At 34.3% G+C, this 72,089-nt stretch overlaps 2 protein-coding genes and 1 long non-coding RNA gene across 3 annotated transcripts; 2 read left to right on the forward strand and 1 right to left on the reverse strand.

Annotated features, from left to right (window-relative positions):
- Positions 1–11,861: 11,861 nt before the first annotated feature.
- Positions 11,862–15,986, forward strand: LOC121250827 (systemin receptor SR160-like). The gene has a single exon (XM_041150056.1). It carries the CDS (start codon positions 12,148–12,150, stop codon positions 15,739–15,741), a length of 3,594 nt encoding a protein of 1,197 aa, XP_041005990.1. The 5' UTR covers positions 11,862–12,147; the 3' UTR covers positions 15,742–15,986.
- A 21,505-nt stretch (positions 15,987–37,491) lies between these two features.
- On the reverse strand, positions 37,492–41,765 carry LOC121248105 (probable WRKY transcription factor 13). Its single transcript, XM_041146461.1, is given in 4 exon segments — positions 37,492–37,861; positions 40,906–41,065; positions 41,068–41,135; positions 41,269–41,765. Coding segments are annotated over 4 exon segments (702 nt in total). The 5' UTR covers positions 41,571–41,765; the 3' UTR covers positions 37,492–37,689.
- An 11,806-nt stretch (positions 41,766–53,571) lies between these two features.
- On the forward strand, positions 53,572–71,031 carry LOC121250536. Its single transcript, XR_005937804.1, has 3 exons — positions 53,572–53,640; positions 63,786–63,796; positions 71,021–71,031. It is a non-coding gene; the product is annotated as an uncharacterized LOC121250536 (long non-coding RNA).
- Positions 71,032–72,089: the final 1,058 nt, after the last annotated feature.

Genomic DNA, 72,089 nt, shown 5'->3' on the forward strand with positions numbered 1-72,089 from the left:
GCTTTTTAAATTTCCAAGATATAAGTGAATCACCAAGGAAAACACAAAAGCCAGTTACTGATTTTCGAGAATCCACACACCTTGCCCAATCTGAGTCACAGAAAGCCTTGAGATGAAAATCTGATTGTGCTGGAAAGAACAATCCTTGTGCAGGTGTTCCCTTCAAATATTTTAAGACTCTATGGGCTGCATCTAGGTGAGGTTGCCGTGGTTTATCCATGTATTGGCTAAGAACTTGAACTGCATAAATCAAGTCTGGCCGAGATATGGTAAGGTATATCAACCTACCAATTAACCTGCGATAGCTTGAAGCATCTTCAATTAAATCACCCTCAGATGAAGAGAGTTTGATATTTTGTTCCATGGGAAACTGAACAGGTTTTGCTGCTAGTAAACCTGAGTCTTGGAGAATGTCTAATGCATATTTTCTTTGGCACAAAGTGATGCCTTTGTCGGATCTGGCCACTTCCAAACCCAAGAAATACTTCAATACTCCCAAATCTTTTATTTTGAATCTGTCATCTAAGAATGACTTTAGTGCATTAATTGAATCAATATCATTACTTGCTAGTATTATGTCATCTACATAAACTAACAAAGCAATGAATGAAGAGGCAGAGGTCTTAATGAAGAGTGAGTGATCAGAATTTGACTTGGTGCATCCATAGTCAAGAATGGCAGAAGATAGTTTTGAGAACCATTGGCGTGAGGCTTGCCTTAGCCCATAAAGAGACTTGGTAAGTCTACATACCCGAGTATCCCCTTTTTCTGCAAAACCTGGTGGTATGTCCATATAGACTTCTTCATTGAGGTCACCATGCAAGAAGGCATTATTGACATCTAATTGATGTAAATGCCAGTCTTTAGCAGCAGCCAAAGCTAGTAAACACCTCACAGTGGTTAGTTTTGCAACAGGAGAAAAAGTTTCCTGAAAATCCAAGCCTTCAACTTGTGTATAGCCTTTTGCAACCAATCGGGCTTTATGCCTTTCAATGCTCCCATCTGCCTTGTATTTTATACGATAAATCCACTTACAGCCTATAGGTTTCTTTCCTACAGGTAAGGAAGTAAGAGTCCACGTTTTGTTTTGTTCAAGAGCTTTGATTTCAGCATGCGTAGCTTCTTGCCACTCAGGTATTTTTGTGGCTTGAGAAAATGACTTTGGTTCAATGTGAGAGGAAATTGACAAAGTGAAGCATCTATGAGAAGGTGAGAGTTTATGATAAGAAACAAAATTAGAAAGAGGATAACATGTACCTTGAGAGCTGTCTGCCATGAAATCCGATTGAGAAGGTTGAAGAAAAGCTTGGTTGTTTTCTGTCAAAGCTAGTTGACAGTGATAATCTTGCAAATAACTGGGTTGTTTTCTTTGTCTTGTGGACTGTCGAGGAGGAATGTGAGATGAGGATAAAGGAATAGGAGATGAAGATAAAGAAATGGGAGATAAGGATGAAGAGTAATTGTTTGAATCTGAAGCATTAGAATTAAGAGAAGATAAATCTGTAGGCAGAATGCTATCTTCCATATGTGAAATTGATGTTTCAGGAATGATGTTGGGTAGAACCAGAAAAGGATCAATATCAGAAGGAGAATTTGAGTCTACGGATACAAAAGGGAAAATAGACTCATGAAATACCACATCACGAGACAGAAATGTTGTATGAGATTCAAGATCATACAATTTATATCCTTTCACAGCAAAAGGATATCCAATAAAAACACTCTTTTTGGCTCGAAGATCAAACTTTGATCTGTTTCTGGAAAGAGTCGATGCAAAACAAAGACATCCGAATACTCTTAAATGATTATAAGAAGGAGGAGATGAATAAAGAACTTCATATGGTGATCTATTACCTAGTAAAGGTGTGGGAGTTAGATTGATTAAATGTGTTGCTGTTAAAATACAATCACCCCAAAACTGTAATGGTAGTGAGGCCTGAAATCTAAGAGATCTAGCAACATTCAGCAAATGCTGATGTTTTCTTTCCACCACACCATTTTGTTGTGGTTTCTCAACACAACTCCTTTGATGAATCACACCTTTAGCTAAATAATAATCAGGCATATTGAATTCAGCCCCATTGTCTGTTCGAATGCATTTAATTTTGAGATTGAATTGATTTTCAACAAGGGAAAAGAAGGATTGCAAGTATTGTCTAGTTTGAGATTTTTGTTTCATAAGATACACCCAAGTGCTCTTAGAAAAATCATCCACAATTGTTAGAAAGAACTTAGAACCATCTAAGGAAGCAACTGAAAATGGTCCCCATATATCACAATGCACAAGATGAAATGGAACCAAAGCAGTGTTATTACTGTGTTCAAATGGAAGACATTTCTGTTTTGCCAATGGACAAACAGTACATGGAAAAGAATTGGAAATTGTAATTCCTGGTACAGATTTATTGAGAGCTTTTAGTCTAGAGAAGGAAAGATGGCCTAATCTATAATGCCAAAGATCAAATTCCTTATTGGCTGAGAGAGCAATAGATGATGAATCAACTGAGGGTTTTTGCAAGAGATGATATAAACCAGCTTTTTCTTCACCCATGCCAATCGTTTTCCATGTAGATAGGCCCTGTACAAAACAGAATTTGGAAATGAAAATGAGACAGCAGTGAATGTCTTTAGTCAATTTACTTGCTGATATGAGATTATATGAGAAAGAAGGGACACAAAGAACATTATGCAATATCAAATCATTGGATAGAGTTACGGTTCCTATGTGAGTAACCGAAACAAGATTGTTATTTGGTAGCTTGACAGATGAAGAAACATGAGATTTAATAGAAGAAAAGAAACTGGTGGAGCAGACCATGTGGTCTGTGGCGCCAGTATCAATAATCCAAGAAATAGATGAAGAATTGACAGAGGCAAGAACAATATTTTCTAGAAGAGAAAAAACTGAAGAAGTTTTACCTGAAATATTTTCAGAGTATTGAATGTTTGGTGTTGGAAGAATACCAGATGAACTAGGCACATCAGAAGACAAAGTAGAGACTTGGTTTACTTTATGTTCTGATTTAAAAGAGGGATTGATTAGGGCAAGAATTTGTTGACATTGCTCTTGTGTAAATGATAGTTGTGGAACATCATTATTTTCTTTAACTGTAGGAGAAGAAGATACTTGATTTGCTGAGTGAACATTGGATTTCTTGGATTTAAATCCTGGCGGGAACCCATGGATTCTATAACATTTGTCTGAGGTGTGACCTGCATATCCACAATGACTGCATATAGGTCTATCCTTTCGAAATCCAGACTGCTTATTGAAGGTATTGCCATTCTTTGTAATCTTTGTTGTCATAGCAGCAATGGAGTCAAAACTCGGGGCAGAGTTGATCTTGATTTCTCTTTGTTTTTCTTCTTGTACAACAAGAGAAAAAATTCGATTCATAGATGGTAGAGGATCTAACAACAGAATTTGTCCTCTTATACTAGTGAATGAATCGTTTAATCCCATCAAAAATTGCATAATATACTCTTCTTGCTGGAATTCCAGAAAATTTTTAACTATGCCACACGTACATTGTGGCAACTGGCGATAATTGGCTAATTCATCCCAATATGCTTTTAATTGTGTAAAGTAATCACTAACCGATTGTTGTTCTTGATTTAAAGAACTGATGGCTTTCTTTAACTGGAAAATTCTGGGTCGATTTCCCTGTGAGAAACGTTCTTGTAGATCCTTCCAAACATCTGCTGCCACATCAATATACAGAATGCTTGAAGCTATGTTCTTGGTGACTGAATTGAGTATCCACGATAATACCATATCATTACACCTTTCCCATGCTGAAAACTTTGGATCAGATGTGCTTGCAGGTTTCTTTAGGGTTCCATTGACAAATGCCATTTTATTCTTTGCACTGAGTGCTTTGGACATAGCTCTCGCCCATGAAGAATAATTGTCTCCATTTAACTACTGTGATACTAGTGTCAAGCCAGGATTCTCTCCATGATGCAAGTAGTAAGCATCTTCAACTAAATTCTGTGGAACTGATAGAGTTGAATCTGTCATTTCAAGAGAGATCACGTAGAATCAGATTAAGCAAAGAAATCAGATTTCTCTGATACCATGATAAAATCTGAATCAAGACATGAAATCTTGATGCAAGGAATGAAACTAAACAAAAACTGAGGGGATAGAACAGAGTCTTTTCTGTATTGTATTGAAAAACTTGATCGAATTACAATTGTTTACATCAGTCTATTTATAGAAGAACTTGAATGTAACTAACTAACTAACTTTTACTTCAGCCAATGATATTAATCATTTGAGCCACATCATCATGTATTTAAGAGTGTTTGCTATTTTTATATTTTAAGTCTCTTATATATGATTTTTAATTAATAGGGTGTGATCATGTGAAAGTCGCCTCCAATTTTCTCTTGATCTATCCTTTTAGTTTATAAATAAATATATATATATATATAATTTTATGACAAGATATCGCTTGTGATATAAAATTTAGGTAACTTGATTGAGGGGTACTTATTGATCGTGATAATGTCGACGATGGATTCATAAAATTATCACGTATTTAGAATCACCAATATTTGCATAAATAAATTATTTCAAGTAAGGTATAAAGAGTGAAGTCAAGATCCAAAACATGGAGTAAATAATAGAATCGGGATTCTAAATACAGTTATTACTACCAAATTACAATTTTAACAACAGTGACCGCTAGGCAGGCCGCCTAGGTAAAACTTTTTTTTTTATGTTTTTTTTTCACTTTTTCTAACATTTTTAAAAAATAAAATAAAAATCTATACACTAATAGTCATTTTCTTAATTATCAATAAGTAAAAAAAAATTTAAAAAATAAATAAATATATGAGCAGTCAAAATAAGAGGACATACTAATATTATTCTATATACGTGTGTGTGGATTGCCTTAATCAAGCTTTAACTCAAATTGTGCTTCATTAGGCCAATCCTTGAGCCTAGTTCTTTTTCAGGAGCTACTACTCCCAAAACATTAAAATATGAAGATGGATAGATTTGAATCTTCTAAAATTTTTATTCAAAATTTATGACTTCAAAAATAAAAAAAAATAAAACTATATGAAATAAATTATTTGACATTTAACATTTAATAGCTACAAAATATGATATAATCTGCTTTCATGTGTCTCACTTAAAATTATATAAATTTTAAATATGTTTACATGAGATGGATAAGCTTTTTTCAAGCTCATGGGCATTGCTCCAACCCTTCTCCAAATTTGCAAACTACATTGGTACATAATTACCAAACAAACCCCCTAACTTTCTTTTTTTCCTCAACCTGATTACAGTTAAAAAAAAAAAAAAAAAAAAAACTGTCCGACAGAACAATCACGTTTTATCTGCCACGTCAAACGAAGAGCACCTGAAACCATATTACTTTTATACCCTCTGTCGTTACTCAGAATCGCCTGCGAAATCTGGGGGTAATTATAAGATTTCATAAGGAATACTAGATTTTACTGCAAGTGCTAGATATACAAGACGACAGACACACAGTTGCTCCACTCAAGTACATGATACATCAACTTTTAATTCGGCAGGTAAATCTTGACCGTCGAATTAAATAAAGAGTTAGGATTGAGCGTGACCGTAGGACCCATTTACTTAAAGACACGCGCTAGGGAGGAGAGTGGGGGCTCGAGTACAAAGTAATAAATAATGAATAGGTTTTGGGTGGGGCCAAGCGTGTTTTGGGATACACGAGCGCTAATGGCAGGATGGCCGTATTGGGGGGGGCCGGTCTTCGTGACGTGATATCATGGGTTGGGTACTGCTGATTATGAAATCTATAATTTCAACTTTCAAAGTACCAAAAACGACGTACCAAATCTATAAGGAAAAATGATAAAATTATTACTAAATAATAATTCGTATACAATTATCTAATAAAATATTATTATTTTAAATTTAATTTTAGCTTTTACTTTTATTTGATGTGTTTAAATATAATAAAAATATTATTATATTTAAAATTATCTATAAGTTATTGAAAGGAAACGATAGATGTAAGATATGGTATTGCTTGGGACGGATAGTGTTCCAATGAAATGAGAGGGGGTTATGGAAGTACATAAGGAAGGGGTGGATATATTTTGAAAATCATATTCGCTTTGTAGCCGGTGAGGGCAATCGAATTAGTTTTTAACGGGATGTGTGGTGTGGAGATCATGCATTAGAAATGGTTTTGCCGGCTTTATATTGTATTGCAGCTAATAGGGAGGTTTCAGTAGTTGATGTGCGGATATTCTCTAATGGTTTGTATCAGTGGAATATTCTGTTTAATAGGAATTTTCACGATTGGGAACTAGATATGGCTACTGACTTTTTCAGCCTATTACATTTCTCGGGGACTACTAGGGCACAGCACGATAGCTTGAAGTGGAGGTCTAGGGAGCATAAGTTATGTACTGTTAATGTGTATTATAAACTTTTGATAACACGGGACCATACTCCATTCCCTTGGAAGAACATTTAGAGGTCTCGTGTGCCTTCCAAAATTGCTTTCTTTGTTTGGAATGCCACTCTTGAGAAGATTTTGACCACAGACAATTTGAGGAAAAGAGGATGTGTAGTAATGGATTGGTGCTACATATGCAAAAAGCATGGAGAATCGGTGGATCACCTATTATTACATTGTGAAGTAGCGAGGGTGTTGTGGGATGAGATATTTCGGAGGGTTGGCGTCGCTTGGGTAATGCCTTTGAAGGTGGTGGATTTGATGGTCTGTTGGAGCAAATTGCAGGGCTGTCATCAAGTGGTAGAAGTTTGGAAGATAATTCCGTTGTGTAGCATGTGGTGCATTTGGATGGAAAGGAATGCACGTTGTTTTGAAGACAAGGAACGCACAGTGGTAGAGCTGAAGAATTTCTTTCTAAATACCTTATTGCTTTGGTTTTCTGCTATTGTTTTAATTGGGGATAATATTTATGACTTCTTGTCTTTAGTTCATCGCTCTTAGAATGTATTTAGATGTCCTGTGGTATACTTTCTGTGTACATGGTTTAGGCCTATTTCATTCACATTAATAAAATTTATCTCTTACGTATAAAAAAAAAAAGTTATCTATAAATTATGAATGGATTGTTATGCTATCACTACCCATCTATAAGAGTGAGTAATGTACAAGCTATAAAAAGATCAATTTTGTGCAGTATTTTAATATAAATAAATAAATTTTATTATAAAAATAAAATAAAATCTCACTTTTTTTTATAAATTCTGTTTTCTTAATCTTAGGTACCAAAACTTATTTGTAAGAGTGAGTAAACAGACAAGTTTTATGCAATCTCTTAATAAAATAGTAAATTTTATCATGAAAAGTATAAAAAATCTATTCCTTTATTAGTATGACTCACTTTATTTACAAAAAATATGCACGGGTATTGTCTATTAATAATTTATACAATTACTCTATTTGTAATTTCCATTACCTTAGAACATTAATTTCTATTTGTAATTTTCGTTACCTTGGAACATTACCTTAGTAGTGAAGCTTTACCATTTTCATAATTTCAATAAAGTTCACGAAACTTTAGCAATGATATATATTATATTATGTGTGCAGATAATCGAATACTTGTTGAATTGAATTGAATATATGGATAATCGAACCCACAATGGGTATTGGAGGGAATATTTGAGTCCCCTGGGTAACCAAGTCCACGATTAGGAAGCAGGCCCAAAACTTTAGCTTAAGGTTGAGAAGGCCCCGACCGAAGAGCCCATAACCATAACCACGTGACATATAACTCCCGAAATGTTGGAGATCTGACCCATTGCTAGATGTGAGTATTCCAAGGAAGATAACTCTTACAAAGCAGGAGATATCCTCCTCGATTAATAAGGGATCATGAAGGATATGTACACGGGAATGATGATTAGAGTCAGTTGCCATCACGCCACGTCCATTTCCTTCTATAAATAATCTATGAGAGGTAACATGAAACACTTCACTTCATCTTTATATACATTTATTCTCGTATTGTTTTACTGACGTAAGTATCAAAGTCTCCCTAGAGCAACTAGTACCACCTCTTTATTGTCATAGATCATCTGTATAGTTGGTGGTGTGAAACATGTACTTTACAAGAATTGAGTTGATCGTACAAGAGAATGCTAAACAATATCCCATATTATTTGAGAGAAATAACTTTTTGCAATTTATAATTTTATAATGACTACAAATGTAACGTCCATGATTAATTTTCTCAAGTATATATAAACTCGTGTATGTTTCAAGTCTTTCTTGAGTAATTATTAATTATATATATCAAAGCAAATTTACGATCAGAAATGTGAAACTTTAATTGTTTCTGATTTTATTTTATTTTTTAATTTTTAAAATTTTACGAGGTTTTCTATGATTTTAGTTACTTCTTTAAAACTTTCAAAATTTTAATCTTCATTCTTTATGTTTATTTTTTAATATAGTTTTATAGTTTTTTTTTTATTTGTGGTAGAATGATCCTGCCCTTTTTGTTTATTTTTAGATACTCACCATACGTGCAACTTTTTTATACATGTGATGACCAATATTAGTACTTATGGCTTGATAAGATAGTATATATCACACTGTTCTCTTATGTCAATAAGGTAACACAAGGTGGACAGAGGAACCGATTTCTTACATGGTGATTACCATTTTACCTGCATAGGGACCAATTTTACAATTTGAGAAAATTCCGTGAATCTATGCAATAATTTTTCCTTTTATAGTGGCTTAAATGCTCGTTAAGGACGATGAGAAATGCTACTATGCTGCTCTAGTTATACAATTCACTTTGTCCCATTGACGTGATACCATAACTTGATGTCACATGGTTTATTATATATATATTATATATATATTCAAAATAAAATGACTTCCAAAAACATAAAAAGAGGAGGTTTGGTTACACAAAATCAAATCATCTCATCTCATCTAATCTCATATAATCATTACAACTTTCTCAAACTCTCGTATAAAATATAATAAACAATTCAATTTTTTCAAATTTCAAAACAAAAATAATATTAAAATTTTATATTATAACAATATTTTATTTAATTTTCAACAAAACATCTCATCTCATCTCATTCGAATTGCGTAACCAAATGAGGCCGATTTATTTTATCCATTTTTACATTTGTGTTTTTATTTATTTATTTAATAAATTATGTGGCACTACGTGGTGGTGCCACATCAATAGGCTCTGTTTGGTTAGTGAGTGTTTTATCACATCTCATTATTACAATTTTTTTTTAAATTTTCACACAAAATATAATAAACAATTCAACTTTTTTAAATCTCAAAACAATAATAATATTTTAATAATATTTTATTTAACTTCTAATTTTTATCTAAAACCATCTAATCTCATCTTACTATCTAAACCACATCTAAGACAAAGTGAGCAGCATAATTGGAGTGACATAATAGCATTTCACATATATATTGAATACCATAGTTGTATATTTTTTTCCCCTTTTGTATGTATATGATGATTGTGCATATACCATTGATTAAACGAAAAGGAAAGATGATAAATATAAGTGGACAGTCCATGCTACCATGAATTTGTAAAGGGGAACTTCATGCATGTAGAATGTCGATCAGTTTCGACTAACAGTACTTTAGTGCATGAAACAATTCCAAACTCTATTTGTTCAAAATAATACTAGACCAAGGGAATCACTTGTACAGACCGAGCTCCCTTGACTCAAAAGAGTGGAAACCATTGCGGTCAACCCACATCTATTCATGATCAGCGCGATCAAGACAACCCTAGCTCCAGTTATAACCTTTAAAGATCGAAGATCATGAGGATATTCTATGCCCCCTGACCTCTGCAATTCAAAATTCTAGAGACTATTGACCACCTTTTCCTATGGAGTGCTACTTTTCTTAAGTGCTATGGAGGGAATCCCAATAGCCCCTGTACATTCGACGGCCGTTAATTTGCTGCAAATCCAATTGCATGTAGATATATAAGATAAACATTATTTTTAACCCAAACTCTCTTCTAGATATCCATTCCTACAAAGCTAACAATTAATAAAGTCTATAGCTAGAGAGCATATATAGAGAGGCTTGCCAAACAATGAAGAGAGACTTTCTTTAGGTGGGTTCTACTTTTTTTTTTTTACTAATATTTCGAATTTATCTTAATATTTTATAAATTAACTCGATAATTATTTGGTGTGTGTGTGAGATGTGATAATGTTTAGAATTTCAATTAGAAAAATTCTATACGGAAGTGTTACGCTATACAACTGATCCACTTAATCGATTTGCTATTTATCATTTTATTTTAATATTTAAATATGTATATTTAAATAGAAGAATAAAAATAACGAATTATTAAGTAAATATGTGTAATGTAAGATTTCATTATAGCATTTATCTTTCAATTAATAGTCACTAAAGGTGCATGTTATAATCTATTTGACGGATATTTAATATTATCCGAAAAATTATGTCACAACTATAGCTATTATATTGTCTATTTCATGTTGATATATAAGTCTCCCATATTGGATCTTAAAATTCAAACAGTTTAATAGATAGATGGTAATCCATAATTATAAAGATATATAATCGAAGCAACACCTACCAATAAATTCACCATGAAAGCATATGAAGAAACCCTGGCCAAGAGCATCCAACGAAGAACCCTGACCAAGAGCTTCCCTAAACAGTCAGTCTTTATTAGGGAGTCCAGTCAGTAAGATTATCTGTCCCAAATGCTAGATCTCCTACTTACCATTAAGGCTCTAGAACTGGGAGGTCTTCGACGTACTAAGAACATTTAAAAGTGGCCATAATGCTGTCTTTATTATAGTTGAAAGTTAGATATTCAACCGCACGTGTAATCAAATGTAATGATTATTTCTTAAAAAAAAAATTGTAATGATGTTTCAATTGAAAAAAAGCATTTTAGATGAGAGGAAAAATATTAAGTTTTGCTATAAATTAATCACATCATCTATCTCACATTTATAATTTTTTTTTATGAGATGTAAGAATATTTTTTATAAGATATAAAAATATTTTTTTTATAAAATATGAGATATGATATGGTAAATAGTAGTTGATAAGAAATTTTTTTCAAAAATCAATGATATTGATGGAATTGGATCTTAGTTCATGCATGGAAGTTCAAAAAAATTGAATTTTAAAAATATATAAAGAAAAGAAATAATTACACACTAATTTATGAATGGTAAGGATGTAAATATTTATTTTTCTTCAAGTCGATGATATTTTATCTATAGATTTGAGATATAAAAAAGAGTAATGTTATACATTACATTTATTTTATTTTGATCATATTAATTAACATGTGGTATATTTATTATTATTAAATAAAAAAAATATAATAAATAATTATTTAATGATAATAAATATAAAATATTTTATTTAATAAAATAAAAATAAAAATAAAATAGACATGAATGATATTGCAATATATAAAATTTTACATAATAAAGGGAGTCGTTCACTAGATCTTAGAGAGAAAAAAAAGCAGTACTCCTACAAACTACAAAGTACAAACAGCCAGAAAAGAACTTAATTAATCCTCGTGAACAGAAGAGAGTTATATATATATATATATATATTAATTAGGAGAAGGAATCTCCATTAATTGACAGTAATGGACCAGTCTTGATCACACGTACGCAGAAAGCTAGAGAGACAAAGAGACAGCTTTAAGTGAGAGAGAGAGTGTGTAAATAAAAAAGCACGAGAGAGAAACTGAGGAGGGAAACCATTTTGAGCGTATTAATTAACACAAAAAATCCAAACCATCGCCTTGATCTCGGTTATTTGGAGTCTTGGACACCAATAAGACAGGCAAAGAGAGACAGGAACATCGTAAACAAGGACGCAGGCACAGAAACCAGAAAGCTTAGCGAGAGAAGAGAGAGAGAGAGATATTGGGTCGCAGAGCATGCATGTGAGAAACAGCTAGCTGTTTTCTTTGATAAATACCCTTCTTACTTCCTCCCTTCGACTTTTTGACTCCTTTGATCTCTCTCTCTCTCTGTTCCAAAGCAACAAAACCCACTCTCTCAAAAATCAGAGCTTTCTTTAAGCTCTCTCTAATGGCAGCTCTGAGACCCTAAAACACCTACTCCTCACAGCCTCCAAAATGAAACCTTTCTGCCCCTCCAACTCTCACAGGTGTCTTTTCCTCCTCTCCTTCACTTTCCTCTTCCTCCATGCTTCATCAGCATCCTCCTCTTCCTCATCCGGAAAGTACGCCCAGCAACTCATCAACTTCAAAGACAGTCTCCAAAACTCAACCCTCCTCTCCGACTGGCTGCCCAGCCGAGACCCATGTACTTTCTTCGGTATTTCCTGCAAAGGCTCCCGGGTTTCCTCCATAAACCTCAGCTCCACCCCTCTAAGTACCAACTTCAGCCTCGTCTCGGCTTTCCTCCTCTCCCTTGACCACCTCGAAACCCTTTCTCTGAAATCCACCGACCTCTCCGGCACCATTTATTTTGCTCCCGGATCCAAATGTAACACGTTATTAACCACCCTGGATCTCTCTCACAACAGCCTCTCCGGCTCTCTCTCGGACCTCTCCAGCTTGGCTTCTTGCTCGGGCTTAAAATCGCTCAACCTCTCTAACAATATTCTTGACTCTCCTTCCTCCGCGAAAGACGCTCCGAAACTCGGTCTCGAGGTTCTTGATCTCTCTTACAACAATCTCTCCGGCTCGACCGTTGTCCCCTGGCTCTTTCCGGGTGGTTGCAACGGTTTACAAAGCTTGACCTTGAAGGGAAACAAGCTCACGGGCGAGATAGCGGGCGTCTCCACCTGCGACACCCTGCAGTATCTGGACCTATCGTCCAACAATTTTACTGTGGCTATTCCTTCTTTCGGCGATTGCTTGGCTCTAGAGCACCTCGACTTATCTGGCAACAAGTTCTCAGGGGATATCGGCCATGCCCTCTCCTCGTGCAGCCATCTCGCCTTCTTGAACCTCTCCAGCAACCAGTTCTCGGGTCCCATTCCGGCGCTCCCGGTGGAGAACCTGCGGCTCCTTTGTCTCTCCGGAAACCATTTCCTGGGTGAGATCCCTTCGTGGCTCGCCGGCGCGTGTACTTACGGTGTCCTTGTGGAGCTCGACCTTTCGGCCAACAACCTCTCCGGTGCGGTCCCGACCGGTATGAGCGCTTGTTCTTCGTTGGAATCGTTTGATATCAGTGACAACAAGTTCTCTGGTGAGTTACCGATGGAAATCTTCGTAAAGATGAGCAATTTAAAGAAGCTGGACCTGTCTTTCAACATTTTTCTCGGTGCTTTGCCGGATTCTTTGTCGAAGCTTGTGGGGCTGGAGACGTTGGATCTTAGTTCCAATAATCTTTCCGGCACTATTCCTAGCACTCTCTGCGAAGCTCCCGGTAATAGCTGGAAAGAGCTCTTCTTACAGAACAATCTGTTTACGGGTTGGATTCCCGCGAGTTTGAGCAACTGTTCTCAGTTGGTTTCGCTAGATTTGAGCTTCAATTATCTCACTGGAAAGATCCCTTCAAGCTTGGGAACGCTGCCGAAGCTCCGGGACCTGATAATCTGGTTGAACCGGCTACATGGGGAAATCCCACATGAGCTCATGTACATCCAGACGTTGGAGAATCTGATCCTGGACTTCAACGAGTTGACGGGGACTATTCCCTCGGGGCTAAGCAACTGTACCAATCTGAATTGGATCTCCTTGTCGAACAACCGGCTGAGTGGTGAGATTCCAGGGTGGATCGGACAGTTGTCGAACCTTGCAATACTCAAACTGAGTAACAATTCCTTCTATGGGAGTATTCCGCCGGAGCTTGGGGACTGTAAGAGCTTGATATGGTTGGATCTCAATACCAATTCCTTGAATGGATCTATTCCGCCCGCGCTTTTCAAGCAATCTGGGAATATTGCGGTGAATCTCATAAGCGGGAAGACGTATGTGTATATCAAGAATGATGGGAGCAAGGAGTGTCATGGAGCTGGGAATTTGCTTGAATTTGCGGGGATTAGTCAAGAAGAGCTTAATAGGATTTCGACCAGGAACCCCTGCAATTTTACTAGAGTATATGGAGGTAAGATTCAACCTACATTCAACCACAATGGGTCTATGATTTTTCTTGATATTTCCCATAACATGTTGTCGGGTAGTATTCCCAAGGAGATTGGGAGAATGTTTTATCTCTATATATTGAATTTGGGCCATAACGATTTCTCGGGAACAATTCCCCAAGAGCTTGGGGACTTGAAGAATCTCAACATTCTCGATCTCTCTAGCAATAGGCTTGAAGGGTCAATCCCACAGTCCATGACTGGCCTTTCTTTGCTCACGGAGATTGATCTGTCCAACAACCATCTCACCGGAGCGATTCCTGGAATGGGGCAGCTTGAAACGTTTCCAGCGTATAGGTTCCAGAATAATTCAGGGCTCTGTGGGTATCCTCTTGCTAAATGTGGCGAGAATCCGGACTCGAGTTCGAATTATCAGCACCAGAAGTCCCATCGGAGGCAAGCATCCCTTGCTGGGAGTGTGGCAATGGGATTGCTGTTCTCCCTCTTCTGTATCTTTGGCTTGATTATAGTTGCCATTGAAACCAAGAAGAGGAGGAAAAAGAAGGAGGCAGCACTGGAGGGTTATATTGAGAGTCGTTCCCACTCGGGCACAGCCACTGTCAGCTGGAAGCTAACTGGTGCCCGTGAGGCATTAAGCATAAACCTTGCCACCTTTGAGAAGCCCCTTCGGAAGCTGACTTTTGCTGATCTTCTCGAAGCAACAAACGGCTTCCACAACGACAGCCATATTGGTAAGGGTGGTTTTGGCGATGTGTACAAGGCCCAGTTGAAAGATGGAAGCATTGTAGCCATCAAGAAACTCGTACACATTAGTGGACAGGGTGATCGGGAATTCACTGCCGAAATGGAAACCATTGGGAAAATTAAGCACAGGAATCTTGTTCCACTTCTGGGTTACTGCAAGGTTGGGGAAGAAAGGCTCTTGGTTTATGAGTACATGAGGTATGGAAGCTTGGAAGATGTTCTGCACGAGCAAAACAAAGTTGGGGTCAAGCTGAACTGGGCTGATAGGAGAAAGATTGCAATTGGGGCTGCGAGGGGATTGGCTTTTCTGCACCACAATTGTATCCCACACATCATTCACAGGGACATGAAATCGAGCAATGTCCTGCTTGATGAAAACTTGGAAGCCAGAGTCTCTGATTTTGGAATGGCCAGGCTTATGAGCGCTATGGATACCCATTTGAGCGTCAGCACTCTGGCTGGAACTCCTGGCTATGTTCCTCCTGAATACTTCCAGAGCTTTAGATGTACCACAAGAGGTGATGTTTACAGTTATGGCGTGGTCTTACTTGAGCTGTTAACCGGGAAACGACCAACAAATTCGGATGATTTTGGCGACAACAATCTTGTGGGGTGGGTTAAACAGCATGCCAAACTGAAAATCATTGATGTTTTTGATCCTGAACTCATGAAAGAGGATCCCAACCTTGAGATTGAGCTTTTACAACACTTAAGGGTCGCTTGTGCTTGCTTGGATGATCGGCCATGGCGGCGTCCCACAATGATTCAAGTCATGGCAATGTTCAAAGAAATCCAAGCAGGGTCTGGGATGGACACTCAATCTACCATTGCCACCGAAGATGGAGCTTTCAGTTCAGTAGAAATGGTAGAGATGACCATAAAAGAAGCCCCTGAACTAATCAAGCAGTAGACCAACAGTCCCAACCAGTTTTCAAGCTCATTCTTTCGAATTAAGAAAGGAGAAAGGTGGAGATGAATTTTTCAGCTTCCCAAAATTTTCCCCTCTTCTCTAGAACTTTTAAGTGGCATAAAAACTGCTTTTGTATCTCTACCATTTAATGTATGTAATCCTTTTATTTATACATAGAATGTTGTTGAACTCTTTATGAAACGTGTACATAACAGTTTCAGTCGATGCTCTGTTTTGGTTCTTAAGATTTTCTTCGTGAGTGAACTTTTCGTTCAGGTATAATCCCCATCCTCAAAAGGAGCCATGCATTGAATCGGTGATGGTGACTAAGTGGACGGTTCTTTTGGCCCTTTCTTCAGGCTGCTTGATTTTGTTTTCTCGCTGATCTTTCTTGTGATGTTTCAACTTTTGAACCATTTTTCTAACATGAACAATATGCCAAAGCATGCATGTCCCCTTTATTTCTAAAAACAAATTACTGCTTCTATATATATTCTATATATTCATCTGTGGCATCAATCTCTTCTTTCTTTGATTTTATCCTACTTTCTCCGTCACCAAAATATTGTCCAAAAAATCCATCCAAACATCAATATTTTTATTTATTTATTTTTATAGGAAATCAACAAACTTTATTCAAGAAAGCAATTACAGATATTTATCAAATCAAATGACGTGAAAAAAAAAGTCTGGAACACAATTCCATTACATCTCAATATTTTCAACCCTCCAAGAATTACGAGCAAGCTGATGAGCTGCTCCATTCGCTCTCTATATACATGATTAAAAGAACAAGTGCCAAAATTTTCAAATATCTTATTTATTTCCTCTATTTCTCCCTGCTAATGGTCAAATTAACATCGAAATTGTAGAAAGGTTTATGCATTCCAAGGAACTTGTTTAAAAGACAAGTGGATATATATGTGGCATGCATCATGCATAAAAAATTCAAAGAAAATCAGGTAATGAATCCCCCATAAAAGGCCGCACCAAACATGTATATGTATGGATCAGATAATTGAAGTGAATCGCTCCTGCAGCAGCTAGCTACAAGGGTTTTGGACCATTTTATTTATTTCTTTTTGGGTCAGATCAAGAAATGAAGGGACCATCTGCGTGGCTTTAAACCCCTCAGAGTTCTTTACTTGTACGTTTCTCGCCATTCACAACTATCCATGGCTGGACCATTAATAAAATATAAAAACTTGTCTCTTTTTCCATCGACAAGGTGCATGCCTCACACGTACTGCCCTTGACCTTGCAAATAATAAATTTTTTTTTTCTGTTCTGGCTGTGAATTCAGAATTTATATGTATGCATGCATGTGTGGTACCTCTTTTTTAGGCATATATATATATATATATATATATAATATGCACGAATTGCATTATTCAAGTAGCTAGCATGCAAGAGCATGAATTGAATATAGTACTATTAGCTAGACGTTGTTATAATAAGAAGTTGTTGTTGCCCTCGATCGATGAACATTATCGACAGCTTGTTGCTTGCGATCTTGACTTCTAGTAAGCAGCTTGCAGCACCAAATTATCACCCACTCTCCCATGGGCAGTGCACAGTACTGCACATGGCTCAAAATGTCTTTTCGGCTTATAAAATATATATATATATATATATATATATATGCATGTATTTATAAGATAATTTATAGTTTGCCCCCCGATACTCGATCGAACTTGATCTCATAAACCATCCTGATCCTGTTAACTGTTCATGGATTCGTAGTCATGGATTTAAATAAGAAAAAAGATAATGGTTTCACGGTGGGAAGGGAAAAGTATATATATATTTGGTAGGTCATGTTCAATCTTGTCTCATGCATGAAATTTGGAGTTGAATTATCGGTCGAAACCATATATAGTACGTACTAGAAATCGGCTTTATATGAAAGGTCATCGATCCCTTTTTGCGAACAATAAACTGGAAAACACGTACCTAATATTTGACTCGTCAAAAAGCTACATTAACAAGGATTGAAAAAAATCTATGCATATAATTTGATTCAAATGATTGACATATATAGTTAAAATGTATTACATCAGTACTCTGCGAAAAAAGAAATTGATATGCTTGATTGTAATGCATGTCCATGGAAATGGAACCCAAGGCCGAGAGACATCATGATCACCATGACTAATTGGCACGCTTGTTCAAATATAATTAGCACATCCATGCATGCATTTTTCCATTCTATGCTAGCTAGCTAATACCAACTAGCTTTAACAGGGTTAAGAAATTCAACGGGTACTTACTAAAATGCATAAACCTAAAGTTTCATAATAATCCTCGTGAATAAAGTCAATACGTACCGTTCTAATTAGTTTAGGTATGAGTCTTGGATCCCAAGAAAAAGTGGGGAACCAGGCAGCTTCGTTTGAATTTCTTCCGATCGAGCGGCCAACTATATATGCTAATGTGCTGTTTATAAGCTGATTAATGTGCTCATGAGCTGTCCACGGAATCAACCATGCGTGCATATATATGCATGCTTTGTAAATTCATCTTCTTTTTTTAACACTCTGTTTCCTTTTGTTTCGTTTTGAGGGTTACAGCTTGCTCGCTTTAAATTCTAGGCTGTGATCACTACAGTAATACGTACATCGTAGTACCTTGAGCTAGCTAGGTTTTGGGTTTGGCTTCCATTTTGTGAGTTCTTGCTGCCTGGATTCCCCCCGCATGGAAGGAAGTCTATCTCAGCTCGTACGTACTATGTTAGCACCTCTTTTAAGATTATTAATTTTAATTACAAATTTTAAATATACAATTTTTCTCCAAGTCTTTTGTAAAAAAAAAGTAAATCTCGTTAAAAAAAATTAATATTTTTTTTTTCACACTTTCTCAGGTTATGATCCATTTCTTTTTTAGAAGTTTACACAAAATTTATCTATTTAGAACTTATATAAATCATTTCCTTTTAAACGCAGCTATAATTAATATTAATTTACATCTTGGATCAGTTCAAATGGCACATTCTGATCACTAATTTCTTGGTACGGGCTTGTGATCTATATATATTGTATATTGGGTTTTTTTGTTCAAATAATCAAAACCAACTAAAAAAAATGTAGGAAACTTCAGTCATTCAGTTTGTATTCCAACATGATATTATAGGAGATCATGATCGATCTGGCCAAAGGTAAAAATACGTTTTAGGGTAATTCATATTGATAGGAACCTTGCACAGTTACACCGAATACGAACGTACTCTCCTTATCACAATGTAGCCCAGTTTGGCTGGCGTTCACTATATTAATGTTTGTTGCTCAACATTAATTAGACTATTATATAGAGGTCAATTAATGACAACTCATGATGTCTCTCTAGCTAGGAATTAAGACTAGTCATCAAATCGACATATGTTGTCTTTTATGAAAAAGCTTTAGTCGTAAAGAAATTTTACAAAAATAAATTTACAAATTGACGTAATTTAATGTGTGATACGTTAGATTATAAAACTATTTTTATTATAAAGTAAATCTAATATATCATATGAAATTTCAATCATTTGTGAGTTTATTAATTTTGTGAGATCTTATATAGAGATAAACAGAAACCGACACAGCCGACTACCATCGATGAAAACTGACCGGCTACGTCAGGAACAAGCATTTTAATGTCTATATATATATATATATATATATATATATTGATATTCTAGTTTTCAATTTAATGTTCTTTGAATGAGACAAGATAAGAACCTCTTTCATTTTCTTTCATCTCCAAGTAGTTCTAAATGTCTTAATTACTAAGTAGTCATGAAATGATATGATTTATTAAACTTAATAAATAGATCATAAAATTCCTAATTCTCTGTTCCTATCCTACATTCCAAAAATCTGCATATATGTGATTAGACCAATTAATTAATACTTTTGCTGTCAATACCTAATTTATAAGTACTTATAAATATTAATGCGTACTGTATCGCTTCTAATTATAATTGTTTTGCCAAATCATTTGAAAACAGTACTGATCCTGATAAATATATATATATATATATATATATATTCATGTTAGATATAATTTTCTTTTTTCCTTGCAACAAAACAAAACTCAATTAATTGCACCGGCCGACAGCATTTGGAATTAGCCATATTACAAGTATTAATGGATTGATCACTAATTAGATGTCTGTAAATCTTGATGATGCTCCATCAACACAGCCTAACTTGTCCATGTACAGCCTTCTTTTAAGCATCATCGGTTGACAATATGAAAGCTACATAAACAAAATACATGGCTCAATTACATTCTCGTGTCAATAAAGATCTTCTGTAAACTGTGTCTTAGACCAAATCTTTCAAATGATAGTAACAGGTTCAATAGTGTTCTTTATAATATGGGTCCAGTACTTCAGTGTTTCGTGACTGTTTCTCATCTTACAAAATACGCGCGTACCCATCATGATATACATGGTCCATGAGTACTCATTAGTCTTTTACGTTCCTTAGTGGCTGAGTTTCGCCTTTAGTACTGATCTATCCTATCTACCATAGTACTATAATATTATGGGAAGAAAAATTCTACTCATCATCTTTATGCACATCATACACTACATATGATTTTTAGATTTTTTATTTCTTTTCACTTACCAAATGTATGATATATAGATGATGAGTAGAAAAACTCAATTAATAGTTTAGAAGGAATAAAAAAAATAATGTTAAAAAAATAAAAATAAGTATATATAATGTATGATGCTTGAGATGATGAGTAACAAAACTCTTTAAATTATTTTATATGTCAATCACTTAAATAGACAGGCTTTTAGATCGATGCTATAACTAGTATCGATGAGAAAAAAAAAAAAATAGTATTTTTCTTAAAAGAGAAGATTCGTACGTATTGGTGTGATAAAATTCTTGCTTGCTAGCTAGCTGTAACACCTAAGTGGCGGCCTTGAAACCTTGAAGAAATTAATGTTCCTCCAAGGCATTTCCGGTTTGTTTGGTAGGGTAGTTTATCCCCCAACTCAGCTAATTGCCAGTGTCCTAAACTTTTTAAGAATCCCCACAGTCGACATATATAGTTTTCAAAGTAGCCGATCAAGTATTGCTGTCACGCGCAAGGTGGTTTTGGCTCTGTTTGGGACAAAACATGTTGTTGTGCGAGACAGGCTAGGGTTTGCTGCATGGTTAAGGTTCTTGTGGTGCGCACACTCCCAACTAGAGCTTTCAACCCAACACGCTCATGGGGTATTGGCAACACGTGGGGTCGTCCAATGGCCTACCTTCTTTTGTCTAACGGGTTACCCTACAACGTCTCCTTCCCTATTACGCTGCTGTCTCTGTCCGGTCTCCCGTAAAAACTGACCGGAGAAGTGATTTCTCTGCCGCCGTTTGATCGCTTAAAGATCGGTATTATATCAAACTAAACTCGATCAGTATTTTATTGATCATGAAGTACGTACTTTATTTTTAATAATAATAATATACATTACAAACTAGTATCTTACTTTTCATGCATAGAACTCATCATCATATTTTTTTTAATAGCAATACTATATTTCATTTGACATTTTGTCAACCCAATCACTTGCTTATATGACACATTTAAATATATAGTTTAGTATGAACTACTTTAAAATGAAGATCGACATTTAAATTTCTTTTTCACTATTTCTGCTAACAATGGCGTCATACCACATCATCAATCTAGCTAATTCCTATTATAGACGGACCCGATATTTTGGTTTTTGCATATCGTTCTCATATATAATGCGCCCTACTTCTCCATGGGTTGGCTAATGAAATAATAGGAGGTGCGTTGGATGCCTCACCAACTTAAATTAGGCTTTCGCCACATCATCACTTTTTAAAACAGTTCGAAATATATAGACCAATGTGGATCGAGATTGTGGGGGTCCACCTCTCGGACAACAAGCCAACCCCTAAATCATCAAATTTGGTCGGTCCAAAACCAACTTTATGTAAGGTTGTTTTACGTCGTCCTTGATGATCTTGTATAATATGTTTCGTTATCAACTCATGACACGCCGGGTGTCTTGTCTTTGATGATCATGTCCCATTGTCCATACAAATTAAGGCTTGCAAATTGTGTTTACAAGAACAATTTTATCTTTATATTTGATTCTATATATAGATCATAGATCATAATAATCGATGCGAGTTTTGTAATTAGGTGGTTAATTTACATTACAGTTATTAATATAAAGATTTCCTTAATAAAAGATTAACATTCTCGTTTTAAAAACATCCCATGTTAAGTTAGTAGAATTGAGGAAAAATCTTAAATTTCCATAATGTAAGCAGTGGTCTATGTATAGACTTTACAAGGGAATCAAAGAATATTTGTTGTTACATCACAGTAGAGAGCAACCATCACAACTATACTCTGCATGTGCATGATTCTAGAATCTGTTATGGCTTTATTGTAGGTGCAATAGTGTGATGTGCTGTGTGTGTGACTGTTTGCTATGTGACAGTATTTACATTAGAAGCACATATGCTAATACGTCCCATTGAATCCAAGGGAGTGTCAACCACATTGAGACTTGACTTGAAGTGATTGAATTTTTTTGCAACTATTAGCTGAGTAAGAACATAAGCAATTTGGTCTTTGGAGCTGCAAAAGGAAATTTTTAATGTATTGGCAACAACACGATCACTGACAAAGTGATAATCTATATCCATGTGCTTTGTTTTTGAGTGATAAACTGGATTAGCACATAGATAGGTGGCTCCAAGATTGTCACACCAAAGTGTTGGTGCTTGATGTAAATGCAACCCGAGTTCTCGAATAAGTGTTTGAAGCCATATCAATTATGTAGCTGTGGATGCTAAGGACTTGTATTCCACTCCAGTGGAGGATCTTGCTGCAATTTTTTGTTTCTTTGAGCTCCAAGATATAAGATGCTTGCCAATAAATATGCAGAAGCCTCCTATGGATCTTTAGTCATTGGGGCAACCACCACAATCCTCATCGGAATATGCTTGAAGAACAAAACTGGATGGAGATGCAACAAAGAGACCACGGTTTATGGTACCTTTGAGGTATCTTAGAATTCTTTTCAGTGCACACCAGTGAGTGAGTTTCGGTGAGTGCATAAATTGACAGATTTTATTCACTATAAAGGATATATCAGGTCTGGTTAATGAGAGGTATTGAAGACCTCCAACCAAGCTACAATACAATGTAGGGTCATCAAAGTCAGGGGAGTCAAATTTGGAAAGTTTGAGGGATGAGGCCATTGGGGAGGACATAGGTTTGGCCTGCAACATGTTGCTACGTGTGAGAAGGTGTTTGATTCCTTTGAGAAATTAAAATACAAGTAGATGTTTAATCAATTTCTAGACCAAGGAAAAATAATAAAAGACCCAAGTCACGAACTGGAAATGCAATGCTCATGTCATGAATTAAAGTGTTGATGACAGACGACTTAAATGCAATGATTACTATATCATCGACATAAACAAGTAGAAAAACACGAGTATCACCATGATTGAGTATAAAGAGTGAAAGGCCAGCTTTAGAGGCTAGGAAACCATACTCAGCTAACCATAAGCTGAGCTGAGCAAACCAAGCTCTTGGTGCCTGCTTGAGGCCATAAAGAGCTTTGTTAAGCTTGCACACATATTCTGGATGAACTTAATCCACAAAGCCTCGAGGCTGCTGCATGAAAACATAATCAATTAGAGTACCATGCAATAAAGCATTTTCAATATCTAACTAGTGCAGTGGCTAGCTGTGAGAGACTACAATGGAAAAGATGAGCCGAATCGTTGTTGGCTTTACTGCGGGACTAAAAGTTTCATGGTAATTTATGCCAAGCTGTTGATTCTTCTCTTCATTCTTTTTTAACAATTTCATTTTTTTCACATTCTTTATCTTTATTTTTTTGTTCTATACTTGGTTTCTAAAAACATAAAGTTGAGTGGTAGTTCAGGATCTTTATATCTAGATTTTAGGCATGTACATAGGGAGTTAATGCTTGTTCAATTTCCCCACGCCATAGCTCTATTTAAGGGTTCATCTTTTAGATAGATCATGAGCTTTGATGTAACTCATATAGTTATATACAATGCAATCTCTCCATGCTTCCTAGTTTGGGAAAGGATAACTTATGTTTTGGAAATCTGGTTATCTTTGAGTAGAAAGTAAGGCACCATTAATTAGCTAAGAGTATAGGTTGTGGTTTAAAAATAGATTTTAAGAAATGTTTTCAGAAAACAAAAAGAAACTCAATCTTTTTTCCTTGTTCTATATCCCTTGCAGTCGAAGTCACTCCACAAAATTTGCATAAGTTTTTGCAGTTTATTGTACCTTTGGTACATCAAGTTTAAAGATGGCAAGAGAAAAAAAATGAGACTCTAATCAAATTTAAGCATGTGAATACAAACCAAAATTTAAGCAACTTCAAAAAATGCATCTACAAAAAATAAAACGCATCTTCAAAAACCATGAAAACACAGAAAACAAACAATGGAGGTCGACGATGATGCCACGTCAGACTGCATGGTGGTTGTCGGTGGCGACGAAATGCGTGATGGCTGACTGGTTGGCATCGAAATGGCTATGGGTGGCTACGTCGGGCTGCCTGTCGTTGGCGTCAAGCTATTGGCATGGAAATGGTTGGGTGGCGATGGGAGACTGCAACGAGAAGCAAAATAGAAGTAAAAGACGTAGGGTATTTTAGGTGTTTTGATGTAGTCATACCATTGTGTTACAATGTACATTGGTGAAGTGGCGATAACTTATTGGCTGTTGATCTAAAAGGCTAAAACGTACATGACCACTTCAAAGCGAAACTAATTAAATTGTTATTTGCCAATGGAATCGATTGAATTATTCATCAAAGCAAGTTAAACACATAGAGAGAGAGAGAGAGAGAGAGAGAGAGAGAGAGAATGGTGCAGCATTCATGTACCGACAATTGAGCGCAACCATGCACTAATCTAGTGTAGTATTGATCAGGACATGGGCATGAGTATGTGAGTGTACAATGTATACAAGGACTCTTCCACCTTTGACCTTGCATGCATGAAGGCACTGTATGCATGTATGATACAAACAGGGCATATGTTTTCACTTTAAAACTGAATTGCCTCCATCTCACCATGGTTCTTCAGGTAACATGCATGCATGTGATGCATGTGGGCCTTCTCAGTTATGTTTATTCCAGAAAATCATGGTAAATGATGCTTGGAGGAATCCACATATATGGTTACTCAACGTACCCTTCCATTTTCTGCATGCCAACCAGATTTACTTGAACACATGCTTGGCTTCGCAATTTTATCTCTCTATAATCCCGAGCAGTTTGGCAAACAATGCATATAGTACTGTAAGAGTGCTCAATTCATGTACAGTGTCTATATCTCTTAAACTTTTAGCCTTAGAATTCAAGTATAAGTTCTAATAAAATTAGCAAATCCCAAGTCTACTATCAATTCGCTAGTCAAGGAAGAAGAAGCTAGCGCATAACAAGTCTTTTTTTTTCTTTTTTGAAAAGCAGGCAATTACATATGACAAAGTTATTAAGCAATTATATACAAAAAGACAAAGGAATGTTTGGTGAAATAGAAAGATATATATATATATATATATATGTAATCATTTCTGTGTTTTTCATCCTGTTGACTCGTATAATGTGGTTGGTCTCTAACAGAATGGACTTCAACTAATATAAAAAGTAATGTTATACACCACACTCTCATCCTATTTTGATCATACTAAGTAGTATGTGGCACATTCATCACCATTAGATGATAAAGAAGCATGCTATAAATGATCATTTAATGATGATAAATGTGCCACATCATACTTCGTAAGATAAAAGTGAGATGGTAGTATGGTGTATAGAACTTTCCTCCGAATTAATATCAACCAATTCCATCTCACTTTTATACAAAATATTAAGGCTTCTCTCCCGAGCTTTTCGTAGGATGGATTGAATTCATTCAAAAACAAATTAACATAAATAATCAGCCCACCAGATGTGTACATAGCTAGGAATCTATGAGAATTTATAATAATCTTTTATCGAGAATATATATATATATATATATGTTGGGAATAGACCGGTTATCAAAAGTCTAAGTTGAAGTAAATAATTACCGAAGCAAAATAGAAATAAAGGGAATAAGAACAAATACACAAAGAATACCAAGATTTAAGTGGTTCAGCTCAATGTGAGCCTACGTCCACTGGCGGGGTCAGTCTCAATGAATACACTATCAATAAAAGATGGAGTACAGAGATTAATTACAAAATCCAATTCTCAAAGTGTCAAAACACTCTTAGGAATATCACAAAAAGGGCCTCTCTTTTCAACTACAAAAGTCAGTATCCTTAAAAGGTTTAAAAGTCATAAATAAATGTTAAAACATTCATATTTATACTGTAGCGATGCAAACCCTAATTTACAAACATTCACTCGAGCAAACGTTAGGGTTGTCATCCTGCTCAAGCTAAGTGTTGAGTGGGTATTGAGCGAAACTCTCTGGATGCCATACTGCTCCAGTTGAGTGTTGAGCAGCTGATGAGCGAACTCTGTAGAAGCCATCCCGCAAGAGTTAAGAGTCGAGTGGATGCTGAGTGAAGCTCTGTTTGTGTCCAGCTCGAGCTCAGTGTCGAGCAGCAGATGAGTGAACTCACTGAGTGAGTCTTTGCTCTAGTGACAGAGACACCGTTCGAGTGACCAATCCTTAGAGGTGCTTTTTCAACAGGATTCAAGCCACCTCTCAACAAACCTCCACCTTGGCTTGAATTCTACAAAGCCTAACAAGAATTCATTAACCAAAGAACTGACCCCCTCCACCAAATCCCCTAAGGGAATCAGATACCTCGAACATCAATCAAGTACAAACAAAGTTTGAACTTGTAAACTGAAATCGACTTTGTCATCATATCTACTGGATTTTTAGTAGTAATCTTCTGAATTTCTAACACGCCTTTTGTAACAATTTCTCGAAGAAGATGATACATGACATCAATATGTTTTGTTTTCTCATGATATATTTGATTTTTGGTCAAATGTATTGCACTCTGACTATCACAAAACATTGAAATTACATCCAGCTATCAACCCAAATCACTGATCAGACCTTTCAACCAAATGGCTTCCTTAACAGTCTCAGCTGCTACTATATACTTTGCTTCTGTAGTTGATAAAGCAACAGTAGATTGTAGTATTCTTTTCCAACTAATAGCAGAACTACACAAAGTGAAAACATACCCTATCAATGATATTCTCTTATCCAAGTCCCCAACATACTCAAAATTAACATAACAAACCACCCTTGAATCGTAGTCAGTTTCTATATCAAAGATTAAACCAAGATTCGAAGTACCTCTTAAATACCTGAGTATCTAATTCACAGCCTACCAATGAGCTCTACCTGGATTAGCCATGTACCTGCTAACAACACACACTGCTTGTGAAATATTTGGACGAGTACAAACCATTATATACATAATACTGCCAACTGCACTGGAATAAGGAATACTAGCCATGAACCGTTCCTCCTCATCCGTCTGAAAAGATAGGGATGCTGACAGTTTAAAATGTGTAGCAAGTGGTGTACTTACTGGTTTGGAATTAGACATTCCAAATCTCTGAAAAGCTTTCTCAATGTACTTTCCTTGGGACAAGTACAACTATCCAGCTTTCCTGTCTCTATGGATCTCCATCCCTAAAATCTTCATTGCATCACCTAGATCTTTCATTTCAAACTCATTTCGGAGTTAGGTTTTCAACAAACTAATGTCAGATATGCTTTTAGCAGCAATAAGCATATCATCAACATAAAGTAGGAAATAAATGAAAAACTCATCAGATAACAACCTGTGATAAATGCAACTATCATAATTACTCCTCACATAGCCATGATCTATCAGAAAGGAATCAAAACATTTATACCATTACCTCGGAGACTGCTTCAAACCATACAATGATTTCTTCAATCTACACACATTATTTCCTTTCCTTGAACAATTAACCCCTCTGGCGGATGCATGTAAATGATCTCCTCAAGCTCACCATACAGGAACGTTGTTTTAACATCAAGTTGTTGAAGCTCTAGGTCATGCATTGCCACCTTGGCAAGCAACACCCTAATTGAGCTGTATTTCACAAATGGAGAAAAAACTTCATTGAAATCAATGTATTCTCTCTGACTGTAGCCTTTTGCAACTAAGCTTGTCTTGTACCTTGCATCTACAACACCTTGGATTTCCTTTTTTCTTTTGAAGACCCATTTGTAGCCAACGGTCTTCGTCTTCTTAGATAACTTAACCAAATCCCAAGTTTGATTATTGTGAAGAGACTCAATCTCCTCAGTCATCGTTGCACACCATTGCGCACATTCCTTACTTTTGACAGCTTCTGAATAACTGGAAGGCTCCTGACCATCTATCTCCTTTGTTGTAGTATGTGCATACATCACCATGTCTACATGAGCATATCTTTGAGGTGGTTTGATATGCCTCATCTGTCTACTAGTTGCAATATTGTAGTCTTGCTCACCCTGTGTGCCATCATCAAAATCAATATCATGCTCATCAGTAATAGCATAATCTTGGGTGCCACTTGGCACCCTTTTTGAAGCCTCAACCTGCAACTCCACCTTCTTGCCATTATCTTGTTCTTCAAATGTAGGCACAGTAAACTCCTTTCTCGGATTAAGCATAAACTGTTTATCAAATACTACATCCTTACTAATTACAAACTTGGGTGATTTAAGATCAGTACACCATATCCTAAATCATTTCACCCCACTAGCATATCCAATAAATATGCCTTTCTTTACCATTGGCTCAAGTTTTCCATCATTCACATAGAAATATGCAGGATAACCAAAAATCTTTAAATTGGAATAATCACAGGGAGTACCAGACCATACCTCATTTGGAGTTTTTAAACCAGTAGCTGTGGCTAGAGAGCAGTTAACCAAATAGCAAGCTGTGTCGATTGCTTCAGTCCAGAAATCTTTAGACAAGCCAGCATTTGAAAGCATATTGCGGACTCTCTCCAAGAGAGTCTTATTCATCCGTTCAGCTACACTATTTTTCTATGGAGTATGTCTCATTGTGTGGTGCCTCACTATGCCTTCATGTTTGCAAAATCCATCAATGTCACATCTGTAAAATTTCATACCATTGTTGGTTTGGAGTCGCTTAACCTTCTTGCCTGTTTGATTTTCAATCAAAACCTTCTACTGTTTAAAGTTAGCAAATACGTTGTTCTTGTCTTTTAAAAAATAAACTCAAACCTTCCGTGAGTAATCAACAATAAAAGTAAGCAAATACTAGGCTCCACCTTTCAATGAAACAGAGCATGGACCCCAAATATTAGAATGAATATAGTCCACAATACTTTTAGTTCTGTGAACCCCTGTAGTAAATTGAACCCTGCACTGTTTTCCAAGCATACTATGTTCACAGAATTCAAGTTTTTCTATCTTCTGATCACACAACAAACTCTGCTTACTCATAATAGACATCCCATTTTCACTCATGTGACCCAAATGCATGTGCCATAGATAGATAATGTCTCAGTTAGGATTATCTAAAACAGACACCGTAGCTGCACTTGTCACTATACTACCTTGAAGGAAATAAAGATCATCTGTCTTATCTCTTTTTATTACAATCATGGAGCCTTTACTGACTCTAATAGCTCTACTTTCACCGGTGTACTGAAAACCTAAAGAACCAAGAGTGCCTAAGGAAATAAGATTTTTTTTCAAATCTGGAATGTGTTGCACGTTAGACAATGTCCTAATAATCCCATCAAACATATTAATCCTAACTAAACCCACCCCAACAATTTTACACGCCATATCAATTCCCATCAAAACGGAACCACCGTTGACTGGCTCATAGGTAGTGAACCAATCATTCTTGGGACACATGTGAAAAGTACAAGCTGAGTCCATGACCCATTTGTCATCATAGTGACTATTTGGGCCGCTAATTGCTAGGACAATATCTACGCAGTTAGACTTTTCATCAGCAACGCTAACAACATTAGAGGAACTAGTGCATTCCTCTTTATTTTTCAATTTAGGACACTCATTTTTGTAATGACCAATTTATGATTGTAATGACATTTAACATTTTTCTTATTAAATTTTGACTGTAAACTGTCCCTGAATTTACCCATGTTCTTCTCTGAATTTCTCTCATTTGATCTACCCCTACTAAAGGAACCCTTAACAAACAAACCGCTGGGTTGATGATCCATCCCTTCAAATTCAATTTTGTTCTCAATTCCTTAGAGTTCAAAACAGACTTCACATTTGCTAAGGAAATAGTATCTCTACCATGCAACATTGAATTCACGAAGTTATCAAATGACATAGGCAACGATTACTAAACAATTAAGGGTTGATCCTCTTCTTCAAACTTAATGTCAATATTTCTCAAATCCATAATAATCTTATTAAATTCATCTAAGTGTTCAGAGATAGAAGTATCTTCCTTCATTTTGAGCGTATATAATCGTTGTTTAAGATACAAACGGTTAGTGAGAGATTTCTCCATATACAAACTCTCAAGCTTAGACCAAAGACCGGTAGTGGTCTCCTCATTGGCAACTTCTCTAAAAACTCCATCCGATAATGACAACAAAATGGCTCTATGTGCCTTTTCTTCATCTTCTATTGTCGGTGCAGGAGAATCATCGAATACCTTCCGTCCAATACTTTCAACAAGCCTTGTTGTCGCAGCAAAGCCTTCATCTTGATGCGCCATAAGCTAAAGCTGTTCTGACCATCGAATTTCTCCACTTCAAACTTTACCATAACCATCCCTCAAGATTTTGCACAGAGCCTGGCGCTCTGATACCAGTATATTGGGAATAAATCGGTTATCAAAAGGCTAAGTTGAAGTAAATAATAGCGGAAGCAAAATAGAAATAAAGGAAATAAGAACAAACACACAAAGAACACTAAAATTTAAGTGGTTCAGTTCATTGTGAGCTTACGTCCACTGGTGGAGTCGGTCTCAATGAATTCACTATCAACAAAAAATGGAGTACAAAGATTGATTACAAAACCCTATTCTCAAAGTGTCAAAACACACTTGGGAATATCACAAAGAGGATCTCTCTTTTTAAAAGTCATAAATGAATGTTGAAATATTCATATTTATACTGTAGCAGCACGAACCTTGATTTACGAACATTCTCTCGAGCGAACGTTAGGGTTGGCATCCCGCTCAAGTTGAGTGTCGAGCAGCTGATGAGTGAACTCTCTAGAAGCTATCTCGCTCGAGCTGAGAGTCGAGCAGGTGTCGAGCAAAACTCTCTGTTTGTGTCCAGCTCGAACTCATTGTCGAGCAGCAAATGAGCGAACTCACTAAGTGAGACACCGCTGGAGCTGAGAGTAGAGCGGGTGTCGAGCGAATCTCTCTGGATGCCATACTGCATACTGCTCGAGCTGAGTGTCAAGCAGCTGATGAGCGAACTCTATAGAAGCTATCCCGCTCGAGTTGAGAGTTGAGCAAGTGTCGAGCGAAGCTCTCTATTTGTGTCCAGCTCGAACTCATTGTCGAGCAGCAGATGAGCGAACTCACTGGGCGAGTCTCAGCTCGAGCAGCAGAGACACTACTCGAGTGACCAATCCTTAGAGGTACTTTTTTAACAGGATTAAAGCCACCTCTCAATAATATATATATATATATATTATATGCATAGGAATATTCTATATTTTCCAAATAAATCGATGATATATTTTTTTTAAATAGAGATACCCTCGTACTTAAGAAGACTTTTAAGTTGTACTTTTAAGTTGTATAGCTCTTCATATTGAAAGGCAATGAAAGAATACAAATATATGCCAGCTCTTGTAGATATTATAGGAGTGGTTCCATTATAATATCGATCGACCATGCATGCAGTATAATAGCCAGGAGGCAAGAGGTATTTGACATCGCGATTGAGTTGCATATATTTCTCTTTAATTTGAGAATTTGAGATCAATTGTTGCTTGAAGAGGACTTGAATCTCTTACAATTTCTATATGTATTCTACGGATTGGAGTGAGATCAAAGAGGTGTATACATATAGAATGGGTTGAACCATATTTATTGAATAGAGTTATTCTACTCAGCAGCCATATACTATATGCCTACTAAAAGAAACAAAATATAAAAAGATAAGAAATAAAAGCATGTATGTGATGTAAGACTGCTAAAAAGATAAAATATAATTTTTCTATTCAACCCTAAGTAAGCTAAATCCATGTTCCAAAAATGATATTTACCTTCCTTAGGCCATTCCATGTACACTCCGGTTTTCATACATATTAATACAAAAATATGTATGTTTAAATAAAATAATAAAAATGATAAATCATGTATTAATAGGTGGTATAAAAATGATAAATATCATTTTTCTTTAAGGTAACATGCATCATGTCTCGGTATCTCTTCTAATTTTAAAAAAAAAGAAACAGTATCCCATCCAATTACCACCTTTAGGCTGAATAAGCCCTTTTTTCTCAATTTTGCGGAATCAATTACATAAATGATCACACAATCACCAACTTAATTATATTAAAATAAGAGAGAGAGAGAGAGCATCGTCGTTGTCGTTGTTTCTATTCTAGCTGGATCTGCCCACGTTTGTTAAGCCAGGTGCTGGCCCCACCTTTGCCTGTAGATAAGGAGGATGAAACGACAACACAGCAGCAGAGACGGCCCCGGTTTAATGCTCTCTTCTCTTTCCTTTCGTACTGCAAAGTCCTGAATAGTTGTATGAAAACATGGCCACAGTGTCATGTATTGACTATTCCAATCTTTAAATTTTGATTAATATATAATTTTTTATTTTTAACTAATCTTTCAAAATTTAAAGACTATATTAAATTAAGAGAAATATTTTGAGATTCGAATTTGTGTCCTGAATGCTTTTTTTTTTTAAGTAGTATTTTTTAATAATGTTATAAATTTTTTATTTTTTTTAAATATTTAGAATGATTAAAAAAATACATAAAATAAAAAAATAAAAAATAAAAAAAAACTTTTTGACTTTTCGGTAGATTTTCGTGTTAGATCTCTCAGGAGATATAGCACTACTCTTAAATTAATCATCACATTCTTTATAATAATAAAATATTATTATTTTTTATTATTTATATTTTTTCAATTAATTTTTATTTTATTTTTATAATTTTCAATAACCTCTAACAATTATATTTATTTCATTTTCACAATCTAACAATCTATAATATAATAATCTCATATGTATATAGATGGTAAAATCTCATATGAATAAAAATTTCATATCTATAATATAATAATCTCAAAAAATACTTTTAAACTTGTTATAATTCTTTTTATATTTGAAAAAAAAATTACTGTAACTTATATTTTGGATAAAAATAATTGAGTTAATTCAATGTGAAATAAATATAAATGATATTTATTAAATTTAAAAATGAAAATCTATTTAACTAATCCAAAACTAATGTACTCACATATTCTAGACCTAGTCCTCCTCAGCCTTTTCCGTCTTTGCATTTTCTTTTTTTTTTTTATATGGTCCGTAGTAACAATTGAAGTCCCTGCATTCATTTTATTTAGATAAATGTTATAAAAAAAAAAACTTTATACCACATAATTTTATTTAATTAACATATAATTTATTATTTTTATCATTCTATTTAAACTTATACATATTTAAACATTAAAATATTATAACAAATATAATAAAGTACATATTTATTAGATGAATATATGTGATCTAAGACTTCTATATAAAAAAAATTATTTTTTTATGATTTTACTGAAGTAGCTGTTAATTAATTAAAAATTAAAAATATTATTTATAATTATAAAAAATTTATTTCTTGACGTGTCAGTTATTTATATATTAAAATTGATAAAATTTAAAATTTAAAAATTGAATTTAAAAGCAAAACTAATAAAATGAATTTTATAAATAAAAATAAAAATAAAAATTATAAGTTATTAAAAATATGAGTCTTTTCAAGATTTAAAAAAATAGATATTTTTGTTAATTTAATTGTAGCTTAAAATAAGAATTAATTGCAATTGGAGGGGAATTTAAGGCTGTTAAGAAGGAACATATTGCACAATCCCGAAACTGTTTTAAATGGTGGATGGGAGGGGATAAGACCTTGAAATCAGGGTTTGAACGTGCGGGTAGCGGGTACCACGTGGTAGATCACTCCCGTGGCCCCGGGATGTGTGTTCAAGGAATTATGTTCTGTCCTGGTCTTTGGGCTCTTTACGAGATCGACCCGTCTTTTTACGTAATTTTCTTACTACTGATCTACCTCCTACGATATATTTATTTTGATAGATTATGGGATTTTTAAAAATAACATTTATTTTAAAATAGTTTTATATAAAATATTATAAAAAATGACGTATATTTATCATTTTTCTTTTTAGAAACATATGATTTTTTTCTTAAATAATAATATACGTACTGTTTAGTGAGTACTCTGAATTCTGATAAGATAACGTAGATATATATAACAATTAATAGATCTCAGGTGCCTGTGTTATCCTCAAACAACTATCCAATAATATTATTGTTTTTGTATTTTATTTTTGTCTAATATCTATCGAGTGAGTCATCGAATGGTAAATAAGCTAGTTGATTAAGAGTGTTCATCCAGATACCTACTTGGGAATTCAGATATACATGAACTGGAATCTAAATTTCAAACTCAGGCCGAAACTCAAAACGGGTTGATCCGGATTAGACCCGGGCTGAAACCCAGGGTGATCCAGATTTTTTATTATAGCTAGCTAGGGATATAAATCTCCACAAATTCGTGCACTAAATAATCATCACACTGCCGGCTATGGCAATGATATTGCAAATTCAAGAAGCTCGATCGGTACACGTTTGGTTTAGGTACGTTAGCAAATAAAAAAGAGAAAATTAAAGCATATAAGAAGCTCGATCGATCGGCACGCATTTGGTTTCATGAAACGCTATATACATAGAATTGAACGTATGAACCCGCACGCTAGCTTCACGTACATGATGTTTAGCACGTACATGTTTTCTTTGTGCAGACGTTATCTGGTACAGGCCGTAACTAATTCGCAGCTTTGCAACTTACAATATTTAAGTATAGCCTGCATTCATCGTGTCTTCGATTATTGCTACACATGAGTCAGCTTTAATTAACACTACTCTCTCTCTCTCTCTCTCTCTCTCTCTATATATATATATATATATATTCTAATGGATATGGATTAATCTTGTCCCTTGGAATCTTACTAGCTAGCTAGCACATGAATCAAAAAGCTCAAGGCTTGATTCCAAGAAAACAGAACAGAATAGGCCAAACGTGTGGTAATTATAAAAATGTATATTACAGGTGGTCGATGTCCCGGCCAGCCTAGTGTTACGGAATATTGGATATGCTTATTACATGCCCGCAGTTTAACGGAAGTTCGTGAGAAATATTCTCTTCGATCGATATTCATAATTCGTGCGTATGCATGCATGCTTTCACTCGTCGTGCGTGTTTTTGTCATCTGCTCAAAATGCCCGAAAAAGGGATGTTCATGCATGCATACCTACATATAATTTACTCTAATTATATAAGATGCTCTAATGATATATCTATATATATATATAGTTTACGAGGATCAGATTGGACAATTTGACATTTTCATGCAATTTTATATATATATATATATATATATATATATATATAGGTACCTGCAGCAACAAAACCTGTCTTTTTTTTTCTTTTTTTTTTTCTGTTCATGTGCATGTGTGATTCTGTCGTTTTTGTACGTACGTCTAAATTAATATCGAGGGCTTATAGGAAAATAACTCGTGTTCTGAATAGTGTGTATGAGTGCATGTATTTGTTATCCCGTTCTATGATCGATCTGCTGCATTAATTTATATATAATCTTAGGAATCTACCTTGTTATTATAATTAATTTATTTGTTCGTGAATAAAATGAATTACGTATGTAGGTCATGCAGAACATGCTAATATATTAATATAGATATATATATATATATGTATGTATATATTCTATATCACTCTAATCATACATGCACGTACGTACAATATTGATGGGCATTTTGCCGGCAAAGCTTTCTATTACATTCGAAAACTCAACATACACTAGCTGCGCCCGCAACAAGAAATTAAGCTTGAGACGTACACATGACATCAAGTCTATATATGCATGATTTTCCTAATATTTAAGCAGTCATTGAATTGGTGCTTAATTGGTTTGTTTACTTTAGTGATGACCTTAAACCTAAAATATAGGGAGCTTATGATCAAATCTAAAAAATACAAAATGAAAAAAATATATATTGCATACATAATATTAATATGAGTAATGCTATGTATAAGTTTCAAATATATAAATTTTGTACAATCATTTTATATAAATGTGGGTCTCATAAAAAAATGAATTTTTTAAAATTTTTTATGATGGGGTTCACTTTTTTAGAAATAGCTTGCACGAAACTTGTGCGGGCTTGTAATGTATATATCATTTCACTAATAATATATAATGAACTTGTTATTGGGTTTTGATTTGGGCTGAGTGAAATTCTTCTAAGAGCGTGTGTGGACCACGTCACATGATTAGCCCAAATGGGTTTAAAGGCTAGCTCTAGACTGTTGTTACTTGTTAGCACTGGGCGGAGATGACGTTTCATATAAACCCGTAAATTTTGGGCCAAGCCAGTGGCGTAAACTGTTGATATTACACAGTTAAAAATTATAGCTTGCATGTTTTTTTTTTTTTCACGCCAAATTTGTAATGGTTTTGTATTCTAAATTAGGGGTATTTATCTGTGAAGTTGTCCGAAGATATGAGTCTGATCACAATTTAACTCTCTTATATATATAAAAAAAAAAATGGGAAAAAAAAGAGGATAAGAAAAGCTTCTATCTATCTTCTGGGAGAGAAAATTAATGGTGGTACTATGAAGAAATTGAGTGGTATGGACGTTGAGACCATGAACAAGTTAAACTAGTACACTTCGTGGGAACTTTTCTGGACTGTTTATCGATCCTTTCTGTTTATCAAGTCCTATATAATATCAGTTTCCTGATCTAGACGACTCAAGAAGTTACTAGGCCATGCATGCAGTTGAAATGGAAACTGATGATCATGATCAATTTTTTACTACATTGTAATGTATTTTGCCCCATTTAACTCTAAATTAAAGTGAGGCATGAACATGCCGCAGAAGAAGTTAAAACGAAGGTAAAAGCTGAGGCAAATATTTGAACCCGTTACTTGGACGAAATGTCATTTAATCTATTTGAACCCGTTACTTGGACAAAATGTCATTTTAATTTCGATCCTAGCTAGCCAAACAGAAAAAAATAATAATAAATCATGAATTACATTTTTTTTTTTGGTACTTTAAGCTTGCATAAACCCGAATAAAGAAACAATACATCTTTTACGCTTCAGGTACAACCAATTCAAAATGGACAAAAATCTTCATTTTTACATGCATGCATGCATGCATTTGCAGTACATAAATTGCATGTCCATATGCGTGCAGCTTCAAACATGCACCATGCACGCTTACTGGTAGCTTCTGTTCACCCATTTGCTCTCTACCTACACAAGCTACTCAGCTGCTTCAGAAAGTAATTAGCCAACCATGCAAACATGTGTGTATATATATACATATATATTTCCAATCTAGAGATTCCAATCCGTATACATATAGATATCTGGAGAGAGAGAGAGAGAGAGAGAGAGAGGCGTGAAACACAAGCCAAGTCCAAGGAGATGAAAGTTTTTATACTGCATTAGAGTAAGGGCCCAATTAATAGACCTGGGAATTCTACAAACATTACTTTTATTTCCGATATAATTGTCTCCAACACTTGATAAAGGCACAGCAATGCTCATTCACAAGCACAGTGGAGGATACATAACGATCGATGACTCCTTGAGCATGCATGCATGCATGTATTTCATTAATTACCAGAAGAAATTATTTAGCTGGGATGGAGCTTGCGACTCTTCCATATCGTGTGACGGGGAATGTACGTGTCTCCCTTCGTAGGTTGTAATCACCATCCTTGGGTCCTCGGCTAATCGCTCCACCCGTTTCTTTACACGACAATTATCTTGTGTGCAACGATAGTAGCTCCTGCATGCATGAAAACCCCCAAGAAAAAAAAAGGTCATCAAATTAGTATAACTGTTCTTAGCTCGAGATCACGTTTTGTTGTGAGCATGCACATCATGCAGAGTTGCAGAGAAGTCCGGCTTAATATAAAATTAGCTGGTAGAGTACAGAATCAGATATACTGAAGCCCATGACATTTGGGATACGGGATACAGAATTGACAGCGTCTATATTGTATATATGCGTGTGTAAGCTACAGCATATGCATGCATTCAGTTTTTTTTTTAAACGTGTAATGGTGCTTTATTTAGCACTTGATTTATGCTCGACTCAGAATAGGGCCGGGATCATCATATACATTCATGCGGCTCCATCTTGAGTTGCTATTATCATTTTCATTTGACTTAAACATATCTATGAATTAAGTGCTTGCTGGCCACAACGGATCATGAACTCCATGAGAGACCGCGTACTGCATGCATTCATCGAATCGAGGGATTATTTCTTTTATTATAAGCACAATATCGTTTGAAATAGCTAGTCATTCTAGCTTATATACTTTGGTCCAAGGCGAAAGCTACAATAAGTTTTATATCTAAGCTGATGTCTGACTAAGTTGTGCCACAAAATCAAAAAGACATTTTTTTGTTCTAACGAAAAAAATGTAGCTCTAGATCATGCCTGTAAGACTTCCCGTACTATCTAGATATATAAGGACATAAAAAATCTAATCAACAACTTAGATTGGTCTAACCCTAATCTGGGCTTAATCAAAGAAATTCAAATGATCTCTCCAAGCTTAACTTGCTGTAATTACCACCTAATCAACCAGACAAAAGCAGAGATAAATACATGAGGGGCCGGGGCTAGGGCCAAAATCTTGGGAAAATAAGCATTGTTGAACGCTCGGCTGCGTTTAGATGTTGAGATGAATTGAGTTCTTTATAAATAGTACTGAATTGAGATAGTAGAGTAAGTTTTGTGAGGCCTACTTAAGATATATTTGAATATTAAAATGAATTTAAATATATTTATGAGAATTTGAAAAAAATTGTAGGTTCCATATGTAAAAAGCTGTTGAATTGAAAATGGTTATAAATCTCATGTATAAAAAAATTTTGAATTGAAATAAATTTAATAATTTAAAAGTTAAGTATTTAGATATTAGAATATCTATCAAATAAAGATAAGTGTGTCATTTTATAATTTTTAGGAACATACATGGCTTGACCAAAAAAACCACCTTCAATCCGCCGCTCTCTCTCCTAGATAAGCATTATTATATCTATTTTTAGCTTTTAACTTGAGGAGATAATTAGGAGAAAGCTTTTATATATAGAACTTAGAAGGCTTGGGAACTTCCTACCTATCGCCTCAGGAAGGCCGGACATGAGGCTAGGGGTGATAACTTTGAAAGCTTTTATATATAGAACTTAGAAGGCTTGGGAACTTCCTACCTATCGCCTCAGGAAGGCCGGACATGAGGCTAGGGGTGATAACTTTGGTTCCAGATCAGGTACTTTTCACTAGTGCCAATAGTAATATAGTATTCTTTTTTTTTTTTTTTTTTTTGGTTAATGTGCCAATAGCATTCAACACATCAACTTTATTTTAACAGACTGGAAGAGAGGCCAACCTTATAATTACTAGAGTAGCACGGGGGTTTTAAACACATGATATATAGCTGTAATGTTACTTTTTTATCTTTTATTTCATTACTTCGCTCGCAATATTGATATGTGATATATTTTTAAGTATTTTTTTAAATTAATCATTTAAACAAGTTTTTTTAAAATATATATGATCATGTAAAGTTACAAGTAATATGAGCAAGAATGGAAAAATTCAAGAAAAAAAATAAAGGTTTTTATTTTAAGCATAACATCTCCAAAAGCTAGATTTTAAAGGTCAATATTTGACCCTTCAACAGTAAGAGCTCTAACCCAGGTTCAGTTTCAAACTGGGGAAAGCTCTCGACGCTGGACAATTTTCTCTTAGGCCCATAATTAGTGTTAGAAAACATGAACCAGAAAACAAACGAGTTGTATCATTACGCATTGCCTCTCTTTTCTCCCGGGAACTAGACTTGGGAGGATCGAGTACATACCAATTCAGAATTGAAATCATTGATAAGAAATTATGATCCTTGACTTTGTAAGAAAGCTGGAATCATTTCTACTGGGGTCACAAATCAAAGCTGGAACCCCGTACAATTGCTCGTGATCAGCAATTCCATAAAGAACGGGTACTACGTAGTTTATATTTGTGCACAGCTGCTGTACTCAACATCTAGCATTAATTCAATTTGCATATCAAATCCTTTCGTATAACCTAGCTCCTCATATAAAAGATTATAAAGTCCTGGAAACTTTGTAAGAAATACCAGGGCAGCACCTTCAAGCTGGCACTGAAGAAGTATTCCAGGAAGAACTCATGTCTACTTTCATTTGTTTTGAGGGAAATTAATAAGTAGCCAATATATATGATCAGTTCTTTATAGAACTGAGAGCGTGTATACCTACACGTACATAAACAGATATCTAGATATATGATCATCATGTAAAATGATATTGTCTTTACTTTTAATTCCCTTTACCATCATCTTGTAATTTCAATCTCAGTAGTACTTCACTTGATGATCATGAATATAAATAAACATATATAATCAATATTAATGTGATATATATGCCTCGAAATTATCTTGTGTTGTCCAATGGTAATCGCTGTTCCATTATCTTTATGGTCTACCCGTTTATTGGTCTTTCCGCTGTGATTACGTCTCCTTTTAAGCTAATGATTACTGCTTCTAGTAGTACTCCATTTGCTTTAACATATTTTGTCATTAATCATACTGCTAAAACATGTTCACCCATCTTAATCTCCTGCATCAAGCTTGCTTAACATAATTATGACAACAACAATAATGAGATCGAGAGGGAACGTGGAATGGATTATTTGGGGGTACGCCATGGTTCCATAGTTATGCCTATGATTCAAATGTGGTATAAACTTTTCGTGAAGAAGTGAATATAGCAGGAAAAAAAAATGATCTTGATTTCTCTTACCTGGGATGCTGGGTGTTCTTTACTACTTTCTGTCCGTATTTCCTCCACTTGTAACCGTCATCTAACACGTCTACATCGCTCATGGTCTTGAAGCAAAACCGAGGTTCTCTCACCTTCCTCCTCGCCTTTATCTTCTTCATCTTCAAGGTAGAAACCCTAGATGATGACCATCTAGGTCTCCACCGATGTCTCTCTTGCTGGTTAAGCAATCACCCATATCTCCCCATGCCCTAGAATCATGTTAAAACAAAGCCAAAAACCAAGTCATTAGAGAGAGAGAGAGAGAGAGAGAGAGAGACAGTTGCATGGAACTCCTGTAAAGAAACATTACATGGTTGAATATAAAAACCTATGCAACTTTACCAGAGATTTGCGCTTGATCTATGCAAGGAAAGGAGCTGGGATCCAATAAAATCAGAAGTGATGTCGTCTCCAATTTGCTTAGTAGTGGCAGATGAGATTAGGGTTCCGCTGAGATTATTTGAAGGTGAATCAGATGCAAGTGAAGGTGGTATGGTACTGAAGGCTTTGAGAGACTGGTGGCATCCCAAAGTAGGTAAGGTCAAGTTGGGAGCGAAAGAAAAAAAATCCATTTGTGCAGGCACCTGATCTTGATCCTCAAAGAGGCCGCCCTGGCTGAGAATGGCTTGGAACGTAGTTGACATCTCTCTTTCAAGATCTCTATATATGAAGGGTGTAGAAGACCAAATATAAAGACGCTTGGTTCCTTTTATAGGCCGAGAGGTCTGGCGAGGATGATCTATCTAGGACTACAAACAGTTTAGATTAAAAGCACGATCGGTCTTTCAAACTTCTAGGATAGATATATAGACAGAATTACTAGAAAATGATAGTATCCAAATACCTAAAATATATATATATATATATATATATGTTCAACCACTTTCCCTTCTTGCTTTCTCTTTTCCCGTGTTCTACAAAAACCCTTTTTAATTCTTACATAAATAAGCTGAGAAGCAAAAGAAATCCAAACCAGAATCTACCTTAATATTATTAAAGAAGAAAAACAACAGAGACTTTAAATTATAAAGAGAAATAAAAGGATGGTAAGCGTGTAAAATATTTAACTATTAACCGCAGAGACTTGAACATGAATTCAACCGATCGAAGTTAGTGTTTGGGATTTTGGAGTGATCATATACATATATATATATATATATAGATTACTGCTACATATGTTACTGTTTGACTTGAAAAGGCTATGTGTCGCACGGTTAATTAGTGGAATGTCATGTTTATAAGGAGGTCAACAAAACACGACAATGCAAGTGGGATCAGAGCGGGTTTAAGTAACATATTATATATATATGAGAAGATCCATCTATCTGCGTTGATGGGTACATAGAAAACCCGTGCTTCCGCTAGTTACCTAGACGGATCCAAGGATAAAAGTGAAAATAGATGAGTGCACAATAATAGAAGACAAATCCAAAAAATACAAGTGCATGCACAAGTGAAATTATCATTCACCACAAAATCTTTTTTAAAAAAAGCAAAAAGACGTTGATACTTAATATATCTTTCACTTTCTAGGGTTTCTTTTAAATCCTGACCATCAATTTTTTAGCTAGCTAGGTTTTCTTTTTGGCAAGCCGAAGGAAATATCAGATGGTAATGATGATGAATCTTGGGTGCAAATCTCTCATTTCTTTGCATCGGCGGTGAAGATATCATTATGATTATTGAACCAGGCCCTATTTGATCTTTTGCAGAAAATAAAGCTTCTCACCTTTCTCATGATCCCCTTTTCTAGGATTAACTTGATATACTTCACCCAACCCCACATCCACCCACCGTTTGATCTCAAATTCCAAACCAACCCTATTATATTGTTATCATCTCTTAATTAAGCTCAATAATCTTGGGTATCTTTTTGTTTTTTCTCTAAGTGAATAATTTATGTGGACCACAGCCATCATATATAGCAATTTACGGGCCATTAGGGATATCATGATCATCTAATAACCGTACATTGGTTTACGTATTTTATATATATATATATATATATATATATATATATATATATATAGCCTGTTAATTTGTTGCACCTCGTGATATATCCAAAAAGAAATAAATTATTTTAACTTCTTTCGTCAGCTCATGGACCTAATTCATTCATTCATTCCTTGATCCTTTTGGGACGTTAAAGGAAGATCAACTTAAACTGAATTATTAATTATTCGAATATTCTGGTGAAAGCGGTTAATTTTTTTTAATCTCGTATTAATTAAGGTTGCGTTTGGTAATGAGATATTCTGTGAATAATAGTAAAAAAATAATAAAAAATAATAATAGAATATTAAATAATAATTAATAGTAATAAAAAATTAATAAAAAATAATAATAAAATATTTTCAAGATACTCAGTATCCAAACTTGCATTTTACCTCCGTGCACTAGCTAATACGATTGAATAGTCTGGGATCAGTACGTACAAGCTGGATCATGTAATGCATCTATATATTTAGAATTTCTTTTTGTGAAAGATCATTCGAATTAATATATATAGGTCGAGCGACAACACCCAACTAACAATATGTATACAACGTTATTGAAGATGAAGTAACCAATATCGGTAAAAATTCACTAATTATATAGATCAGAAAAAAAAAAAAATCCAAATAGAATATATGATTAATTAGTTTATAACGTAGTAGTACTGTATTAATAGGGTTTTCATTACTTCAAGATGATGCATGCGTGGAGCTGACGTGCCTATGAGGTCAGTATGGTACGTACCGTGGAATAATATCTTGCATCATCTACAGCGATCACTTTGGGTTAAATAAAAAGAAAAAAAATGTTGTTCTTTTTTCTCGGCTTGGGCGTAAAGAATGACAAGGAAATAGCTAGCTAGGGCCGGCGAGAGGGTGGCAAACAGACATCATTTCTTTTTGTCTCTGTTTATAGGTATCTAGCTGGGCATTATGCCACTTAGATTACATTCTATTACTTCAGTTTCAGCTTTTATATATCGACTTATAATTATTTCCATCTCTGCCCTAAAAGACATAAAGTTGATTTTTTTAAAAACAAAAAATAAAACTGTTATGATTTGCCTGAGCGTCCTTTCGACCTTTTAGAGAGTACTTTCAATATATCAAATTCGATCTCCAAGACAAAAGCCTAGTAATTAATTAACAAATTAATTAATTCCATCGTAATATTAATGTGAGATCATGTCCCATTTGTAAGCTATTCTTAATTAATTGCTAGCTAGTTCATGAGATATAAATTTCTATATATGATTGGCCTGAGGGCCTGGCTCTCAGATGATGATCCAGATCATGATCAGGCTATATATATATATATATATATATATATATATATATATATGCATATATATACTTTTTTTTTTTCTAATCTGCATATATATACTTATATAGTAATGAACATATATAAATATCATGTATTAATTAACGTGAGACTGAAACACCAAATTTGAGGGTATTTGATGGAATGATTACACCACGCCCACCCCTCCTTATCGAGATCGATCTCTCTCTCTCTCTGTGACTGTGATTCTTGTCTAGATCCCTCCCAGACAAAATTCTCTTGCTCAGCAATATTCTGCTGTCTAAGATCCTGCCTTTGCAGAGACATCCCATGCCATCCCTCCTGACTAATTAATAAGCTGTCATGACATGACCTCGATCCTCTCTCTCTCTCTCTCTGATCTCTAGATTGTATACATGTCACACGTGTACTCCCTCCCCTCCCCGATCCTTATGTGAAGAACCCACCGCTTCACAATTTCGACAGTCGACGGACTCCTCCAGCAACTCATAAAAACAATCCGACTTAGTTTATTCGAAGCACTTCAATGATAAATTGTCAATAAATTTAGGTTGTATTTGAATGTTAAACTGAGTTGAGTTGAGAAGATAAAATATTGTTAGAATATTATTTTTTAATATTATTATTATTTTAAGATTTAAAAAAATTGAATTATTTATTATATTTTGTATTAAAATTTTAAAAAGTTATAATGATGAGTTGAGATGAGTTGAGTAATCAAACGAAATCTTAGTCATAGAGAAAGTGATCAATGAAGAGAGAAACTAGATGCATGTATATAAACTTAAAGAATTAAGCCTTCGCCCGTAAAAGTAATTACCCTCATGTTATATTTTGGAGATTTGAGCCCATGTTATATTATAGAGACTCCGGCTTGATCGAAGTGGGCTTGAGCAGTCAATCTCAGTATGTGGTGAGATTTTCTAATTAAAGGGTTCACCAGCGCCTAGCAGTAGACAATATAGAAAATTACTCCAAAAAATACATGATATTTGAACAAGCTTTGAGAGTTTATCAGTATATAACTTTCAAGCTGGACATCTAGCAGAAAAATACAACTTTTTAAGGACACCAATCACGGCCGGAAAAGAATGAAGAAAGTGCTACTAATGAATGGAGACCAATGAGAAAAGCAGCTTTCCATTTGAACGTACAAGCTTTAAGATCAGTTTATTAATATATATATATATATATAAGATCGACCTAATATCCAGAAAATTTGAATGCAACCATTGGTAAAGGTAGGTCCATAACCTATATCATGAATGGAAGCCAATGAGAAAAGCAGCTTTCCACAATCTCTCTCTCTCTCTCTCTCTCTCCACGCGCTAGCTGGTCTCCAGGTGAAAGAAGTATGGGACTGACTGACGTACAGTTCTGTTGAATTATTCTGGCCTAGACGTACTCACTCATCACATTCCAGCTTGTTCAAACTTCAATTAAACTTCAAACTAGTATAGAAGCAGCAGTTTCGCAGTAGTTCTGATCAGTTCTCACTATTCAGTTCTGCACATTCTCCTTTATAAGTAAAAACATCACATCATGAGCCATGAGGGAATCGTGGTCGTTTATGTATTTGAAAATGACGGTTCAATAAAGAAGGTGGGAACTGGCCGGGGTTGCTTCGAGGATATTCTGCCTGCAGGTGCACGGCAGTTTGTGTGCTTAAGAAGCTGACATGCATGCGTGCCTGTCTATTACACGTACACTAATGTTGTGGCCGCGTGAACCCCTTTGTCTTCTTGCTGCCTGATCAGATATCCCATGAGTCATGACCATGTGTTAATGCTCGGAATGGCTTCTACATATTGTATATGATTGTGCATGGATAGAATTAATTTAACTACCCCACTACATTAATTACTTGTGAGGAAAATTTTAAACTCTTTGTAATCATTTAAAGGAACTCCAATTATAAGATCGATTAATGGCATTTTAGAATATGAGCCTACTAGATATTGTTGTTTGGGTGTTTCTTAACTGGTTTGCTAATAATCAGATAAATTGTCTGCAAAATTCATATTAATATCCCAATATATGTTTAAGATTAGATTTTTGCGAGCATTAATAAATTTGCATGCAAAGATTTGTAGGCATTAGCTTGATTTTTATTATCTTGTGACTCCTTTTTTTTTTTTTTTTTTTTACTATTTTTCAGTTGTTAGCTTGGTTTTTTATGAACTTTTGACTATTATTTTTTAGTTATTTGTTTATTTTTTAACTTTGAGGTTGAAAACTTGAAATTCGGTTGTATTTTACACTTATATATGAAGTGAGCTTTCCTTTAGTTTTATTTACAATATATATAGAATGCTCTGAAGGTATATAGGTCGATCGATCTCTCCATTGGATACCCTCACAGTTTTCAAGTTGGTCGAGTTTTGAGATTTGGAGTATAATCGTTCTGATCTAGTCGATCTTGAAAGAAAATTTCGGACTGAACCAATTATTTCGGTCCACCAAAAATGGGGATCGGACCAGACCGATAACCCGTCCGATCCGAAACCGATCGGTCCAATCGATTTTTTGGGTCAAGACGAAAAAAACCTTGCACGCCTATTTGCGACTCAAATTGAGATCAGGTATAACATATCTCACGTAAGGATTACGTAATAAACGATCGAAATGAGGTCATGGGTCCCACGCATGTGAAATATACCCATTTCTCGGGCTAGATACTAATTTGATAAATCCATGGGGGGTAATAATCAATTGTTAAAGTCACAATGTGAGGTTTTGCAATATATCTATAAACGAGTACTATACAATGGGACACGCACTGCAACAAATTTAATTTTTAGGAACGAATCTTTTTAGGATTAAATTTTTTTCTTACTTTTAGGGATGAAATCCAAATCTCAACTCAAAGCAATCCGAATTGTGATTACTGTTTAAACAGTAATTTATCGTTTAAACAGTAATATCTAGGGATGAATGACATCTCTAAAATTGATTGTCCGTTTGAATAGACTAGCATATATGTTCGAACTGTGTTAATTCCGTTCAGATGCTACCAAATCCGTTCGAATACTAATAATTTGTTTGAACTAGAATAATTTCCGTTCGAACTAGAATAGTAGTTCAAATGGAATTAAAGTCTTCGAACTTTCAGTTCAAACGGTTAAATTTTAGTGAATTTTGTCGTGAATTGAAATGTGTTAATTTTTTGAAATTTTATCGTTTGAACAGTTTATTATATACGTTCAAACTGTGTTAGTTCCTTTCAAATGGTACAAAACCTGTTCGAACAGTAATAATTTTTTCAAATTAGAATGTGTCTGTTCGTTTGAACGGAAATAGTGTGCGTTCGAAGGGAAATAGTTTTAATTTGAACAGTTCAATTTCAGTGAAATTTGGCCGGGATTTGGATTGCGCTAATTATTTGAAATTTTATCATTGGAACGTTTTTTAACTTATTCGAACAGTTAACAATGTTCTAAAAAAGTGTGCGATATTTTATAGATCCGAGAGAGAGAGAGAGTAGCATACAAAAAATTGGAAAATTTTGGGGGCATTCTTGTGAAGTAGGAAATGAGAATAAGATTTTTTTTTGTAGTTTGAATCTGCATTTTTTTCTATACTCTACTAATATTGTTTCTCTTTTTTGATCTTATATAGAATGCTCGGTGCTCAAAAATCACTTTTTCTTGTTTGTATTTGAGGTATACTCACATAGATTTTTTTTCTTGTTTTCAATTTTCTTGAAATATATAAAAGCTTGTTGTTTGCTATAAATGTTGTTTTTATTTTTTTGGTATCTTACGCTATTCTTTATTGTTATAGTGTTATTTATTACAAATTCTAGATGCTTGGTGTAGGCTTGATGTTTATATTTTGTAGGTTTTGTTCTTGGAAATATTTTGCAGACTAATATTATTATTGTTCTTGGAAATTTCAAGGGAAGATAAAAAGTTCAAGACTTGAATATCCTTAAGTTGATCAGACTTGGGAAGAACAAAAGAACTAAAGTTTCAAACTTGGCCTGTTTCATTATTTTGTATTTTTTGCATGATCAAGGCTATATGATGAGTTGTACTGTAAACACTGTCAATTAATTTGTTATGGTTAAGAATTTGAGGAGATTTTGTAATGAATATTTTTTTGTAGCTTTTATATTAATTTTCCTGATTTTATATGACTATTTGCTGTTAAGTGAAGGCAATAAATGCTTATATTTTTTTTAATTTTACATAAAAGTATTTGTTAGGAGATTAGTTCGCTACAATTGACACTTTTGGTTACAAACATCATTTCTTGCGTGATAGTCTCGTCAAAAAAGGGCTTTTGCACCCAATATTGTCGATGCAAATAGTTATTTGTGACATTTTTAATCTTGGCAAATGACTATTTGCAACTAGTTCTCGAAAACAAAAATGTGTTCTGTTATGACTATTATGGATGAAATTTTCTTTTTGTACCAAATAAAATAAATTCAAATGGTATTTTTTGCATTCCAACAACTAATAGGGATGAAATTTTTTTCGTTCTAAAAAAAATCCATTCGAACGCTTTCGAATGGAAATGGCAAATTTCGTTTCAAAAAATATTTTTTAGGTCAAAATTTGAATTTTGTATCAAAATATTTTTTGAGACAGACTTTTTGAGATAAATTATAAAAAAATCGTCTCAAAAAACTTTTAAAGGCAAAATTGAAACATTTTGAGACGAAAATTTAAGTAAATTTGTTGTAGTAGTACGAGACGTACGTACTTATAAAATGCTCTACATCATGTCTGAAAGGTTAATGGTTGGTCATTTATGGGTTTAAGATACGAATAGAGAAAAGGTACTTTTTAATTTTTATGCATGAAATTTTAAATCTTAATTATAGGTATAGCAAACAGAGCCAAAGAAAATAAAGGAGAAATATTTGTGTGTATGTGTGTGTGTGTGTGGACTGTGTGTGTTTTAGGATGATATAACTATGTAGAAACGGACGTGATCTTTCGAAAAAAGAAATAAAGCATGCATGCTCCCGATCGATCAGGCATATGCCTCCGTCTCTCACCAGTAGCAGTGGCTTCGGGTCCCGGTCCACAGGCATGGTATCATGAGAGTCCGGGGATGTCTGTTTTATTGGTTAAGTGATCGTAGTCACGATGGAAAAGAGGAGCAAATATGGGAAACCACAAACTTATCTACTTTATATATTGATAATTGATATATATATATATATATATATATATATAAAGAGATTACATAAAAATATATTTACAAATTGACAATTCGGTTTCATAAAATCTATCTAGATCTTTTTTATAATAAAAATAATTTTACAATTTGACATGAGAAATGATAGAGCTACCAAAAAAGTCATGTGCACCTATTTTGTACAGAATTTGTTTTTTAATTTTTTTTCTTAATAATTAAGAAAGTGTTTTTAATAATTTTTTATTTTTTTATTTACTTGTAAAAATGTTTAAATGGGTTTTAAAATGTTTGAAAAAAATAGAAACAAAAATAAAATAAAAATTTAACACTATTCGGTAGAAAAAAGATGTAGAAATTTGTGTGGCCCTAGCACCACTTATCTAACATACCTCATCAAATTACATTAGTTAATAGATTTATTTTTATATAATTACTTTGCGAGTACTAAAGTATTTCTCATATATAACGTGAAACAAAAGTCAAAACATCACACATAACACACATGTATCCACATGATGTATGATACCTTAATTTTTACGTTATAAAACAGAACCAGTCAACCTCCGACTCTCACTCTCACAACTGTACGTTTGTCTAAAAACTGTGCGAAAGACCTGTTGAAAGTTAAAACTTGAAACACAAAGTATCGTGTTTCTTGCAGGTCACAATAATACCATGATGCAATGAATTTCAAGATATCATTTCCAACAGTACTGTTCTAGTAGTACCTCCCCCATATTAGCTGCTGCATGTGTTTTCAGGAAACAATTAAATTAATTTGTATGAACTTAAAAACAGAAATCGATCCGTTTCTTAAAAACAAGAACGTCCAAATATAGTACCTGAGGATCCAAGTATATATTTGGAAACTTATGGGGCTTCATGGGCTTCATGACGTACGTACAATGTTGAAAATAACAGCTAGCCTAATAGGTTTTTAATTCTATAAATCCTAGCTAGTATATATAGTTGTTTATCCCAGCTTAGGATCGATGATCTAGTACTACTGGCTCTCACATCCTTGGTCATGCACTCATCAAACTAAATAATTAAACAAGCTAGCTATAGTCTGATCTTGACTCCGAGTGCTCATGATCATGAGAGATTTTATTTACTGTAGCAGTGGCTCCATGCAGGTAAATATAGATATATATCCCAAGGCCTGAACTTTCGAGCGCTAAATATAATTAGTCTCATGACTACAAAATGTCTTTTTTGAATGAAAAAGAAGAAATCAGAGCTTTTGGCTCGTGAGTGTGCAGACCGCAGACCGCAGACCACTGAAGAACTGATCTGTTGGCATGGCGCGCAGTCGTATTGCGGCCATTATTATGGGGCCGATTGCCCGTTAAAAGTGACTTACTATATACATAGTGCTAATTTCCCGTAATCTTTTCACTTTCTTATCAGTGATTCAGTTCATGACATGTGATCAAAATAATAACCAAATGAATCATCAACTCACTTGGGAGAGCGTAATTGGGCACCAACAAATGATTGAAGACAGCATCGAAATGATCAAACCTTTCCTCCTTTTGGGTTTTGGGGCCTACCCTACTTAAGAGAATATGGATCATATGCTAATGAAAGTGATCTTGGCCATTATTACCAATGTTTGCCATTACAAACTTACCATGTTTCATTTTTCTAATAACGTAATTATAGCTGACATAATAAGCTTTGAAATTGGGACACACATCCAATTAAGATCATATTATTTTTGTACCAAATTAAAGTGATCCCAATATTCTAGGCCTGTGCATGAGTTCATTTCTTGTACCCTTGAATGCTTTTTCAAAAGAATGAATTTGAATTCTCTTGTAGTACTGCTTACAATCATATTGTTTTAATCTTACTCCATGGATATATATTATATATAGGTACACCTTTACTTGGAAAATCCCAATTTATAAAAGGGTAATGCAAGGCTACCGCAAACGTGCTGCCTAGGCAAAATCCTTCATTTTTATTTTGATTCGGGCTACTCTGCTACTCAGAATAGCTCGCTCATTTGACCAATAGTGTATTTTTTTTCTTATTTTTCTATTCACATTTTTTTAATATATTTAAATATTTTTAAAAAATAAAAAAATATACCAATACACTTAAAATTATTTCCTTAATCACTAAATAAAAAAAAGATTAAGCGGTCACTTTGAACGGTCAAAGTAGTAGGCAAAATAGTGTTTCTCTTTCATTTTTTTCATTTTTTCTTTTCATATTTTTTTAATATCTTTAAACATTTTTAAAAAATATATATATGAATACAATAATAGTCACTTATTTAATCAGTAAATAAAAAAATTTAAAAATATATATAAGAGGCCGTCAAAATGAGAAAATAAATTGAGTGGACAACGTATAATTATTCTTAATAAAACTTCTATTCACCTAAAGAAAGAAGCAAAAGGGAGTGCATGCATATGGTTGAGTACCCGATTGAACTGTTTTGGCCGGCATTTATCATTTCTTATATATAATAAGACTTCAATTAATTGCAGTACTAATATTGGCATCTGTATGTGACTAGATGCTCTTTGTACTTCATTGGCATCTTTGTTACTACTTTTACTGTCGCGTAACAGTGATTCTAGATGGCTTACACAGCAACACAAATTAATGACGAGTACAAGCTCTGGCATTTAGTTGGTAAAAAGAAAGGAAATGTTGCTGCGTTGAATGCATGTACGAAAATATAAGAACAAAACCTGTTTGAGCTTTTATCGGCATGAATGAGCTGTCTGTAGCTGGCTTGGCTCAAAGTTTAACTGCTCTTGCGCGCTCTTTAATCCTAGAGTTTGCAAGCTGTCAACCATACTGTAGCTAATTCTTCGATCTACTCGTTGGTTAAATTTTGGGCAAGGATACTCTGCCGTCCAGCGTTTATCCGGCCGCTCAGGTTTATTATTATTATTTTTATTTTATATTTTTTTAATATATTTAAATATTTTTAAAAAATAAAAAAATATATGAATATATTTAAAATCATTTCTTTAATTATTAAGTAAAAAAAATTAATAATAAGCTAGAGTGGTCAATATAAGTGAGCATAGAAGCTTTTTCCTTAAATTTTACGAGCAATATCCGTGGCTCCGAGAATATGTAATGACACGAAAGCTGTTTGTTATATAGGCTCGTTAGAATAAATGAGATGAGATGGTTTCAAATAAAAGTTGAAAGATAAATAAAATATTATTTTTTAATATTATTATTATTTTGATATTTAAAAAAATTAAATTATTTATTATATTTTATGTAAAAATTTAAAAAAATTATAATCATAAAATAGGACCATTTCTATAACCAAACAAAACCTTTTAATGACAAGAAAACTGGATTTGGAGAGTAGGGATAGATGGAATTACCTACTCTAGCAATATATTTAGAGAAAGTCTATTATGTCGTCTCAATTTAACCGTTCTATTTGATCGCTGATCAATTTTTTTATTTTATTTAGTAATTAAAGAAGTAATTTTAAATATATTGATGTATTTTTTTATTTTTTAAAAATATTTAAATGTATTAAAAAAATATGAAAAAAATTACTGGACGATACGTCCAACGGTAAGAGTGGGGCGGCATAGTAGCTCCACTCATATATTTATAATGACATAAGCATGTATGTGTATATATATTGAGAGAAATGATACACTTCTTGCTAGGCTACCGTTGGTAGCTCCCGCTCTCATTTTTATTTTTTTTATTTTTTGTTTATTTAGTGATTAAAGATGTGTTTTTTAATAATATTGTAATTTATTTTAAAAAAAATATTAAAAAATACATATATGACAAAGCCAAAAAAAATAAAAGTCTGGAGGCTAACGGTAGCTCCAGAGGTGGCTGTAGAGACAGCCACCCATATATAAATATATATATATATATATATATATTATATATATATATTGCTACGGCTCTAGCAAGCATACCACGAAAAGCCTAGTTTTTGTGAACGATTGCCAATAGCAGCTTTCAATTCGATTCTGAACGTACATTATATTTAAGCCTGAGTAATATCGGCATGTCTCACATGGGGTGCTAACTTGACATTCACAACGCATTTGGTTATGCAGTTTATCTAAAATGAGATGTTTTTATTAAAAATTAAATAAAATATTATTATAATATAATTTTTAATTATTTTTATTTTAAAATTTAAAAAAATAAAATTATTTATTATATTTTATATAAAAATTTTAAAAAATTATAATAATTATATAAGATAAAATGAGATAGTTTAATTATGTGTAATCAAACCAGCCCTAATGAGTTTGTGCATGATTACTTGTATCGTTGTATTTTTCATGCATTTTATTCAATTAATTCATCAGCGGAACAACTTTTATTAAATTATTTATTTCTTCAAAAAAATTATGTAGTGTTTGGTGAGCAGTTAATTGTGGTGGTTGGGAAAACAAATCTATGACATGCCTTTTCACGTAATCTAAGGAATGATCATTGCCCGGAGAGATAGGAATGGATGTGGAAGCGATCTTTTTAAAATGATTTATATATGTGTTTAAATATATAAAATAAGATGAAATGAATTTAATTCTTTTATAAAATATTAAAAATATTATCAATAATTAATTGAAAAAGAACTGAGATCATTTTAACCACCAAACATAATCCGGTAAAAGTTGAGTCTAGTTTGCAGGATTTCCAATTTGATTTGGTGTGCAGAAAACAAAAATTCGAGTCTCTGTAACGTGATGTGCCATGATATTAAAGTAAAAATAAACGCTGGATTTGATCCCTGTTGAAATCCCATGTCCCATCCTCCATTATTGGATCCTCGAGCTTGTTTATAGGCTCCTGATGCAGTTCAACCCCTCATCTTCCCTCCTTACTCTTTTTTATTTTTTTTTTCAAGGGAAAATAGAAAAAAAGAAAAGTTGGTTAAGTGAGAAATTAAGATGGGGTCACTGCAGATTGTCCAGAGCGCAGGAGCCTCGAAGATGGAGCAGTACTAGAGCACATGCATGGCCCTAAAAGTACAAGAGTTGGTCGAAACGACCTCCATTTTAGCCCTACTCGATTCTTTATATGGGTGTGACAATTGGCAACCATATGTACTGTTTGAGTTGGCCCACCCATATGTAAACTGATCCACTAATTTATTTTGAGCAATAAAATTCTGAAGATTCATAAAATTTAATTTGGATTTGGGTAATAAGGTAATTTCATATATTTTGTAAATAGTAATAAAAAAAATAAAGATAAAATATTAAATAGTAATAAAAAAGTAAGTAAAAATTAATAATAAAATAATAAATATTACACTACCCAAACTAACCTTTAAAGGATCACTTGAAAATAAAATGTTATGGGATCCTGTCTATTGTTCTAACGAAAATAAACTCATCTTAAAAAGATTTTATAAAAATAAATTTATAATCTGATGTGATTTATATAATACGTTAGATCTATTTTATAATAAAAATAATTTTACTATTCAGCGTACTATATTAAATCACATTAATTTATAAATTTATTTTTATGAGATTTATTTGTAATCAAAGTATTTATCTTCTTTTTGTAAGCTCATTTTTTTTCTTTTTTGAAGCAATAGCGCATTGACGTAGGCTCCATTTGGATAGTAAAAGTATTTCATCTCATCTCATCATTATAATTTTATCAAATTTTTACAATATTTTAATATTAAAAAATAAATTTCCACGTTAACTTTTTCAAATCTCAAAATAATAATAATAATATTAAAAAATAATATTCTAACAATATTTTATTCAACTTTCACTTTTCATTTAAAATCATCTCATTTCATATGATAAAGAGCAAAGACGTTTTTTTTTTTAATATCACACGTTTTGCTTTTTGCCTATTTCATTCAAAATATATTCTCACATTGGATTACTCTCTATATAATAATAAAATATTATTAATTTCATATTTTTGTTAATTTTTATTTAATTTATTTTTGTCCTAATTTGTAATTATATATTAATTAATAATCATATTATAATTAAATGATTATTTAAATAATCATATTTTCAATAAAAAAGAAAAGAAAAGATTATAATGAGTAGAATTTTTCTTATAATTATAGGATTTTGGAGTGCATGAGATCCGAAGTAACTTCATGCTTGTCCAAGGCAAACGAAAAAACTCTTCTACCTCGCAAGAATGCTGTGTTGCCAATTAATTCCAGCAATTTTGTGATTTTTTAACGAATTAAAAGGGTTAATGAAAAAATAATTACATGTAAATCCTACACTAGATACAAAAAAGTAAGAGTAATGATATACGCAGAACACATTTTCACAACATATTTCACAACAATATTATAAGATGAGAGTATTTTTATAAAATGATGTTACTTTTATAAAAATATCCCTCATTTAAAACATAGTCGTATAAAATATTGTATGTAAATTATTTTTCAAAAGACAATTTCATCTAAAACTAATCCCTCTCAAATTTATGAGAGAAATTAGGCTAAAGAATTGATTTTCGCTGATTTTCCTCTTAAGTTCTCACCTTCATTTACAAGCATTGAGAGTTAACTAATTGCACCAAACCAAGATAATGGGAATCTCGAAAGAAGCTCAATTAGATGACACAATATATATATAAATAGTAACCATATACAACTCATTACCCAATTAAGAACCCAACTCAGCAAACATTCTTCCAGCCCATAAAATGAATTACATGATCAATGTCTTCCAGCCCATAACCAAAAAACATGTATTTCAAACAGCTAGAATAATATATTCTATTTCAACCAAGGAAAATGATGCCAACACGATGATCGTCAGCTTCAGCAATGTTTCCTAAGCTGCGGCTTCAAACATTTGGTGTTGTGAGGAGTACCTGCAAACACATAACACCTAGATGACAGATACAATGGGAATCAACATGATCCAAACCATCATCTGTTCTCTGATGCCCACACACATCGAGGTTCTCAAACAACTAAGCAGTACTCCAACCAGACCTCATCACGTACTTTTAGACAAGTTCAATCATCCCCCCCACATTGAACACTTAGTTCATAATCCACAAGGTCTGCTGATCATTAAAACGTAAGAATATACTAGGAGGAGGATAACACATGAAAATTACTATGCAACAGATGAACCAACTTTTATTAACTTGGGTTCTTTTTTCCATTTTCTAGCATGATTTCAAATTATTTACAGTTGAGCTTCCTTATTTATGTCAAGGAGAATAACCCTACTTTAGTACAATTTAAAATCACTAATTATTTTTTAAGTAAGGCTAGCTGAAGTGGAGCTATCTATGCTAGCTCCTTGTACTTCTTAACAAAAACCAATCATTAAAAATTCAAAATAACTAATCGTCGGACTCAGGAATTGAACCCAAAATGTTGTACCAAATCCAAGAACTCGACCCAGAAAATTATTGACAGAAACAAAGTCTAGAAGCACAAACACTAAACAAAGGAATGTAAGAATGTAAAAAGGCCAGAAGCACAAACACTAAATTCGAGTGTTGCTGCGCCAAACTGAAGCACAAATACAAAAACAATCTGCTATAAAAAAAATCTGTTATGTTAAAAACAGTCTGCTATAAAAAAATCTGTTACAAAAATTTATCAAATAAATTAGAACTTTAATTAGATGTAGATGTTAGTAATTAGTTAATGGTGAATTGGTGATATGTTAGGCCTCGTTTGTTTTTAAAGATAAGATGAGACTAGATTTTTTGAGATGTGTGACTATTGAGATATGTTGAGTATAGATGAAATAAGATGGAGTGTGTGTTTGATTATATAGATAATATGAGATTAGTTTTTTTTTTTTTTTAAGTATTAATATTGGTGGGACTCACAAATAATTATATTAACTTTTTATAGTTTGTACTTGCAGAAAATACTTGAAGCCCGTGCATGAACAGGAATGACGATTTCTTAGGCCTCAATTGCATTCACAACTCAGCTCAACTCATCTCAATTCCTCTCATCTTATCATTACAATTTTCTTAAATTTTCACAATTTAACTTTTTCAAATCCTAAAACAACTTTCTCAAATTTTCACACAAAATATAATAAATAATTCAACTTTTATTTTACTATTCACAAACCATCTCAACCCATCTCAACTCATCTCTAAATCCAAACCACTCCTTAGTTTCATTTTCTATATTTTCCTAGGCACTTATGTGCCACGTTTTGCCTTTTTTTTTTTCCTGCTTCCTTTGTTTGCCAATTATGTGTAATTATTTTTCCATTTTTTAAAATTTTTTTGAGTCTTTATAAATATTTGTAAAAGAAATGAGTAACACAACCTCATTTTTAAAAAACATTATGCAAAAATATATTCTTTTTATCAAATATTGTAATGAGTCATTCCTAATATTTTGTAAAAATTAAACAAAACTTGATTTAAAAAAATACATTCCTAAAATATCAAGTAAAAATAAATAAATAATTGAATCCAAAATTTTGATTCATCTACAATTTCTCATTAAATAAATAATCAAATATGATGCATGATGAAATATTGAGCAATCCACAACGACAATCGTAACACCATTAAATTCATAGCTCGCATAAAATACATCAGTTGTCCAAAATAAGGATAATTCAATGCCAACAATAAAATAGTAGTATTAAATACACGTTGATCATTAAATAACATCATCAATGGCCACCCCTTGCTTCTCACATAAAAATGACAATCTCATCTCTAATTGCAACCATACTCTTTTGTGCTTCAGTCGTCAAGTTTACATTACGAGATGAGAATGTCCCGTCACCAACCGTAGGCTCAATAACTGGTAGCTACATCCTACTCCACTTCTGAAATATCCATTCAATGGAGGTTATCGTTTTAATAAAGTTGTACAGCGCACAACACGATGTAATAACAAGTCCTTGCCGCCCAATCGAATATGCAGGCATTAACAAGAGGATTTTGAACCGTTCTTTTACACCAAAAGTTCGCTCTATAATATTACGAACTGTTGAGTGACAGTAATTGAAATAATCTTTATACTCCTGAAATTGCATTTGGTTGTGACGATCACTCATATGATAACGTTCTCTTGGATAGGGGCAGCAATCTCGTGGTGCATGGATAAGTTGAATCCACAAGATAATATTGACCTAAGAGTCTATTTATGGCCAAAATACACAATTCAATTAATATAACGGGAAAAAAAATATCAGTTCCAGCTTTAAAATATTTGAAAATTTTTTCCAAAAAAAAATATTTACCCTTTGGTGTCCATGGAAAACGGGCTCGTGAATCACTGCCAGAATGGTGGAAGACACGTGCATCATGCGCGGATCCCTACCATCCAATGTAAATAAATATAAACTTAATATCGAAGTCAACTATGGCAAGCACATTCTGGTCAACTCGCCCCAATCTATTTCGATATGCCTCACGCAACTCAGCTAGGATGACAACTGGTATCATCGTACTCTACATCGCACTAATGCATCCCTATCAAGTCATAAATAAATTCGTCAATAAACAACTACCTCTTAGATGAAGTAATTGTTACATTTTATGTCGTAAAAAAAGTTTGAATTTTATTTCTTACCTTAAACTAATGATAATTACGACAGTTGCTTGAAATATAAGGGTGCACGATGTCCCTGTGTATTGGCACAATCAAATGTCTCCCAAACTCACATCATGCGTTAATCATCTTTCTAACATGTTGATTAATTGTTTGTATCGAATGTTGAAATCTTTCCCTAACTATTCACTGGCCTTCAGCGTGGTCCACAAGGAGGCAAAACATAGCCATTGATTCCTCCATTGTCACTTCTATTCTAGAATCACATAACAAGTGATTGTTATGTAACAATGCGCATAAACATTGGAATGTAGGTACCTCTAGGTGAAACATATCCCTGCAGTTATCTGGATGTCCATTTAAAATTCCTAGAATATATTCATGTCCGCGGAGGCCTATATTATGTTGTGGTAGGCCTGAAAACAGATTTTATCGGTTTGGTTTTCTCATGAAACCGAAATCAACCGACTTGCATTATTTGAGGATAAAAACCAATCGAAACCAACCGGTGTCAAGGGCTGAAACCGGCCGGCTTCGGTTCGGCCGATTTCCGGTCGGTTTGATCGGTTTGGGCTTTTTCTTGGGCCATTTTTTTAGGCCTTTGTTCTATCCCAATTGGGTCAATTCAACAAATATTTTGGATTTTTTTTTTCTTATTTCATTATCTAAGTTCTTTTTGAGTTGATTTCATTTTAAATTTTAATAGTAATGTCATTTATAATTTTTTACTATTACTAACTAACTATATTAATTATTACTTACTACTTATTACATAATTAAAAAAAATAAAAATAACTTCACTAGATGTTTAGTATTACTTAATACATATTAAAAAAATAAAAAAAATAAAAAAACAAATTGTCTTAAGCATAGCAAAATGCAACTAAAAAATATAATATAATTAAATGACAACAAATTGGATAGTTGCTACTTGCTACTTCAACTTCAAGCCATCAACCTTCAATCTTCAATACTTGTCACATTTGATTGTGTGCCCAACTCTATATACAAATATTAATAAATATTAATAATAAGAATAAAACATCAAATGTTAGTGAATTTGGTTTATAAAAAATACTAAAATTAAATTACAATGAAAACAAAGAAAATATTACTTGATTCTACTATGAAACTCTCCACATTATCCATAGCCTCTCGAATATCAATGGTTGTTGTCGGATGTTTTAATCAATTTTGAGTACAAATCAATGTCTCAACGGTTCTCGGAGTAAAAGAACTCCGAAAAGGGTCAAGCACAAGACCTCCCGTACTAAATGCTGACTCGGACGCAACTGTGGAAATAGGCATGGCCAATAAGTCTCGTGCAATTCTCGTGAGTATATGATAGTTAGTCTCATTAATTTTCCACCAAGTTAACAAGTCAAACGATGTGAAAATACCTCACAACCATCTAATAAATATCGATCTACTTCTGTTTTGGCAATATTAGATCCCATGGCGGAAGATGCTTTGTACCACTCGTAGAACCATTTGGTCTCACGCTTGCATCACCATCATTCATGGTTCTAGATGTCGGAGGGGGCACATGTTCTTGGGTACTCGTGGTGGAGTCGAATTCCGCATTATATTCCACATACAAATCTTTCAATACCTGTTTCACACTCGACACCAACTCCTCAGCACAAAACTCATCAGGAACTTTCCTCAAGTGGAAAGTAATAAGTCCTAACTTGCTTCGTGGATCAAGCACGATTGCAATTAACATGAACAAGTTCAGCCTGTCTAATGACCTCCAATACTTATCATACTTTGTTCTCATATTTATGGTCATACTCCTCAAGCAACTATTAGGACTCTCGCTCAACTCCATCAACTCATTTTGGAGATCACAAATCTTCAGAAAATTGGTGTTGGCTGTCACATATAAAGACCTAGAAAATCTATTAGTGGCATCATAAAACATCTCCAAAAATTTAACAAAAACCCTCACTGTCTCCCACTCCCTAACTTTAGGAGGCTCCATCTGCTCAGACCTAAGGCCATCATTAAAGTAAGAGAAGTAATTATAATCCTCACTCTCCATCCGCCTGAAAGCCTTCTCAAACTTATCAGTCGACTCCAACATCATATAAGTTGAGTTCCATCGTGTCTGTACATCAAGACACAACATTTTCTTAAAATCAATTTTTTCTTTTTCTGCACATCTCTTAAACTTGTCTAATATTGCGGGAGATGAACATACATATCTAACTGCATGTCTAACTATTGTGATGGCGTCATTGCACTCATTCAAACCCTCATTCACAATAAGATTCAATATATGAGCACAGCATCTTATGTGCATATACTTACCCCCAACAAATTTTCACTCAAAAACTGTTTCAAATATGAAATTGCAGTATCATTTGAACTTGCATTATCAATAATCACAATAAATATTCTATCAATGCCCCAATCATACAAGCATGACTCAACATATCTCCCAATAGTTTCCCCTCGATGATTAGAGATTAAATAAAAGTTAATGATTTTTTCTGCAATTTTCAATCTTTATCAATGAAGTGTGCAGTTAGACACATATAATTCAAATTCTGTATTCATGTCCATGTATCGGTCGTTAACAAAATCCTCATGCCACCATTTTTAACACTTTTTTAAGTTTTCCCTTCTCACTTTCATACAATTTCATACAATCTCTTACCACTGTGACACGGCATGGCACTTTAAACCGAAGTTCAAAAGACCTACACACTTTCTTAAATCATTGTTCTTCAACAACCCTAAATGGTAACTCATCGACAATTACCATCTCTGCAATCGCTAACCTCACAACATCTTCACTATATTTGTGGGTTACAAGACTCCTTAACATACCATCACTGTCTTCAACCCCCTTCTCAGGTATTGCCCCACTTGTTAATATTTTTTGGTACCTATCAAAAGGTCCACGTTTATGAGGATTTTTAGGACATGAAGGCAAATGGTTTTGCATTGTTGAAGTCTCATTCCTCTTTGAGTGGCAAGCATACATCTTGCCACAATAATTACATTTAACCTTTGGATCATCTATAGCACAACCCTCCACTTTAGTAAAATGGTCCCAAACAATAGATGCATATTTCCATTTTCGTTTCTTAGGTAATGGACAAGTAGTACTAGTAGGGGCACTAGGGGGTTTTAATGACTGGGTCTCCCTCACATTATCTTCCAACTTAATGGTTGGTGTTGATGCATCAACATCAATCAGAGAAGACAAAGAATCCATCTAATTATAAAACAAAACATAAATGTTACACGTTAATACGTTATCACGTATATTATAAAATAACATAGTGATTAGTAATTTAGTATTACATAACAGCTAGTTTGCAACATAGCAAACATCACAAGTTTTAAGACTCTAATCTAAGTTTAGTTCACTCATCACATTTCATGCTTTAAATTCATTGATTCAAATACTGGTAAGAAAATAAAATTTCCAAACATAACCCACAAGTCTATCACAGACACACACAAAAATTATCACACACTGTCTGTCACAGTCACACTATAAGTATTTCAGACCTTCGGCATAAGCTCATTTCGGCATAAACCAATGAAACCACAATATTTTTATTGTAAGCTACTAAGCATTACTCCATCACACACAACACAATGTCACAAACCACAATATTTTTACTAAGCAAGGCAAAAACAGAGACCAAAGATTCGGCATTTCATCTTCCTCCCAAAACATTCCTCAGAGAAATTAACAGTAACAATTAACAAAAAAATGGAACCCAGAAAAGATGAAGTACAAGGGAAAATATAAAACTTACAGTGGGATGTGGGCCGTGTGGGTCGTTGGCAACGAGAGAGGAGAGAGTGATTGACGGGAAAGGAGAGTGTGATAGTGTAGATCACGGAGAAGGAGAGGGAGTCTGGTAGTGGGTCGGCTGCAAGAGAAGAGTGAAGAACATAAATTACGAAATGAGGAAGGAAGGAGAAACCTCGGGGGGGGGGGGGGGGGGGGGGGGGGGGGGGTGGGGGTTCTAAACCAAACGGCGTTATCTCGCCATAATTTTTTTTCATAGGTTTAAGAATAAAAAGACGCCGTTTCATGTGAAATGACGTCGTTTTGTATAAGAAATATATTTAAAAAATAAATATATAAGACGTCGGTCGATTCTTCGGTTTGGACTGGGTCTGAAATGCAGACCGAACCAGCCGACGTCGGTTTCATTAATTTGCTACCGCCAGCCAACTGGTTCTCTGTCAGTTTCGACTGGTTCCTGAATCCGGCGGTCGGTTTGCGTCGGCGGATGTTGGTCCGACCGGTTTGTGTACAGCCCTATGTTGTGGTATTGGGTGATTCCTTCTCCGTCAGTGGGAAAGTATCCTAATTACATTCATGAAATCCATTACCTCCATCGGATCATCAGTATCACTCCCTTTAATCCAAGAATTGTTATTATCCATTTTCTAATATAAGATGTTGAATTGTGCTAAAAGCTCAAGATAAGATTCAAAAGATAGGAATCGTGTACTCCTAAAGGTTGTACAGTGAAGAACTGTGATAAGGCCAATTTCTTCAAAACTTCAAAATCAGACTCAAATCTCCAAGAATTTACAAGATGGAGAATAATTGTGATAAGGCCAATGACTATCTAAACTTCAAAATCATATTCCAATTCAGCAATGGTTTTACATCTCACACTTTCTCAAGACTTGCACTAAAATAAATAAATATATAAAAAGGATTGCCAATAATCTTTCCTAAGACTTGACTAGACTATGGGTTGGTGGGAATTCATGCTTCCTATCAAGGTTCACTTTAAAACGGTGATTTCTATGCACCTTCTGGACTTTACTATTTAAAAAATGACATTATTAGACGCAAGTTGTTAAAAAAAAAAAAAAAAATCTTTACTTCAACTTGAGATGTTGGTTTATGTATAAGAATAGAAAATGGTAGCTTGTTTTTTTTTTTAACGTGTGAAAAGGCAAGTGCAATAATTGAGTAATGTGTTAATTAGCCTTTCATCAGTAATGCACCCGTAAAATGCATCAGTATTGATTAGAAAAATGCATCAAAAAAATGGCATTCCAATAATAACAAAGACAATAATAGTTGGGTCAAGAATTTAATACCACACAATAGTACACAAACACAAACCATTTTGCAAATATTTGTTTTCTATGGTTCTTACTGAATTGTCTAAATATCTTAAAAGACTACATGATAAAATAAAAATCACGGGTTCAATATGTGCAATCTTGGATAATTTCTCTTTTATGTATTTATGAGAATGCCATGCTCATTTGTCAGGCTTGCTTACTCTAAGCCAAAAGTTAAAACACCCACAGTTAGTAGAAAGTCTCCCCACCCTTCAAATGGGAGCATTTCAGCCTAGAAATTTAAGAAAATGGACTTGCATAATAATATCAAACACTAGAAGTTCATCATGCATAATCATGTTGACTCTTGTACAAAATGAGGTAGTACTTCATAGTAGCACTGTGCTAATATTTTTTTTTTAAGAAAAAAAAGGGGTTTCAAAATAACTCATTTAAAATAAGATTTTCATGAATATTGATGCATCGGTCTTCCTAAAACTTAACTCAAAAGAAGAAGTCATAAAATAGTGCAATAGTCACAACAGAAACTTAAGATTGATTGGGTAGCCAATAGTTTCAGAGTAGTGAACTGCACTCATATACCTTTTGACAAAAGGAGCTTAAGAATGATTAACATAAAAAAAAAAATGACATTCAGTGGTTGTAATAAAGTAGTTTTGTTAGTGGGAAACACTGGCTTTAAAAGAGGGTGGGAATGCCTTAAACAATAAAAACTATGTCTGTACAAAATCAATAAATTCTTCTACATTGCTAAATCAACAATAACACAAAAACCAATTAGGTTAGTGAGATTCATCTAGAAGTTCAAAACTATTCTTAGCCTAGGCAGTGTAACTAATTTCAGACCATACATCAAACAAATTCTCTACCTCACAAAAAGAGCAGAAAAGGAAAATAAGTAAATCTGAAACTCATAACCGCCCAATGACTCTAGGAGCGAGATATCATAATCCTTAGGTACTAGCAGCAGTGTATCATGAGCCCATCTTCTAACATAACACACAAGAAAATTACAAATGTATCCCTAGTCAGCCCAACACACAAGAACAAAATAAACCCAGAAGTGATCTATATGGCTTGATAAAAACAGCTTGTAATGCTAATGATCCTTGATATTCTGGTTTCCTATCAAAAAAAGAAGAAGAATAGAGCAATTCTACTCAGCCTACTCTTTGTTTGAAATCTTGTTATCTCCAGAATTACCTATGCCAGAAAAATTCTTGGCCAAAGAAGAGCATTTTTTCAACAGAATAATAGAGAACATCACCCAAAATTTAAAACTTTCCTTCAAGTGCACTGTTCAAGTGGATTGATCACAAAAAAAAATATTGAATTTCATTATCCCAAAAAGAAACTTAAGCAAAAAATACACTAAACTAGAACATAAGGTAATATTATATTATGTGGTAGGTCCTACCTTAATTTAAAAGCATTATTTTTAATTACACAACTTGATTTAATATATTTAACATAGCCACTGTTTGCTTTCCCCTTCCTCTTCTTTCTTTCAAGTTAAAGGAAATTTTTGATAAAATAAATAATAATGATAGAGCATTTTGGAAAAAAAGAATAACCTTATTGCTGCATCAACTACCTTTGATAGAATTTGATGATTTTGATGCCCTCTCGGTCACATTCAAAACCTACAGCTGCCTGTTGGCCAATCAATAGAGAAGTAAGACTACAAAATTTAGATACTCTACAAGACAAGTTGTCACTATCTACCAATTTATCAATTTAAGAGGCTTGAAAAAGGAATCTATACAAACTCTAATAACATTAACAATTACATGAACAACAAAGAAAGAATGCCCACAACATAACATAATATTATTAATAGAAAAAGATGTAAAAGCAACATACCGAACTGTTTTTGGAATAATAACATTCAATCATGTCCAAAGATGTCTCCAAACCAACAAATGTTAACAACAACAAAGCACACATAAGAAATAAAAATACATAACAACGCTAATGAAAAGTTACAACTCAGCAAATCAACTACGCATAGCCTAATGCACAAGCTAGTCACTAATCAACAATGCATAGCCCACGCTCGCCTATAGACATCATCCATCGTCATAAATCCTCGCTGAGTCAGGGAATTTATTAATTAACCAAATGCACAGTAGAAAACATCATTCGGCAGTAGGGACTGAAGTGCCTGTAACAAGGCCACACAGTGTGAAAAAGGATCCCAAGCGTCATCACTGCCCATACCATGTGTGGATCTTCTGCTACGCTTTTCCCTTGATGCTTCCCCTCTGCCCTCGTAACACTTTCGGCGTGCCTCATAGGAACGCATGATCGCTGTAACCATGTTCGATATCTCCTCATCCTATTGGTTGCTTTGCCCTTCCTTCTGATGTCGTCGAGACGAGCGAGTTGATGGTGCCCCATGTCCATGGAAAATTGCGACGGGCCATCATAAACAAAATCTGAATTGGCTTGGGTGCCAAGTGTAGGGCCTCGACGCCGCATCTCAACGTCAAGACACTCCTCCTCATCCGAAGTTGGTGGTGCTTCGGTGGACGCGTGGTGGAGTGTGCCCGTGGCAATAGAAGCGCCAAAAATAGTACAGAAATCTGCATATCGTGGGCAACCTGAGGTACCAAACTTTTTCAGCTGTGGTTTGGCCTGATCAAAATTTTAATATCTATATATTAGAGAGGGATTAAGGCGGGAAAAAAATGCTAATCAATAAAAAGATTATTGTATAATATTATAAATGGCATGCTCCGACTCCGACGGAGTCAGAGTTGCAGTTTCTGACCTCCGACTCCGACAAGAGTCGGAGCTAAAATGATCCTCCGACTCTGACTCCGAACTGGAGTCGGAGTCCGACTCCGATTGTAGGTCAGAGCTCCGACCTCCGAATGGCAGCTCCGACCTCCGTACGTGCATTAATATATACCGAGTTTTGGTTTGGCCCCAAATATATACCGTGCATTAATATATAGTTAATGAACATTTTGTAATCATCACGATTTATTAGACGTTTGAAATTTGAATAATACCATTCTTTATTTTAAATTTAATCATCTCTAATTATTTATGTGAACGCGTAACATTTTAAGTAGTTTTATATATCTATTACTTGAATGAACATCTGCTTAAAATATGTCGTATTTGTAATCGTGACTATGTATAATTACAAAATCTAAAATAAAGAACATCATTTATCATGTTTTAGAATATAATAATGAAAATAATATGAACTTTGGATTGCATTACATATGAATAGTTACAATATCGATCTCTAGATCATGATTGTTGTATGAGTGAGTACGTCATGTCATGGTTAAGAAATTCTTGAATTCTGCATGCTTTATTTCCTTTATTACTTTTTTCTAGCTGATGATTTCTGGAATATGATCAGGGATGCAATCTAATAGAGAGGATATAAGAAGATATTTTGGTTTGATATTATCTTTAGGAAAAGCTCTTTCCGCTGGTATCTCGGTGGGCTACTTATCCCACATTTTTGCTCGGGATTTAACTACATAAATATAACTACATAAATATGATCACCAAAGCCAAAGTCCAAATCTGTAAGAAACAAAATATTGAAAAGATTAAAAAAAAAAACCTTAAATACAATAGTTTAAAAAGTAAATAACATGTATGATGTAGCAATAAGTTATAACAGTCTCATTTATAACGTAATAACAATATTGACTTAGCCTTGAAATATAACTACATAAAAATTAAACACGGATTTCACTCAAATGCTTTTTGTTCCATTGGTCATGCCTGAGATGAAGATAGAAAGTTGCAATCAATAAATGAAAAAAAAATTGATAATAAAAAATTGAACACGATAAAAGTATAATTTGATTCTTACCAAGACTCTCAAAGGGCGTCCGTTCCAAACTCTCAATCATCGGTAATTATGTTAGGGTTCACAATTAGATCTACAAAATCATAAAAAGTAGAAGTTAGAAACATTAAAAATAATTAAATCATCATTTAAAAGCATATAAACTTACCCGATTCAAGCCTATAGTTCTCAGCATCAACGCTAACGATATCTAGTCTAATGGGCATTTCACTTATCCAATTTTGTGTGCAAACGAGGGCCTCCATGGTTGACGGTGACAATGAACTCCGATAAGTATCCAACACGTGACCTCCAGTGCTAAATGCCGACTCTGAGGCAACCGTAGTGACAAGAATGGCTAGCACATATCGGGCTACATGAGAAATGACTGGATACTTGGTGGAATTAACTTTCCACCAAGTTAATAACTGAAATACATCACTAGGTGCCTCGACAGCTTCCATAAAATATCGTTCAACCTCAGATGTACAATGCATAATATTCCTTGTTGACATGAGTTGATGATACTGCCGTATAATACGATGGTCTCTAACCCCTACAGATGGGTCAATATCACCTGAGGAAATTGTCGATCCCGTCGGAATATTAAAATATTTATGGTAGTTTTACAAATTTTCATAAAAATTCAGCACAAAATAAAAGGTTGAAAAAATAGAATTCAAAAGCTCACCTAAAAATAAATCTATACTGGAATATTTATTTTTTACATAAATGGTAGGATTACAGGCAATATTGTGTAGCTCAAATGATTAGCTACCTTAGCGAGGTCTCAATTCAAGTTTCTAAGAAAGCACACTCATTTTGGGACCCGATCAATAGATAATAGTTCAACCTCTCCATGTGCTTACCATTTCACACTTCTCAGTCAACAGAAAATATATTCTACTATCCAATGCTTTAAGGCAAAATACATCTCAATCATCTCAATAAGTTTTGTATAAAAAAAAAAAGCACAATTACAATTGAAGATATTCAATTTAAGAATGTCAAGGACTTGAAAAATCCCAAAGGAAAGATTACTAATTTCCTCCTAGTCTTCTAGTAGAGAAAATAGTCTTGCATACATATCCTATTTCATTCTAATACAAGGAAATATCAAAAGCAAAAGAAGCGACCCCACACCCACAAGCAGACACCAAAAACACCGAAAAAGCAATCAAATTTAGATTTTATGCCCTGAAACCATTAACCACAAACTATTACTGCCCAGCAAAACATTTAATAAAAACCACACCCAAGCGCAATTTGTGATGGTTTTCGCTTCTACTACTTTTCATTGACTTGCCAGTATAATTAATGAGATTTTGAAAGGTCACCTTGTGGCTTGCATGATATTAATGCAATTTCGACAATACAAAGCTAAACCTGAGAATTTATAAGAGAGTCAACTTATACCCACTTTTAATTTACGTATTGGAATGAAACAATGACTAATCTTTACCAAATAGACAAAACTGATAGCCCATTTACATCTCTTGATTCTCTTGCACATTTTATCAAATACATTGCATGCATACAACAAAACTTACAAACACAACATACAATTCATCAAACACATTTCCTTACTACAAATTTACAAAACGAATTCACAAGAATCACTCAAATATCCAATTCATAAGAGACGAAATGAAAAAAAAATTAAATTGCTAGTGATGGAATTTAGGGCTCGGAACCCCTTATTCTCACCGTAGGCGGAAGCTGAACAGAGGAGCAACGAGGAATGGCAGCACGGAGGAGCAACAAGGAACGGCGTCACGTCGGCAACAGAGACCCTCGACGTGAGACGTGAGACACTTTAGCTGGTCATTGGTTCAGACTTCAGACTCCTTGAGATGCGAGAGAGAAGGGAGAAGGGAGACCGAAGAAGGAAGGGGGGATTCGGGAAGGGGGGTCCTGCGTTTTGGACCCCTCAATGTGATGAAACGACGTCGTTCCACATTAAGTGGAACGGCGTCGTTTAAATTTTTTTTAAAACCCGGTTGTAAAATGACGTCACTTTACAGCTGGGTTTTTGTTTTAAAAAAAATCGGAGTCGGAGTTGGAGCCCCAAGGAGCTCCGATTCCGACTTCGACTCTGACTCCGATCATCTATTCAGAGCTACTCCGAATTCTGACGACTCCGACTTTGTTGGAGTCGGAATCAGAATCGAAGCGGATGTCGGGCGGAGTCGGAACTTTCGAAATTTTGCACGGCCCTAGTTAGAGTTTCGTTACCCTAATGGCATTTGCCGAATATTCGTCGCTCCTTAGAATCGTTTTGGTATTGGGGTCCCATCCCATACCATTTTAGTGCATGAGGTCCATGAAAAGTCATTCCATCATCTTGAGTCTATTTATTTTTTCCTTGATTTGGCTCGGATCATACGTCCTTATAACCCAAAGCTGTAAGGCGTGCAACATAGGAAGCGTGGTCCTTAGAAGTGATCTTGCCAGCCCTCAGTGCACCATTAAAGGCGTCAGCTAACATCATGTCAATGAAGACGTCCTCCATTCTATCTGTCTATATTTTCCGATTAACTTGTGAAATGTAGGAATCAAGGTCCATGTGAAAATGCTAATAATATGATATGAAATCCAAAGACATCTATATCATACGTGGCAACAGAAATGATAAATGAAATCCAAACTGTTTTTTGGAAAAGTGGGCCATACTTGACGAGGGTGAGAGAGTCGAGAGGAGCGTAGGTAGTAATGCTAATAAATGAAAAATGTTGTTATAAATTAGTAGACAAATTATTAATAGTTTAATAAATGAATTTTTTTTAACAGTTAAATTTTGGGTAAATCCGGATTTTAGAATAAAAAAATTGAAGAAATAGAGTGTTTTATTCTGTTTGGATGCATTTATAAATCTCTTCCCAACTTAAAATGAAACTATGAATTACCCTGACTGGCGAGTTAAAAAAGGATTGGAAGCTTGAGTAATTCTAGAAATCAAAGTATACTAATAATATAGAGGAAAGTCATTGATGTAGGTTTTATTAATTACCTTGAAATAAACCATCTATATTTATTTGCTTGTGTTATATTAAACTTATATTCCAGTCACTTAATATGACGTAAGAGATGATAATGAAAGATGATGACAAATATAATTTTTTAATAAGCATTTCAATGTAAACACGACTACACACATGTGAATTTAATTAAGATGATCTAAACATGGCTTCTAAGGGGAAAAGAAGTGAGAAATTGTTCACAACAATATAGTTTAGTATGTAAATAAGAGGCCATATAGCAGTTAGTTGTACCAGACATGTTGGGATCAAAGAAGGAAAAACCAGCAATGAATGGGAACCAATAGAAAAAACAACAACTAGAATGGAAATTCTACACAAGAAAAAACAAAACTCAAAACAGAAAACCCTAAAAAAAATAAGAGAGTGGAAAGAAATCTTAAGACCTTTGAAATCAGAAATGTGACGGCACTAGGACCTCGCATTCTCTCCATTCCTTACAGAATAATTGAAAAAACTCAAGGGTGAAAATAGCATGATGAAGTTTGAGTCAATTCCCACATAAAATGCAGAGTCATGTGAAAAGAAAATTGCTCTAGTAACAGGATGAAGCCTTGTTCAGGAAATGATGATGATATGGTGAAGCTTTAGAAGTTACAACTAATGACAACAAGGACCCCTCCTCTCCTAGCATGTCACTGCTTCCACCAAAATCTTCAACCAAAACATGCTACTGATATCTACTAGACTACAAATGACACATTTAATTTTTATCATGCAAAAAAATATCAGGGCAAGTTTTGTGCTCATAAGACAATGCATTACTTGCAACAAATCCATTCTAACATACCAATCCTCACCGTAGAACCTGACCTTAAGAAAATAAGCAAATACCATCAAAACTCAAATTTAAGTAGCTATTTATTAATTCACCTAAAGGTTGGCCAATTGTAATACATGACTAGCTGTTGAGCAAATCATTTTAACTTCAAAGGAAACATCACAAAGGATTTTAACCAAATCCTACATTCGTTTACCAACTTCAAACACACAAAATTTCCATTCAAACACACAAATAACTCCATTAATCGATCCACAGCCACAAACAAATCAATCCCAATGCGCATATACTAGTAATAAACGACATATTTGCATAAATTATTGATATAAAAAAAATTTTAGAGGGTACCATGGAATACCTGGTATGACCTCGTTCTTGGACCCATGGTGCCCATTGAATCGGTGAGTGAGCGTTTATGGTAGTAGTTTTTTAGAGATAAATGACGGTTGCAGCACCTAAACGTGGTGGTCTCTCGGTGGGTTTTCA

The sequence above is a fragment of the Juglans microcarpa x Juglans regia genome, chromosome 2D (genome assembly GCF_004785595.1).
Source record: "Juglans microcarpa x Juglans regia isolate MS1-56 chromosome 2D, Jm3101_v1.0, whole genome shotgun sequence".
Taxonomy (NCBI): domain Eukaryota; kingdom Viridiplantae; phylum Streptophyta; class Magnoliopsida; order Fagales; family Juglandaceae; genus Juglans; species Juglans microcarpa x Juglans regia.

Bases quoted from the DNA above. Each gene is read 5' to 3' on its own strand.
- LOC121250827 (XM_041150056.1), top strand. From the start codon at position 12,148: ATGAAACCTTTCTGCCCCTCCAACTCTCACAGGTGTCTTTTCCTCCTC.